At 39.3% G+C, this 72089-nt stretch overlaps 4 protein-coding genes across 6 annotated transcripts in view; 2 read left to right on the top strand and 2 right to left on the bottom strand.

The window, feature by feature from the left end:
• The window catches only part of LOC131227972 (uncharacterized), a 10426-nt gene extending 864 nt beyond the window's left edge, over window positions 1–9562 (top strand). Inside the window, exons 1-2 of one of the 2 annotated variants that reach the window (XM_058223783.1) lie at window positions 3505–3999; window positions 6726–9562. In XM_058223783.1, the coding sequence (XP_058079766.1) occupies window positions 3936–3999; window positions 6726–8839 (2178 nt within the window). In that variant the 5' untranslated portion in view covers window positions 3505–3935 and the 3' untranslated portion in view covers window positions 8840–9562. Of the gene's footprint in view, window positions 1–3504; window positions 4000–6725 lie in introns of those variants that run through there. The other variant, XM_058223784.1, reaches the window with a different exon arrangement.
• Window positions 9563–12276: 2714 nt separating this feature from the next.
• On the bottom strand, window positions 12277–18042 carry LOC131227973 (probable aquaporin SIP2-1). Its single transcript, XM_058223786.1, has 3 exons — window positions 17726–18042; window positions 14041–14301; window positions 12277–12837 (listed from the first exon to the last, which is right to left on the bottom strand). Exons 1-3 carry the CDS (start codon window positions 18008–18010, stop codon window positions 12658–12660), a joined length of 726 nt encoding a protein of 241 aa, XP_058079769.1. The 5' UTR covers window positions 18011–18042; the 3' UTR covers window positions 12277–12657.
• An 11861-nt stretch (window positions 18043–29903) lies between these two features.
• Window positions 29904–37895, top strand: LOC131227641 (uncharacterized). 2 transcript variants are annotated; one of them, XM_058223446.1, is made up of 3 exons: window positions 29904–30190; window positions 32081–32308; window positions 37589–37895. In XM_058223446.1, exons 2-3 carry the CDS (start codon window positions 32093–32095, stop codon window positions 37700–37702), a joined length of 330 nt encoding a protein of 109 aa, XP_058079429.1. In that variant the 5' UTR covers window positions 29904–30190; window positions 32081–32092; the 3' UTR covers window positions 37703–37895. The 2 variants fall into 2 exon arrangements, with proteins under 2 accessions (XP_058079429.1, XP_058079428.1); XM_058223445.1 differs by having other exon boundaries at window positions 29904–30192; window positions 32084–32308.
• Window positions 37896–46112: 8217 nt separating this feature from the next.
• LOC131226722 (T-complex protein 1 subunit gamma) lies at window positions 46113–66423 on the bottom strand. Its single transcript, XM_058222387.1, has 14 exons — window positions 66257–66423; window positions 63788–63849; window positions 61746–61818; window positions 60467–60534; window positions 60125–60194; window positions 59472–59540; window positions 59305–59376; window positions 58834–58907; window positions 52284–52561; window positions 49239–49623; window positions 48651–48776; window positions 47954–48058; window positions 47661–47735; window positions 46113–46610 (listed from the first exon to the last, which is right to left on the bottom strand). Exons 1-14 carry the CDS (start codon window positions 66279–66281, stop codon window positions 46419–46421), a joined length of 1674 nt encoding a protein of 557 aa, XP_058078370.1. The 5' UTR covers window positions 66282–66423; the 3' UTR covers window positions 46113–46418.
• Window positions 66424–72089: the final 5666 nt, after the last annotated feature.

The following is a 72089-nucleotide window of genomic DNA, read 5'->3' as shown; positions in this document are numbered from 1 at the left end:
AAGGGTGGTCCACTGAAGTGAGGCCGCCGGCGGATTTTCATCAAACATGCCTTGCTCAGGTGGACTGATCAGCTCAAGCTTTTGGATTGCTTCTTGGAGGTCTAGTTTGATTTATTATTTATTATTTATTATTTGTTGTTGTTATTATTATTATTATTATTTTGGGACTAGTTTTGCTTTGGAAGATTGGAATTAGCCTGGGAATGTTAAATTTGGAAAACCCAATTCTGTTTTTCCCTTCATTTTATTGGATATTATGATGGGATTGGAAGCTTAGGCTAGCATGAAGAGCATCATGAAACGTTTGTTGGCTAAATCGCATAATCTGATTCAAATTATTAGTGTGTAGATCTAGTTTGACTTTTATTTTGGATTAATTTTGAAATTAAGCTTGGAAATGTTAGATTTTGGAAATCCAGTTCTGTTTTTTTTTTTATTTCCTTTCTCTTTTTCCGTCTTTTTATTGAAAATTCTGATGACATTGAAGCTTAGGTTAGCATGAAGAGCTTAATGGTGCATTTGTAGGCTAAATTGCACAATCTGGTTCGAATTATTAGCTCGGAGATCTCACCTTCAAAAAGAAGTAGTAGAAGAACCTCGGAGATCTAGTTTGATTTTTATTTGGATTAGTTTTGCTTCGGAAGATAGGAATTATATTGGAAATGTTATATTTTGAGAACACAGTTCTGCTTTTCTTTTTCTTTCTTTTCTCCTTGTTTTATTGGACATTCTGATGGGATTAGAAGTATAGATTAGCATGTTCCTGCCACATTTGTAGGCTAAATCGCATAATCTGATTTAAATTATTAGCTTGGAGATCACCTTTCAAAAAAAGAAAAGAAAATTGCTTGGAGATCCAAATATGAATTTTGTTTGGATAAGTTATGCTTTGGTAGATTGGAATTAGCTCGGAAATGTTAGATTTCAAAAACCCAATTCTCTTTTCCTTTGTTGTACTGGAATTCTGATGAGATTGGAAGCTTAGGCTAGCATGAAGAGCTTCGTGGTGCTTTTGTAGGCTAAAGTGCATAATCCAATTCAAAATATTAGCTCAGAAATCTAGATTCAATTTTATTTGGATCAGTTTTTCATTGGAAGCTAAATTGCATAATCCGATTCGAATTATAAGCTCGGAGATCTAGATTCAATTTTATTCAGATTAATTTTTGTTTGGAAGGTTGGAATTAGCTCACAAATGTTAGATTTTGAAAAACCAATTCCATTTTTTGTCCTTTTTTCTTCATTGAAATTCTGATGGGATTGGAACTTAGGTTAGCATGAAGAGCTTCATGGCGCATTTGTGGGCTAAAGCTCACAATCTGATTCCAAATACTAGAAATGTCCAAGCGGTGATGGAAACAATTTCTTTCATTAGAACTATCAAATCCCAAATTGCAATTCCAGGAGTTCAGTTTTGAACTGAAAGGATCCCTGTTGCAATTTGGGGGCTAGTCTGTCACAATGGAGTGGGGCTAACAGTCTAGCCTTGCTACTTTGTTCAATTGAATTTAGTGCAGTTCTTTTCAGTTGAGCATACAAATGGAGCTCAGTTGCTGCACTTGAGTTGATATTCACTAAACAGTCTGTATTGCATCTAAGCAACTTTTTATTTTAGAAGTCTGTTTGCATAAATTTGTTATCTCCATTTGGAGATAGATTTCGATTCATTCTTCCTGCAATCCCTTTCAATTATACATCCAAATGCAGCCCAGCTAATGCATTTCAGTTGGTACTTACTAAGGAATTTTTTTAGTTGCTTTGGATCATTTTTGTACGTCTATTTGCAGATGCTTTTGGGATCTCCATTTGCTGATGGATTTTGATTTAATAGCCTAAGTTGTTTAATATGGGACTGGTTCTTTAAGATTTGATTGAATTCAGTTTTTCCTTCATACCCTAGATGTTTTGAAAGCCGGGACCTTGTAACCTCTAGATTTTGAGTTTTGGGGAATTCTGGTTGGACTGGAAGCTACAGTTGGGGTGGATAGTTTGAGCTGTCAAATTTCTGTAGATATTATGTGAATCATTTGAACTTTCCTTTTATTTTACTTATTAATCGAATTTATTTTCTAAGCTTTTTTTTTTTTTTTTTAAATTTTTTGTTTGATTCTTTTTATGCCATATGTGTCTGATTCTGTAATTTCTTGTTATTGGATTTCCTTCAGAAATCTGGAATTAGGTTGGAAGGGAAGGATTTTGCAAACCCTACGGCCTTTTTTTTTCTTTCTTTTTCTGAAAATTTGATGGGATTGAATGCTAGGGTTAGGATTTTCCCTGTTTTGGTTTCTGTATGCAATTGCTTATCTGTATCACATTCTAGAGAACTTTGTTTGCAAGGCCTCCGCTGTGTGAATTAAGGGAGATCGGTCTATTTGAGTTGTTTTGTGGAGGGGTATGTTTGACTTTTAGGTTTTTGAGAACTGACTTGATGAGTGGTTTGGTGCCAGGTAAAATAATAAATAACATGTGAAAATTGTAATTTAAATTATTGCGCCATTCAAAAAAAGAAGTGCAGAGGACTGCTGGTTGGGGTACTTGAGACTGAAGGACAGATTCCCAAATATATATCGCCTTGCTGTCATTAACGATGCTCCTATCGCCAGTTTTTATTCCCTATCCAATGCAGGTATTGTTTGGGACATTCCCTGTCGCAGGAATCTTAACGAAAGGGAGGTCAATGAATATGCTGGGTTACTTGGGTGCCTCTCTAGTGTTAATCCGACCCAGATGGAGCAAGACAGAATTATCTGGAAAAGGGACAAAAATTCTCGATTCTAGGTCGAATCTCTGTATGCAGCAATTGCCCCAGCTCCTTCTTACTTTTCTTTCGCCTCTCCTTTCATTTGTAAGTACCCTGTTCCCCCCAAGTTCGTCTGCTTCTCATGGCTGGCGTCTAAAAACCGGATTCTAACGATTGACAACTTGAAAAGAAAGGCATGCAGCTTCCAAATATCTGTCTCTGCCGTATGGATAACGAGGAATCTGTCGACCATCTCCTAGTTCACTGTCCGTTTATATCCCAGATTTGGGCAGATTTTTGGTCTAGATTTAATGTCAGCGGGTGTGTGCCGGCCTCTGCTAGTCAGCTGCTGTCTCTCTGGCACGGCTGTAAGCTGGGGAAAATCAGATCGCGTGTTTGGAGAATGGCTTTCATAGCAATCTGGTGGGCGGTCTGGAGTGAGAGGAACAACAGATGCTTCAACAACTCTCAGTCTTCGGCCGAAGTAGTGGGATCCAGGGTGAAGAATTTAATTTTTGAATGGGCTGCTAATATCTCTTCCCTCAAGGATTTCAATTTTATGTTCCTAGGACAGTAGTCTGTTTCTCTCTCTCTCTCTCTCTCTCTCTCTCTCTCTCTTTTTCTTCCTTTTCTGCCATCTCGGCAGTCACTGTCTCTTTTTTTTTTCCTCCTTCAATGAAAGCCGTTACTTTTTTTTTTTTTTAAAAAGAAGTGCAGAGAAGGTGACCAACTGACAAAATTTTGGACACAAATACTAATTTTATCATCTGTTAGAAGAGTTATTCTGTTTGCAATTCATCATGGCTGTGGAATACTTTCAAAGCTGCTAAAATAAAGATATGTAGTAGAAAGACCCTTGAGGGACTTTCCTGGAGCACATATTCAATAAAATCATGAAATAAATAATTCCAGAACTAGGATATTGAAGGGAAACACTGGGAGTTTTTGTGAGAAATTCCATGCCTCATTCTTGTTGAAGATATGACGAAATGTTGTTAGTTAGGATCGGACCAGCAAGAAATGGAATCTGCAAAGGAGTACTCTCCACAGTATCTAGTTCCAACTCCCTTGTTTCTTGCTTTTGTTTTCCCACCATTTTCTCTTCCTTTTGTGCGGATCATGAAGTTTGTTTGTTAGCTTTTAGGTCCAATTTGGTTGAAAGGCAGGAACATGCAATGTTTCTGATGTATGATGGATGAGAAAGAAGAAAAAAAGGAAGAGAAGATTGGATTTTTTCACAAACCACACAACTCGAAGAGGTTGATTTTTTAAGGATTTTCTTCCTCTGAAAGAGAATATCTTTTCCCAAAATTTATACTTTTTTTATTTAGTCTTCATCAACATAATTGTTAATTCATGCATACCTCTCAAAAAAATGTTAATTCATACATATGCCTCAGATGTCTTATATAGACCAAAATACAAAAGATAAAGATCCAAGAGATTACAAATATGGACTTCACTAAATTTAGACCTAAATCATGTCCCAAGGATTGACATTTAAATTTCAAATTCGAAAAGGGTAACAAGAAGTAAAAAAAATTTAAATCTTAAAAGATAATCCTAAAATAGAAAACTGAGAATGACTTGGTGTGATTCTCCTAAATATTCTCCATGCATAAATCACCCAAAATAGTAACTGCTAATGATGTAATGATAAACGAGATCCTATTAAAAATCTCCAAAATATTTATTGAATAAAGACTCCTAAGAATATCCGAGAATGGAAATACTAATGACTTAAAAAGAGATAAGATCCTCCTAATGATCCCCCAAAATCTTTACTAAATAAATTCTCCAAAGAATCAATCCACAACCACACATGGGATCCATATCTACTTAAAAACTCTAAACACAACCCTATGCATGAAACCCATCAAATGGGCGGTAGTATCCACAAATTGGGTGTCTGGGATCCACATCTTCATCACGTGCTTCTTGTGATCGTTCTCAATTGCATTAATTTCCACCACCTCCCTAATAACTAATGTTCTTTTCTCTGCACTATACCTCCAAGATCAGGGACAAGTGAGCATTTGCTGACATACCCTCTTCACTTTCTTGCCATAATAAAATCTGGAAAGTTAAAGAAACTTAATATACCACGTTATTTACCTTTACCAAACTCACTCTTGCTTAAGGGAAAGGATTATGGAGTTTATAATGTTTTGATTTGTCTGTGCATGCAGTATGCAGATGGTTAAAAGTTATTAAAAGCAATAGGAAGTGGAAGCAGAAAACAAGAAGATATTTATTTGTTTTTAAAGCTATATTAGAACATTAGGCCTATAGGAAGTCATGAGATTTTGAAGCAAGAGTTGCATACTTAGTAAAATACTGTGAAACTATGGGCCATTATTTAGAAAAGCGAAGCTAACTTGGGTGTAGACTTCAGATTACTAAATTCGCTGAGGCTCCGTTTTGTTAACCAAAAACCTCATGTAGATTTGATACAAACAACATAGAATAAAATGGCATAAGAGAAGGGAAAACGTTGGAAGCAGCAAAAGGGAGAAGATAATGATCAAGAGAGGAAAGATTGAAGTTAGAGTGAGATACCAGTAGGAGAAGAAAAGAGTTCGATCTGCTAAATCTGATTCGCCCAGGGCCCTTGAGGCACTCGACTACTAGCTAGGGGATTTAGGGGTGGAGTCTCATGCTCTTCCTCGTCCCCCTCATTCAAACACAGGAGATGCCAGATGCCGATATCTTTCTTATCATCGGAAAGGCTCAGGTTAGGTCGCGTTGGAATAATCACATGTATTTGGGTCGGGTTAGGTAGGGTCAGGTCATGTTAGGATGGGTTTGGTCAGCTTGTCTCGGGTCCAATATAGAGAAATTTTGGTTGAGTTCAGTTTAGGTACCTTGGGTTGGAATTTGAGTTGGATCCTCTTGAGGTTAGGTTGGGCTTGGGTTAATCCTCAACCAGACCTAATCCGCCCGAGTTGCACTCCTAATTGGCACAGTTTGTTCTAAAACTAGGGTTGCAGTAGGCCTAGTCCACGTCCAACCCATGAACTAAGGATATTAGGCCAAACGCAGTGTAGCCAGTAAGCTGTGGGAATTGGGCTTTGGCTAACATGGGTTCATGAGTCAAATAGTCATTGTCAAATGAGTTCACTGATCTGGGCATACTGGGAGGTGTTTGCAGCATCACATTCTGGAAGTTTCTTCTTCTTCTTCTATTTTTCGTTATTTTTACATTTCACACTTTCCATTTTACCACTTTCTTGAACATGCTTCAATATTGCTTGTTAAGCGATCAAGAACAGGACCTGAACTACATATCTCATGCTCTTTAAGTTTCTGAGTTTATCTGAACTGCTTAGTATATCGCTTTCATTCTCTTTTACTGAGCTTTGCTAAGCCCACGTGCGTGCACAGGGAAGCTCATGCACGCACCAACACATGTTCCAGCATCGTATACAGGTATAATATCTAAGCCATCCATCCGGTGGATTTGACCGTGCGGATATTCTTATGTGGAAATAAATCTGGTCGATTTAGAAGGTGGGTCACGATTAGAAGCAGTTGATGGGTAAAAAGACTTCAGCCAAGTCTTCGTCAGCCATATATATGTTTCATAGACTGTGAACCACATGATGAGTAGACCAACCTGATTCTTGAGAAAGAGTGTCTACATAGTGGCCACCGCTCTAATGATTGGATTGGATCACTTGCCAATTTGCCAACCTGGCAAACATGTGGCGTGTACATGAGCTGCCTTGTAAGTGAGTGGGCTGAGCAAAGCTCCTCTTTAACTATATAAATGTCCTTTCTTCCTGTGCTTCCGTTGTCATGTTTACAGTTTTAGACTTGTGTTTCTATGCATTTGGGAACTCATGAACTGTGTTGAAGAGAAGCTGCGTGTTCCATTCCTAATGGAATTTTTCCATTATGTTTTGATCTGTAAGATTTTAAAAAAGAGTTGCTAGTTGCTATTTCATAAACTTCATGCATTATTAACAGTTCCTGTTCTTGACAGGGGGATCCCCTGATCGTGTATCGGTAGGATCTGGAGCAAAAAGGTCTAGTGTATCATCAGGGGGCAGGGCTCATGTTTCATCATCTCCTAACCGTAAAGAGTTCTTCAAGAAATTTGAGGACAGCGAAATTTTGACAGCAAAACTTGAAGAATGGTTTGCAGAAATATCAGAAAATTCAGCATGTAAAAACCCCGCCTTTGATGTTCCATTTGAGTTGACAGAACTTCAAAAATTCGATTATGCATTGGAAGGCGTCTCCTTTGAGCAGCTGATACGGATGCCTAGTGCAGTTTATGCCTCGACCTCAGATGCTGTCGAAGCAACTGCATTTCTCGCCATCGAAGATTTCCTACATGCGAGTGTGAAGGGCTTGTGGGAGACATTTTGGGGTCAGGATGGGCCTATGCCTTTCTCTGTTGCCTGCTTACACAATCATAATTCTGTTTCAAAATTCTATTCCGCTGAGAAGGCGATTGCAAGTGGGAAGCTTGGGGGGCTCTGTGCGACCGCTATAATGTTGAAAAAGAGCCGCCAACACTCGCATGGGAAATGGGACCAGATTCTTGAATTGGCACTGTTGAGGCCCGATGTAGGGAGCCTTTCAATGGAGAGCGACCGGCGACCTTCTCTTTCTGTCCTCGGGGAAGCTCTGTTCTTCGCAGTCCGTATACTACTATCGAGAAGCCTCAGCAGATCTAGCGTTCTTCAGAATTCCAACTGCGTTTTTGTGCTAGTTGTTGATTCTCAGTATGGCGGGGTGGTAAAAGTTGAAGGAGATGTGAATAAATTGGAGCTTGATGTGAATAATGTGTATGACTGTGCTGCCGAATGGGTTAAAAATCATTCCCAAATTACAGTCTCTCCCGTCGATCGAATCTGGAACAAGCTCGGGAATGCCAACTGGGGAGATATTGGAGCTCTGCAGGTTCTTCTAGCGACCTTCCATTGCATCGTTCAATTATCTGGAATGCCGAAGCTTACGGTCGAAGATTTAGCTTCTGACCACAGCATCCGTCTCCAAAACCGGAGAACTGAGAGGCAGTTGATGGACACTCGAGCGAACGGAAATGGTTTGTTCCGATTCCAGCAGCGCAGTCATTCTCCTGAAATTGTTGAAGTACAGGAAGAATCCATCAAGATCGAGCCAGAAGAGACACTAAGGATGGAGGTAGGATCAGTTCTATGGCTCGAGGATTCAAACTGGCAAAAGGGTTTTCAGATCAATGAAGTTCTGACTGACGGAGAGCTTCAGATTTACAGTGCAACATCTGTGGAAGAACCCGGAAAAGCTCTAATGCTGTACATTGGATCTCATCCTTCTCATCTGGAACCGGCTTGGGAGGATATGAGCCTATGGTATCAGGTCCAGAGGCAGACTAAAATCCTAACTGTAATGAAACAGAGGGGTCTTTTTAGCAAGTATCTTCCTCAGTTAGTCGCATCCGGCAGGATAATTCACCCTGGTCAGTGTCGGAAACCTAGCTCGAAAAGCAACTGTGACCATCCATGGTGTGGGACCCCAGTCCTTGTTACCTCTCCGGTTGGAGAATCAGTGGCTGATATGGTGAGGGATGGACTATTTGGGTCGGATGAGGCTCTCAAGTGTTGCCATGACTGCTTAACTGCTCTGTCAACTGCTGCCAGTGCTGGAATCCGACATGGTGACATCCGCCCAGAGAACGTGATCCGCGTGAGCTCTAGCACAAAGTATCCATACTATGTTGTTATTGGCTGGGGGCATGCCGTTTTGGAAGACAGGGATCGACCGGCTATGAACCTTCATTTCTCTTCGACCTATGCCCTTCAGGAAGGGAAGCTGTGCTCGGCATCAGATGCAGAGAGCCTGATCTACATGCTGTACTTTTCCACAGGTGGGGCTTTTCCAGATTTGGATTCGGTTGAGGGTGCATTGCAGTGGAGGGAAATGTCGTGGTCGAGAAGGGTAATTCAGCAGAAGCTCGGGGACATCTCAGCCGTGCTGAAAGCCTTTGCCGATTACGTAGATAGCCTTTGTGGGACACCATATCCAATGGATTACGAGATATGGTTGAGAAGGCTGAGGAAGAGTATTCGGGGTGAAGACCATGGGAAGGAAATCGACACTTCAGGTTAGAATAGCATCTGGGATATCATAATTGTTGCTCAGCATCGGGTCCAGTCGCTCGGATTTTCTACAGATCTCTGGTCAATAATGTTTGATGAGGTGGGCTGTCGGATTTTCTCAAGAAATTCTTAAACTGATTCTGGGGAGATCTACAATTTTCAGTAACCCTCTGGAGCACATGGGACATTATACTTTTCCAGTTTCTTGAGCTGCAGGCCATTCATCTGATTTTCTCCAGCAATCAGCAGGTCATTATAGAGTTCCTCAATACTCTGGAGCATCCGGGACGTCTTTCCATTTTCTGCTGGTGTTCTTGTAGCATGTGCAATCTGATTTTAATAGTTAGTCAGATCAGCGCTGAAGATGGCCACATGGAGCTGGGTCCTACATAGAATACAGGCCACCACCATCTGTCTTCACATTTGTGGCTGGACCATTGGACACTTCTGATGGTCCGTGGGGTACTTGATTGGATTCCTTCAGATCTTGAACATCATCAGTTTCCCAGATTGAAAAGGCCCCAGGTTGAAGTGAGTTGTTCTAATTATCATTATTATTATTGTTTGTCATTATTTTTTTAATGTAAAAATGTGAGCCGTTTTTTATTGGTTGGTATAAAATTGTTTGAAATTTGATATTCACAGATCCATGGGCCCTCTGCAGCATTGGGGCCGCTACATTCTGTAAATGGGTTTTATTTTGAGTTTTATTTGTTTATAGTTTTGTTTTGGATTTGGTTTGTTTGAAGCCTGCAACTATATGATTCTTGAGCTGACCATCTGCCCTGGATCCTTGGGTTTTCTGTTTTTGTTGATGATCATGATTTTGGGTATGAAGGGCCCCACCATGGATGGGCTGTGCCCCAAAAATCCCCAGATTGGTAGAACCTAGCCAGTCCCAACCATGGTCCAGCAATTCAATTTGTACGGGCTCTATCTCTGGCCTTCTCTCGGTTCCATTTGTATTTATTACTAACCAATATTGGGTGGGGTAGTCCCATCAAATAAATGTTTTTTTATGGTTCATCAGATCAATGGTCTAGGCTAGCCTGCAAAGCCCTCTGCTCCTGCTTGTACCAATTAAGGACGTGGGGATAATACTTGTCTCCTTGTGTCCATTTAATTTCTCATTGGAAGCACATGTAGTGTTATCTTCTTCTTTTCTTCATCATCTTCTCCAGTCATACAATTCCATGTTTACTGGTGGCTTGGATGGGTTGTGAATTTCTTGAAGATCGACAATGGCAATTTCCAAACCATCTTTGATGGTCATTGTTGCGGAGATTGACAACGTCGTATACACTATAGGCTGCATTTTGTTTGCACGAGCATTGTTCCAAGTATCTTCGATATTATGATAATATCACCAATATTATCCATTCCTCCAGCTCGGTGATACCGATAACATTGGTAATATCAGAAGTTCCAGGTATCAGTGATATACTTAATATCAGAAATTCCAGGTATCAGCGATATACTTAGCGATATATTGCTAATATTTTTTACTGTATAAATTCCAGGTGTTGCTTGTATCAATGTCGCCAATGTATTGTCAATATTTTCGACTATAAATTTCAGGTGTTGCTTGTATCGCCAGTGTATTAGCGATATTTCAATAAAATCACCAATATATTGATATCATAAAAAATTTATTTAATAAAAATTGTTTGGATGGATGAATGGATGGGATGGTTGGATAGATATATGGGATGAATAGATGATTTGATGGGATGGATGGTTGGATGGATGGGATGAATGAATGGTTGGAATCGTTGGATGGATAGGATGAATGAATAGTTGGATGGGATGGATGTATTGGATCATCAGGCAATGCATGTGTATTGTGTTTATAAGCCTATTTATGCATGGATGTATGATGTATGAATGGATTATGCATGTTTATTTGCTGGTTAATTGGTTTAATGATATGTAAGTGATTGTTGTGCCAATATAGAGCACCCACTTTTAGGCTTCACTGAATGTAGACTTATTATGTTTTGTTTTTTTCTTAAATACACAAATACATATATTTTAGCATATCTAGAAGTTCCACTAAGAAATTCTATTGTCTTCCTCATATTTCTCCAATGTTTCCCTGGATTTTCGGAAATCAATTATATCAATATTGTTTCCACATCTCCAGCCTGCAAAACTTATAGCTGTGCCAATACTTGGAACACCACAAGAGTGAATTGATTTAGCGAGGAAATGACAAACGTTTAAAATAGCGGTTGGACTCAGATCGACTCATTCATTCTCAAGCCGTGTTGGGACAGACCAAATCAGGGCGTACTGGGGCGACTAGCTGTATCGAAATGGATCAGGTAGTACTGAATCCGAGTCAACTTGTACATATCGTCAGCTGGGGCTGTCTTAAAACCATAGGCTGTTTCTTTGAGTATTCATAAGGGGGATGGATGGGTCCAGCTGCAGTTGCATTCCTTCAGGTCTTCCTTGAATATAAGGTATTGCAAATTTGCAAAGCAAAGGCCCTCAAATAGGCCTGGCAATGGGTTGGGTTGACCCGGCGGTGCAGTTACGCTTCGATCCAGATCTGGGCCCACATGGAATCCGTAAATCTAGGTCCTGAGATTTGGATTTTGTTCAGATCATTCTGCCTAGATCTAACCTGTTTACGCCTCTAGAGAATCAACAAGTTGGAACCTGTGGACTCAGTCCAACTTTTTCAGGACTGTACCCAGAGCTGGGTCCAGCGAGCCAGATCCAAATCTCAAGGTCCACTTAAAAAACTGGACGAGTTGGGGTTGAACCCGACCCAACCCACGAAGCCATTGGGGACCCAAGTTCTCTCACTGCTGCAGAGATTTTTGGTGCATGGAACACTCACATAAGGGCTCATTCAAACTGGATGCATCTTAGCAGCCACTCAACCCGGAACTGGCAATGTGCATAGGACCCTGACCATGGGGCCCACCTTGATGTATTCCATTTTTCTAGCTTATTTTAGGGCATGGTCCCAAAAATGAAGCAGATGCAAATTTCGGGTCGACCACATCACAGGAAACAGTGGTAATTGACCATTAAAAACTTTGTGGGCCACAAGTTTTGGATGAAGCGGATATTTGTGTTTTCCATTCATTTGTGTGACCTTATCAACAGGTTGGATGGCAAATAAACATACATCACCGTTGACCCTAGCAAGTTCTTAATGGTGGGCATTCAATGACCATTGTTTCTTGTGGTGTGGTCCACCTGAGATTTGTATCTGCTTCATTTTTTGGGACCATGTACTAAAATAAGATGGCGTGGATGTACAATGCATACATCGAGGTGGGCCCTATGGTCAGGGTCCCACCCACATCCGGTTCTGGGTCGCAGCTAAGTAGTGTTCATTCAAACTATGGTTGGAGCACAGAACTGACCCACTTGAGAGAGAGAGAGAGAGAGAGAGAGAGAGAGAGAGATTCCTTGAAAGAATATCAGTCATGAAAAATGAGAATTCACATCCATTGCTGAAAGAGTAATTACAGGATCACCAACTTGATGATTTGAGCAGTATACTCAGGTTTCAAGTTAACAACTGATTAATTGGGGCCCATGGTTCGGTAATCTAGACCATTGGAATGTTGAATCCACCCTAGATGGATGACCCCAACAATTTCTTTAAACGAACATTTGGATCTTAGGCTCAAAAGATCCCCAATAGTGGTAGCTAGGATACTCCAATCTCGGAGATTTTCATGGCATGTGGCCTATCCATGGTGGAACACATCAGACCAATGGTCTGGATCACATGAACATGGGTCCCAGTCATGAAAACACAAGCATACATTTGAGGATCCTGCAATTACTCACGCTGAAATTCCTTTAGTCTGATTTGGTCTTGGCAACCTTCTCCTCTTCCAGCTGTTTCTGCTTCTTGTGGGGCTGAACAAGCAACTTGAATGTCCACACAGCCAAAAGAGTCGCCTCCACCGGTGCAAGCCAGTATACAAACAAATGCTCCTTTGTTATGTGGTCCCCACGAGCGAATGCCCATCCCATGGCCTGCCAAACACGTCCGATGAATGGATTAGAATCATCCTTTCTTTTTCTTCTAAATAGATGATCATAAGTGTAGGTAATGATCCTAATTTGCACCCTACTATGGTGCAAATGAGTTGTATTCGACATATGGACAATCACATCACTGATCTTGACCGTCGATTCAGTCCAACCTGCTATTATTGTTCAACCGAATCAACATGATAGTCACCAGGCATCCATAATCATCCAACCAGTAGTTTTACAAAATGGACAGTCAACTTAAGTTCAAATAGAAGTGATGCAATTAGAGCTGGGCACGTCTCAACTCGGCAAACTCAACTCATCCGACTCGTTTAGATCTGACACGATCCGAACCGAGTAGGTGAGTCCATCCAAACCGAGTTGACTTCGTCCAATCCGAACTCAAACCGAGTCGAGTTCAAGTCACCCAGTAACTTGACTTGACTCGACCCGAAATCCAACTCGGAACTGACTCGACTCGATCCAAAGCTTGACTTGTACATATATATTTTCAAAAAACTCAGATCTGACGTTTCATATCTGAGATGCCATGTAGCTGATGGAGAGCATCTAGGTTTTGAGTTGTGATTTCAGCCCGTGGATACCCGCTGCACCCAACCCGACTTGGTACTTGTGACCAAGTCAGACTCAGTTCAGATTAGTCCAGGCTAGACCCAGATTCTCGGATCGGGTCAGGCATGCTGGACTCGGTACCGAGTCGGGTTGAGTTCAGGTCGGGCCTATTTCAAAACTGGATCAAGTCGGGTCTACCCTAATTCGGTCCGACTCAACTCGATGCCTAGCTCTAGATGCAATCATCAAATCTCTCAAGAATTACATTGATCTAACAATCCAAGCCATCTGATTGCTGGCCAGGAAAATAGACAGTTATGACTAACAAGCCATTGATCAGATGTTTAGGATCATCAAATCAGTATAATTTTTGGATGGTTTCCATGAAAATTGGGCAAGAGTGGATGGACGGTGAAGATTGATGTTTTAAACTCTCCACATGTCCACTACAACTCATTTACTGCACATTCATGTGACGAAAAACCAGTACAAAAATTCGCCAGGCTTTTCACAAATAATAGTAGTCAGATTGCGTTTCATAACAGAAAATAGCAGCCACTCGATAACATCTGAAACTAGAGAAATCAATGGCTTGGATTTGACAAAAGAGGAGTGGCACAAAATACTTACAGAGGCAGGGTTCATGCATCCACCAGTCAAATCCGAACCTAGTATATGGAGAGAGAGTTTTGAGACGCTCGTAATCCATGTTTTGATGAAGAAACTGCTGGGATTGCTCTTTGCAAGCCCACGTGAAAGGATCACGATCGCGAATGTGAGTAGTCCTTCCGTCAACGCTCCCCAATGGATATCGATATTCAGACGTGGCCCGTGTCCTACTTCAGGAAAGGTTTCTTTGATGAGCTTCACTCCAATTATAGATCCAATTACCTGAAATGAATCAAATTTCAATTTAGGAAAATGTTGTTTTTCTTGTTAAACTTCGACACAGATCAAACTGTGATATACCTTTCTAAAATATTGCGGGCTGTTTGGATATAGCCCAAATCACCATTGAATTGAATATCCATGGCGAAGCAGGTTGACAACCATCCAAACACCTGTTTGAGGTGGAAAGGATTTCAATTCCATTCCAAATGAGGTTCTTACCTTTCTTTATCAGACACTCCCCCAATTTAGTAGTCCTCCCCATGAAGGGAAAATGGTCAACAAGCTATGTTTTCGTTGACCTGCTCTTTTGGGAGTGAGCTTTTTAGCACCTATTTCATCAGGTGCTTTCAAAACGATGATTCGGGTGGATTTCCAAAAAGATTGCAAAACCCTCATTTTGGATTGAAATGAGGGTTTCGTCTACAAAAAAAAAACCATTTTGACCATGCGTCCAAATGGGTCCTACATCAATACCAACAAGGAGCTAATATACTGCTTTGGTTCGATTTTTTTCTAAAATGATCGACACAAGTTAGTCGAAAGGAAACAACAAAAATTCAAATGTCAATCAACAAATCCCAATGCCAAAACCAAAAAAAGAAAACCAATGTGAATGGAAGTGAACAAAAACACAATTTAAGTGACAATCAACAAAAATCCAACTCCAATCATCAATAAAACAAACCCAAGTCAACCAACATTAGATCGAATATCACGGCAAAGTGAGTTGACTACTGTTCAAACACCTGTTTGGGGAAAGGGTGCAATACTGCCCCAAATTGATATCCAGATCAACTTCAACTTAGGATGGAAAAACAGGTGGGGAGTGTCCCATCCTCCCCAAAAAAGTGCTAATGAAGAATGGCATACATGCTTTGCTACCAGATTTTTTTTTTTTTGAAAATGGACAATGTGAGAGTTGGTAGTTGAAAGGAAACAGCAGCATAGACTCAGATGTTAATCTAGAAACCTAATTTGAATAGAAATCGACAAAAACACAATCGGATGCCAATCGACAAAAATCCAACTCAATCATCAAGAACACAAACCCAAATCAAACATCAACCAACTAAATCAACTTCAAGTATCAAACACCAAAAATAATTCAAATAAATAAATAAATAAAATCAGACAACATAAACAAACATAATTCATATATGAACTAGAGAAACCTAATCCAATAATCAACCAACAAAAAAAAAAAAACCAATTCATATATCACTCATTAGAAAAACTCAATTCAAATCGCCCCCAATTTCCTATTATAATAATTATAATTTAAAAAAATAAAAAATAAAAACAACAACAAAGAAACCATTTCATATGGGGATGAAAGTTCCCCAATTCCACTATCAACAAATGAACAGATCATAGATTTGCGAATTCCACATCTGCTGGAGCTCTGCCCATCCAAACACAAGCACACACACCGATATAGAACAGACATCCTTGATTGGATCTTTCCATCAGGTGGGCTACAGAGTAAGATCTTCTGGCCTAAAAGTCAGGCCATTTCATACCTCAGGTGGGCCACGGCATACGGAACAAATGAATGACTAGAAATTCCTGTTTTAACTGTCAGTTTGAACATTGTAAAGTGAAATGGTCATGATTATTGAGGCAGAAGATGTAAGCATTATTTCCAACTGGATAGAAAGCTCAAATCTCACACACAGGCTCCAAATTGGCATGTGCACCTGCTTATGGAATTAGCAAACCAACAAACCAAGCAGAATTTAAATGTCAATCAAACAAATTCATCTCAAATATCAATCAATGCAAACCTCACTCATCCATTCACTTTATTTATTACATGGGCCATGGCACCTGCAAAGCACGTAGAGAGAGTAGGGGACTAGAGAGAGAGAGAGAAAAAAAAAAAGAGAGATGGAACGTAAGGGTGCAGCTACAAGCATGTACTCGTTTCCATGGTCGATGACCCATCTCCACTTTTTCCAGTGTTGTGGTCCACTTGATTTTTAGATCTATACGTTTTTGGGCTGATGTCCTAACATGAGCCGGCAAAACAGACATAAAGAGTGGACGTCACACGGCCATCATGGTGGGCCCCATTAAGCCTTTGTTACACATGCTCCCTAGTACATGTCCTAGATGTAGGCTGCACACAAAGAGGAGACATGGAGCGTGCTACTCACATGAATGAATAGAGAGGAAGGAGACCACTGCTCTCTCTCTCTCTCTCTCTCTCTCTCTCTCTCTCTATATATATATATATATATATATATATATATATATATATATATATATAGTATAGATGGTGATCTAAATGACTAAATCCAAATGTGTATATAAACAAAAGAAGCAAAATTCAAATAAAACCATGAAATGCAAACCCAATTCAGATCTCAGTTGATGCAGACAAACCCAAGTATAATCTCAATAAGGACACAAATGCAGTACTTCTTTTTGGCAGGCAAAACACAACTGATGGACAAAACAAACCCAATTCGGATTTCAAATGAACAAAACAAAAACAATGCTATTTTTCTTTTTTCTGTTTGTTGTGGAGATATCCATTTGGCATGGTTTGATGACCCGCCCAAGTCGTGTCCCGCTCACATGTATCCGGCTCCACCGAGTCAACTCGGTTTCGGTGGTGAACAGGTTGGCCAGTACTACGAATCACCCTCCAATTCTTATTTTATTTTATTTTTGAAAGCACAAATCACCCTCCAATTCACGCCCAACTCGAACAAGTCAGGTCGAAATACCCCCAATTCGGCCGACTCGTGACTCGAATTGAACCTGGATGAGTCAGGGACAAGTCACCAAGTTAAGAAAAGACAAAAGAGAGAGAGAGAGAGAGAGAGAGAGAGAGATTTCAAATACAAAAATAAAATAAAAATTCCTTTTTCTTTTAGTGGGGAAAGTTCATTTCACTTATAAACATAAAAGCTAGGCCAAATATCAATCAACAAAACAAACACAATTAGTTTCATTTGTTTTATCTTTTTATGGGCAAAATCCAGGTCATATGTAAGAACAAGCAGACCCAATTTGAATCTCAATCAAACTTGAAAAGCCCAAATCCATAATTGAAAAAAAAAAAATTTAAGGAAAAAAAGAAGAAGACCAAAACCAATCCAAACAAAACCCAATTCACATACTAATCAACACAAACACATAACAAACCTCAATCCAAACAAAACCCAATTCAATCTCAATCCAAAACCCAGTTCAAAAAACAAAATTAGTTAAGTCCAATTGCTATCAAACACAACTAAAACATTCAATTCTCAATCAAAACAAAAACCCAATTGGTTTTTTTTTTTTGGTTGAAGAAAACAAAAAAAAAAAAAAAGAAAAAAGAAAAAAAAGCAAAACAAACCAGACCCTATCCACCAAAAAAAAAAGAGTCAGCCAAACACAATCCAAACAGAATCCAATCCAAAAACAAGCTCACCTGAGCAGGAATTCTCCCACCCACAGCCAACAGGAACCCACCCAAGCTCCCAGAGACAGCACCAGACAAGACAGTGAGAGGGTTGTAGGCCCCACCTCCACTGACCTTCCCCAGCCACGCAAAGAAGAACATGATCAGGATAGAGAGGGACCCCTTGATCATCTCTCCATTGGGTTGAGATCCTAAGCCCAGTGTCTTGTAGACAAAGATCCTGTTCAGAGCTCCTGACCACACCCACATGAATGAGATGATGAAGTCTGCCAAGATAACTGGAATCCTGACCATTGAGATTCTCTCTCTCTCTCTCTCTCTCTCTCTCTCTCTTCCTCTCTTCCATTTATGACACGCATTGACCTGTTTAAGACTCCAGCACCATTTTGAAAATGGTGGTGACTCACTCTCCTCACATGTGGCCAGAATTTACAGCTATCCAAACCATCCAAATTGTGGAACCCATCGTGGATGGATCATATATTTAAAATCACACTGATCAAGAAATCATAACCATCGAAATATTGAATATTCAAATTAAAAGAAAATTGAGAAATTATGTTATTTTCTCATAAAATTATTCTCTGTGATCAAATTTTTAGTCTTTTCAGATATTTGGACGGTCTGGATTTCCTTAAAACAATTATATGTACGCATTTTTAAGAGTTTCCATCATTTTTAAATGATGTAGAACTAACATATAAGTCCCTTTGTAGGTAAGTTTGGGAGAAATTTCCGACTGTACGACCCATTTAGGGGCCATTTCCGAGACGAAGCCCACCTCATTTTACCTTCCGAGAATAAGCCCCAGCTGTACGGACGCTTTCCCAAAGGTCGGAAATGCCCCTGCTTTTTTCCTTCAAGCGGATCGGCTGGTGCTCGAAGACGAGCGCTGACGCTCCTCGAACTCCGAGTGGTACGAACGGTTCAAAAGATATCAACGTTACGTGGGCCCACAGTTATGTATTTATTATATCCACAACGTTCATCCATATTTCGAGATCATTTCGGAGCATTATCCAAAAAAAAAAAAAATCATATCCAAAGATCAACTGAACCACACCTCAAAGAGCAGCAGAAAATTGATTTTCACCGTTGAAACTTTTGTAGGGCCCACCATAACATTTATTTTTCATCCAATCTATTCATAAGGTCACAAAGACATGGATGAAGAGGAAAAACAAATTTCATAATGATCCATAACTTCTGTGACCCCTAAAAGGGTTTCAATGGTAGAAGTTCAATCCTCCAAAGCCTTTTACAGTGTGATCCATTTGATAGCTAGATCTGTCTTATTTTTCTTCTCAAGCCTTAATACGAGTTTTTCAAATAGATGGACGGTTTGGATATAACTCATACCTCATAATTGGACCCACAAAAAGTGGTGGGGATGCAAAAATTTTAAAAAATAATAATAATAAATAATAAAAACTAGGAACCTATGGCTACGGGGTTTTCTATACCTACGGATTATAACCGTAGCTATAGCCATAGCCCCTGACATTTCGGTACATCTTTTTATATGTATTGAAGGTCTTTCAATATGTATCGAAGGTCTTTCAATTAATCGAAAAAGGTCCAGAACTATCAGCGAGTTTGCCTAAAAAATCCTGCAATTTTCGATATATATCGAAGCGTATTCAATGTGTATCGAAGGTATTTTCCATATGGCTACGGATTATAACCGCAGCTAAGACTGTAGTCCGTAAAAATCTATGCAATTTTTTTTTTTCTTTTTTTAAAAAAAAATTTTTACATGGAGAAATTTATTCTACCTACAATTTTCTTTAATACATATTTATATAAATGTGTATATATAAGCATATAAAAAATTTTTCTCCCTTTTTTTCATTTCTTTCTTTATTCATTTAACAAGAATATCTTCTAAACCAAAATTAGTTACTCGACGTACCCTATATGATTTTGAGATAGGAGAAGCTACTTTAGCTAACCAACCTGGTTATTTTTCAAGATTCCATCAGGTCGATGGTTGAAAATCCATTTCATTTACTTCATGGTCAATTTCAATCAGTTCGCAGTCAATTTCGTTCATTTCATTTACTTCGCAATCAATTCCATGCATTTCATGGTCAATCCCAGCGATTCCGTTTTGATTCATGGTCATTTTCATGCATTTTATGGTCAATTGCCTTCACTTCACGGTCATTTTCACGCATTTTACGGCCAATTCGCCTCACTTTAGGGTCATTTTCATGCATTTCACAGTCATTTCCAGCGATTCTGTTTAGATTCACGGTCATTTCCATGCACTTCACGGTCAATTCTCCTCACTTCACGGTCATTTCCATGCATTTCACCGTCAATTCGCTTCACTTCACGGTCATTTTCATGCATTTCATGGTCATTTTCGGCAATTCAGTTTAGATTCACGATCATTTTCATGCACTTCACGGTCAATTCTCTTCACTTTACGGTCATTTCCATGCACTTCACGGTCATTTCCGTGCATTTCACTGTCATTCCCGGCAATTCCGTGTTCATTCATGGTCAATTCGACGCACTTCACGGTCAGTTCACTTCACTTCACAGCCATTTCCACGCACTTGGCAGTCAATTCACTTAACTTCACCGTCATTTCCATGCATTTGACGGTCATTCCCGGCGATTCCGTGTTCATTCACGGTCAATTCGACGCACTTCATGGTCAGTTCACTTCACTTCACGGCCATTTCCACGCACTTCGCAGTCAATTCACTTCACTTCACCGTCATTTCCATGCATTTCATGGTCATTCCCGCACGATTCCGTGTTCATTCAAGGTCATTTCGACGCACTTCACGATTAATTCACTTCACTTCACGGCCATTTCCACGCACTTGACTATGAAATGCATGAAATTGATCGCGAAGTAAATGAAATAAATAAAATTGATCGCAAACTGATTGAAATTGTTTACGAAGTGAATGAAATGGATTTTCAACCATTGACCTGATGGAATCTTGGAAAATAACAAGGTTAGTTGGTTAAAGTAGCTTCTCCTACTCCCAAATCATATATGGTATGTCAAGTAACTAATTTTGGTTTAGATGATATTCTTGTTAAATAAATAAAGAAAGAAATGAAAAAAAGAGGGAAAAATTTTTTATATGCTTATATATACATATTTATATAAATATGTATTAGTGAAAATTGTAGGTAGAATAAAGTTCTCCATGTAAAATAAAAATAAAAATGCATAGACTTTTATGGTCTACAGTTATAACTACGGTTATAATCCGTAGCTATAGCTTCGATACATATCGAATACACTTCGATATGTATCGAAAATTGCAGGATTTTTTATGCAAACTCGCTGGACAGTTCTAGACCTTTTTGGATCATATCGGAAGACCTTCAATACATCGAAGTACATATCAAAAGGCCTTCTATACAAAACAAAGGACATATTGAAAAAGCATGGGCTGTGGTAATGGCTACGGTTATAATCCGTAGCCATAGGTTTCAGGCTTCCCTTTTTTCCCTGTTGTAATCCCCACCATCTTTGTGGGTCCTTTTATGAGGTATGTGTTATATCCAAACCATCCATCTATTTCGCGAAATCGTATTAAGTCTTAAGATGAAAAGTAAGACAGATTTAGCTATCAAGTGGACCACACTGTAAAAGACAATAGAGGTTTGAACGTCTACCGTTGAAACCCTTTTAGGGGTCGCAGAAGTTTTGGATTATTATGAAATTTGTTTTTAGGGGTATTTGTGACCTTATGAATAGATTGGATGGAAAATAAATGTTACGGTGGGCCCTACAAAATTTTTTAAGGTGAAAATCAATTTTTCTGCTGCTCTTTGTGGTGTGGTCCAGTTGATCTTTGGGTATGATTTTTTTTTTTTGATAATGCACCCAAATGATCTCGAAATATGGATGAACGTTGTGCATGGGCACATGTAACTTTGATATCTTTTGAATCGTTCGTACAACTCGGAGTTCGAGGAGCGTCAGCGGCCGATCCTCTTGGGGAAGGAAAAGCAGGGGCATTTTCGACCTTTGGGAAGTCGTCCGTACAGCTGGGGCTTATACTTGGAAGGTAAAATGAGGTGGGTTTCTTCTCGGAAATGATGTAGATCTAACATATAAGTCCTTTTTTAGGTAAGTTTGGCCGCTGCCGGAATCCCCTAACCCAGAGAAAAACTTTGATACTCTGGCGGAATGTGATGCACGATCCTTGCAATTGCATACGTGGCATGCAGGTAATTTAAATTTACCGTCCAATTGTGGGACCCAGATTAGATGAAGGGTAAACCCACGAGTTTACGCTTATATGATTAACTGACTATCCGATTGTTGGGACATTCATTGGACGGTTAAAAATTAAAATATCCAATGGTCGAATTTAGACAAACAGGTCTCCATGAATCTATGATTGTCCCACCAAAATATATTTTAGGAGCTATGACTTATTGAATGCGGGTTTCAATTTAATCGGTTTTAATTGAGGTAATATATGCTAGATGTAGAATTTTTGAATGCCTGAGTATCAAAATTCATACGCTACCAGAGTATCTATACTCCCCCAAGAATTTAGCGTAGCGGGATCCCTGGAGGGAATATACTCTGGTAGATGTGAACCATCCATACACAAGTAAACATTCGATGTACACGTGGCATGATTTTTAAACAATCTAGAATGTTCACATAGTGGTCCCATTATATATTTTTGATAGAAATAAATTATGTTTTGCTGAACTGTATAAAACTGTGATAAGTTGATATTTTCCATTCTTTCTAACCTCGACCGTCCATTTTCAGCCATCCATATGACGGTTACAAATCCAACGGATATGATCACTGATCACATGATTGTGAAGTTAATCCATAATAGGAAAATTTTGACAGTTTATATTTTTTATTTCAAGTTTAACATGCTTTTGTGCACATGTATGAATAACTCCGCTAGTGTATCGTAGGACTCCATATTCGACATTCGGGTAATTTTTTAATATATACCTAAATGTACCACCCATATTTTTTTATTCGACTCGAATAAACCTTACCTTATCAAACTAGACTTATACCCGTACTAACGAATAAGGTTGTACATTAGTTAAGTTAGCTCGAAAAACTCACTCGACTCGGCTCGACTTAGCTCAGATTGGCTCGGCTTGAAAGGCCGACTCAAGGCGAGTCAAGCTTGTTTACTAAAGCTCGAGTTGAGTTCAAGACAAGTTCAATCATGGTGTATTTTAACTTGACTCGACTTGAAGCTCAAGCTCGAGCTCAACTCGACTCGAGTAATATATTTTAATAATATTATATATATATAAGTTTTTTTTTTAAAAAAAAGTTAAAACTTAAAAGTTTTTACTAAAAAATCCTACCCATCCCCATTCCCTCTTTTTCTTTCCCTTACCCTATCAAGGCAAACTCGATTCAACTCGAGATAAACTCAACTCGACTCGAACCACTAGCTCGACTCGAACTCAACTCGAAAGCTTTGGCAAACAAGCCAAGCTTCAATGTTCAGCTCGAGGGCGAGCTCGAACTCGAGTATAACATAAATGAGTCAAGCCGAGCTTAGCCCACCTCGACTCGACTCGGCTTGATATATAGCCCTACTGACGAACCCATAAAGACGAAAATACTCCTACTTTTTCCAGCTACTTTACCCTAAAAACGATGGGTATTTTTGTCCAAAACTCTCTTTCCTGTACCCTAAAAATCTACTTTGGTAACCAAAATTTTTAGGCGTCGAAAGAAAAAAAAAAAAGGCACAAGAGGGAAGAGTCTACCGTGCTAATTTTTTCCCGGACATTCTAATGTCCTTTACATGTGTCAGACAAATACGAAATCTGAACTGATCATACGATGGGACCGACCTTTAATTTGATGGACAATGTCTAAATATTCAATACAACCGAGTGATCATAGCTCTTGGATTAGGAGAATATTTTAAGAAAAAAAATGGACGACTATGAATATTATTCAAGTGATTTCGGTTAATTTAAAATTTAAAAATCAAGCCCGCCAATGTGAAGTGGTTAGCTAGTGTGAAGTGGGGCCCACAAGGGATATGAGATGTGGGCCTGGATATGAGATAAAAGAATTTGTTTGGCGTGGTCTATCAATTTGAGTTTTTAGAGCAAGTGATTAGCAAAGGCATATTATCACCGACTAATTATGTTGCCCCTTGTTTTCTAAACACTTTTGAACATGGATTGTTAGCATTATGGGACACACATGACATTGTCCAATCAAGAACTGAAATGAACGGCTTGGATTAAAATGAGCATAAGGTGGGGTGCACATAGTCACGGTGAGTATAATTGCTATTTACATCCCAAGAGTACCATCAAAGTGTTGTATTTGCTCCTGAGGATATACATCGAGCCGAGTCAAGTCGAGGTGGGCCAAGCTTGGCTTGGCTTGTTCGTGCTCTTCTCGAGTTCGAGCTCGACCTCGAGCTTACTATTGAAGCTTGGCTTGTTTGCCAAAACTTTCGAGTCGAGTTCGTGGCGAGCTAGTGGATCGAGTCGAAGCAAGCTTACCTCGAGTTGAGTCGAGCTTGCTCCCAACCTGACCCAACCCCCAACCCGCACCTAACTTAACCCTGCAACCTGACCCAACGGACCCAACCCCCAAATCAAATATTTAATTAATAATATACACATATAAATAATATTAGATAGAGTCATAGAGGGTACCTTGCTGTTGGTGGTGAGAGAGCGAGAGAGAGGAGCTCGAGCGTGACGGGTTAGGTAAGGAAGGGAAAGGGTAAGAGAGGGATGGATGGGTAGGGTTTATGTTTTCTTTAAATTAATTTTTTTACACACACACACACACACACACACACACACACACACACACACACACACATATATATATTTGGGTCGAGCTGATCTCGAGCTTCGAGTCAAACTCCACTATGCTTGAACTTGACTTGTTTTCAAAACGAGTTGTGTCATATAAAGCTTGGCTCGCCTTGAGTCGTCGTTCGAGTCGAGTCAAGTCAAGCTAGATCGAGCTAAGCTGAGCGAGCTTATCGAGCTAACTTGGCTTGTGTACAGCCCTATTTGCTCCTCTTTTCCAATGGAGAGTCATAGTAGCTATAGAATCCGCGAAGAATCCAACTAGTCAGTGTTTTCCACAATCATTCAAACTTTAGTGGAAGCCAAGGTCCCCTATCCACTCTTTGAATTCTAATAACATAACCTAGGGTCGTCAATGGGTCGGGCCTCAGGTTGGTCTCAACCCAAATTTTGATATGTTTCGAGCTGGCCGTTGAAATGGGCCTATTCAAAATTCTAATATTGGTAGGCCAAAGCCCAACGCATTGATATTAGAATTGAGAAATTCTATGGTCTGAATCTTTAGTTTTCTTTTATTTATCACCAATGTCTAGTATTTAGGTAGAATATCGTTGTCTATTGTTACTAGGGGTGTACATCGAGTCGAACGAAATCGAGCTGGCCTCGGCTCCGCCACTAGCTGACCTCGGCTTGAACTCAACTCGGCTTAGTCCTCGAGCCTGACTGGCCAGCTCGGCTCGGTTTGGTCAGCAGGTCGGGCGAGTTTGAGCTGAGTTCGCCATTGCAACATTTTCACAAACACCTGGACTGCACCTTCAAAGTCTCACTGTATTTGAGACAACAACAATGATTTTACAGGTATTTTATCAAACACCTTCTAAGCAACATAAAAATCAAGAAAAAAAAAGTGTTGGTTTCATATACATACCTTCCTTGCCACCAGCCACACTTCTTTGAGTTATTTCATCAAACAATTAGTGAGCAACATCAATATCAAAGTAACTGAGTTACCGAACTGGTTCGATCCGAGTTTGATTCGAGCTGGGTTTGATCCAAGTTGAGTTGAGCTAGGGCTAGCTGGAACTCATTTTCGAGCTAAAAAAATCTGCTTAACTCAGCTCGAACTTAGCTTCGAACCAAGTCGAATCGAGCTTTTTCGAGTCGAGTCAAGCGAGCTAACCGAGCTAGCTCGGTTTGTGTACACCTCTAATTGTTGCTAAGAAATTGAAAGAAACTTCAGAAACATGAGAAAGTGCGGAAGAAACAAATGTAGAAATAGAAATAAATTCTCAAGTAAATGGGGACTAAATAGGAACAAGAGGCATCTACAGAAAAAAACTCTTCCCTTTGTTCAGAAGAAAATGAGAATTTGGACAAACCAAATGGATACCAAAGGTATCAAGAAAATTGAAAATTGGAAATACTTAAAGATAAAGAGGACAAAGACATCTTTTGATTTGAAAAATCTTTTGTGATTTTTATTTTTGATTATAAATGATGGAATCATCCATTGCGATATATAAAAAACGATCGATTTGAAAAAAAGTAAGAAATAAAATGTCACAATATTTTTTATAAACTCATCGAATAGATGTTGAGGAGTGCAAAACTCCTAGAATTATACCATATGTGAGGAACTTAAATATTAGTTGGTGGTACATTCATGCATACATATACATCTCATATGTATGCACACTGATGTATGGTGGGAAAATCAAGCTGATCCAATCATCACATGTGCTTGAATATCAAAATCAATGCATGGTCAAAGATTTACCCATCGTCAAAATCAAATGGATAGTCCATGATTTTACCCAATTTACAGTTGTGGCCCACCTGATCTGTGTCAGGTGGTTTCCATGATTTTCCCACCTTTCACATGGCCTTTTGTTTTTGTTAGCTTGTTAGTACACCCCACTGTTAGTTGACACTTCACTGTTAGCCACCCCCACTAGGGATCGATACCAAGACCTCAGTGTTGAAACGAGGTATCTACCACTTGAGCTATGGATAAGTTGGATAGTTAGATAGTAAAGGTGTGTGTAGCTTTGTAATCTTGGAATACTATGGTTGCATAAGATCATGGTGCAATCTTGGAATACTATAGTTGCATATGATGCTGATCCTTTTAGCATCTTAGATCCTTGATTTATACAAACGAGGCTCAAGATCCGGAGATCCTAACCATTGATGTGATGGGCCATCGGGTGGATAGATCATGGACAAAAAAATCAACCCGGTGGACACAATCATAACCCACTATGATCAATCAGGACAAGCCAAGATGCTGGCCGTACATTGGACAGGGCAAGGCTTAAATACTCTCCTTACAAAGGATCCTAACTAGGGGTGTCAATGGGCCGGGCTAGGTCTGAAAAAATCAGAAATTTGAATAGGGCCGGCCCGACGGTCTGGCCCAAAACAGTTCAAAATCCAGGCCAAGACCTACCCCAGGCCCGGCCCATTCACAGCTCTAATCCTAACCCTGAAGTATGTGCGATGGATACGTGATGCAATGTACTGAGGCTTTTGATTCTGACAAGTGGGACCCACGGTTCAATAATCCAGACCATTGATATCCAGGGTGATATCATGGATGGAGTGTACTCCAAAAATCTCTTCCGTGGGACAATCGTAACAATGGCCCACTAGGCCGAGCTTTGTGGTGGGCTTGAGCCAGTCATACCTGGGCTTGGGCCTGTATGTATGGCCCAATAGGGCTTCGGCATGTTAGTTTAGCCCGTCAGCTGGGTTACACACGTGTTCTACCCTACAAAGGTGCTATTCCTCCTTTGTTAGGGAACACATGCATCATCCATGTGGACCGTTCATCTCATTTGTTTAAAAATCTATTTGTTATGTCATGCATGTCCCGCTTGATCAACGGATGGATTAGGAACATCAAGTGGGAAACAGGGATTTCATCAATTTTTTCAGGAGTAGGGCTGAAAGTTGGGCGGGTTGAACCCGACTAACCCGTGACTGATTCGGCATTGGGTTGGGCTTAGGTAAGATCTATCGAGTCCGATCTCAGGCTTGGGCTATACAAACACCAACCCAATAAATCTTGGGTCGGGATCGGGTTGAGGTCTTGGATTGCCCAACCCAACCTAAACCCGGTCAATATATAAGTTACTTATAAATTATAATTAAGTGCAGATTGTATGTGTTGAAGACATAGGAAGTTCCAGTGTTGTCGGATCTCATTGGTCCTCATCATTTCTGATGACTCAAGTTAACAAGAAATGTTGGATTTCTCTTCCAAATAGATTGTGTGCTACACAACATGACTTTTAAATGAGTAGTTGTCCTATATTTTAGCTTGTTTGTTTAGAATAAATGAAGTTCTTTGCGATAAATAACAACATATATAATTAATAAAATTATAAATATAAAATATAAGGTGTGTATTAAAATATAATAAATTAATGTATTCATTAACAAATTAGCATGTACCCACTCGACCAACCTGACCGAACCCGCTTGGGTTGGGCTGGGTTGGGTTGGGTTAGGGTTGAGGTACAAGAACCTTGAGTTGGGATAGGGTTGACCCAACCGGCCGACTTTCAGCCCTAACAGCGAGGCCACGGCCCAACGAATTTTTCAATCTTGGGTTTGGGCATTGATTATTTTTCGTATATCCACGCCGTCCATCCGATTTTTTCAGCGGACCAAAAATTCAGAAGATCAAAATCTCAGGTGGACCACACCACAGGAAACAGTGGTGATTGAACCAACTCGTTGATAAGAAAAGAAATACCTGGATAGAAGGAAAATAGACAGAACGGCTTGATCTAAAACTTTTGTTGTCCACAAGAAGTTTTTAACGGTCATTCACCACTTTTTCCAACGGTGTGGTCCAACTGAGAATTGATTCTTCTTAATTTTTGTAATATTATCCCAAAATGAGATGTCAAAACAGATGGACGGCGTCGATATGTAATACATTTATCAAGGTGGGACCCACACGGTAAGGGTAACACCCACTAATGTGTGACCCGGGTAACACCTAATCCGCTTCCTCTTTAGTCCTTCCTTCTCTTCCGCTGCTGGCCTTGCAAGTCGCAGTTCTTGGGTTGAAATTCTACTCCTCCATTCTCTACCAAAGACGTAATCTCTCTCTCAGCTAAAATAGTATCTTGGTTATTCTTGAATTTATTTTAATTGGTTCTTCTTTTTTTTCAAAAAAATGGTTTTTTTAGAGGTAATATAAGAGATGATACAGACAGGGATATTTTTAGTCTGTAGCATTGGGGCCCATTTTCAAGTGATCCAAGCCGTTGATTTAATTTGGCTCCAATTGGGTACCATCTGTCACACTCTACTATTGGGGCCCATTATCAAGCAATCCAAACCATTGATTAAATTGGATGGTTCAATTTTTATTATTATTTTTTTCTTTTTGGACCTTTTATAGGAGATGGTACATACATGCAGTACTATTTGGAATGTTTTCAGTTTGTACCATAGGGGCCCCTTATCAAGTGATCCAAACCATTGATTAGATGGGTCCCTGTGTGTGGGGCCCATGTACCAGAATTCACCCACATGGTAAAAAAAATCCCATGTAACAGTTAATAAAGAGGGTATTTGTTTTTAGGGGCCACAAAATTATTGGATCAAGCCGATATTTGTTTTTTTTTTTTTTTTTCCCTTTCATCCAGATCTGTATGAACTTATCAATAGGTTGGATGGTAAATAAACATTACGGTGGACCTTAAAAAGTTTTTAATGGTCGTCCCAATGACCATGGTTTCTTTTGGTGTGGTCCACTTGAGTTTTTTATTTATTTATTAATCTTTTGTACCATATCTTAAAATAATCTGTAAAAATAGATGGATGGTGTGGATTTGTAGTGCATAAATCTAAGTGGACCCTACTGACTCCCACCCAATTAGTGGTTCCGGTGGTGCAGGGGCGAGAATGGATTCGGTGCAGCCCTGGTACGACCCAAGACAGTGAGACACTTATAGTAGGGCCCACCTTGATATATTTACTGTATATCCACGCCGTCCATATATTTTTAAAAATCAATTTAGATTATGATATCAAAATTGAAGCAGATTCAAATCTTAGGTGGACCATTAAAACCTTCTCATGGGTTACAAAAGTTTTCGACGAACCTGATATTTGTTCTTTTCCCTTCATCCAGGTTCACGTGACCTTATCAACAGGTTAGATGAAAAATAAACATTAGAAAAACATTACTGCGGGCATGAGGAAGTTTTTAATGGTGGAGGTTCAACCATTACCCTTTCTTAGAATATGTTATACCTTATACTTTGATCTGCTTCATTTTTGTGTTAATGCCCTATAATGGTCTGAAAAAACTTATGGACGGCATGGATTTTAAAAAAATACATCAAGGTGGGCCCCACAGTGAGGGCCGCACCATCTTTAGTAAGGCCGAAGTCGCACCGAGTTCACTCTCTCAAAAGAGAGAGCTTTCGTCTCATCTTCTCTGGAAATCCTCAAACGACGATTTCAATCGTTTTTTCTTAAAAAAAAAAATCCGAAATTTCTCTTCTTTTTGTTTCTTCAAATCCAACCCAAATCTCGTTCAACCTCGCCGAAATCGGGTTTCTTTCAAATCTATTCTTTTCAAAGAAAAAAAAGGGGATTTCTTACCTCTGAAAATCCGGCGCCATCGACCGTGATTGGCCCACCAAATCCCTCCGAAAGCCTCTCCGACGGGCAGATTTTGAGAAAAAAAGGTAAGAGATTTTTTTTTTTCCATATTTATTTTGATTTTTTTTAAATAGTAGGGAGAGTTGTCGCTGGTAACTATATTTTTTTTTTCCGATAAAATCGAAAATATCGCCGATATTTCGTCGACATTAGGAAGAGAAAAGAATTTTTGGTGTTTCGGTATCGCCGGTCCAGCGACACCGATTATATCGGCGATATTATCGATTTTTCGTCGACAATGGAAACAGCGATATTATCGATTTAAATCGTCGACAATGGAAACAGCGATACTATCGATTTAAATCGTCGACAATGGAAACAGCGATACTATCGATTTTCGTCGACAATGGAAACAGCGATATTATCGATTTAAATCGTCGACAATGGAAACAGCGATACGCGATATTATCGATTTAAATCGTCGACAATGGAAACAGCGATATTATCGATTTAAATCGTCGACAATGGAAACAGCGATACGCGATATTGTCGATTTAAATCGTCGACAATGGAAACAGCGATATTATCGATTTTCGTCGACAATGGAAACAGCGATATTATCGATTTAAATCGTTGACAATGGAAACAGCGATATTATCGATTTTCGTACACAATGGAAACAGCGATATTATCGATTTTTGGTCGACAATGGAAACACTTTGGATAGCCTGTAAATTGTTTAAGTCCTGTAAATGGAGAGCCAATATTTGAAAATATAGCTGTTAAGCTGTAAATGGGGAGCCTGTAAATGAAATTGCAGTTTTTTGCCTGTAAATCAAACGGGGCTGAAAGCGGAAATGATTTACATGCATTTTTTAGCATCCAAATATAGACTGTTAACTATTTACCTGTAAATCATTTACAATTAGCTCTATTTACAGGCATCCAAATGATCCCTAATAGATAGGTTGATTACAATCAACAAGTTAAAAAAAAATTGTTTGGATGTAATCTTGAAAAGAAAATTCACAATTTTGTATGGAATTGCATTGCTCCCAAAAATAAAATTTCAATACACAATGCTGCACAGATAGGCCAAAATGTCGCCCAAAATGACATCTTCACTTTGGATGGCAACCTACTTTGGAGAAAAAATTCTCAAAGATTTATTATTATTATTTTTTTGGAAAAAAATCCCAAAAATTATTGGTAAATTTCTAAAATATGAGAGGATCCCAAATATGCAGTTTTTTTTTATTTAAAAAAAATAATAATAATAAATGTTTTGGACATGTATTCAATGGTGTAACAGGCCATTCTTCGGAAAGAATGTTGTCTATCTGACAGTGTCAGCTTGACCTGCTGAAAGTCAACCAAATAGGTCATGATCAAACACAAATTAGGCATGATTTGGTGGATTAGGGCCTATTACATATAAATACTACAAAAGCATATGGAAAGAAAATGAAAAAAAAAAAAACATGATGGCTTGAACCTTCATCAAATATTTCTCAAAATGGTACTCTCTGTGTAGTTTCATTGATTCCTACTCAAATTTTGTGTTTTGATCAAAATAGACCTGGATCTAGTTTAAAATCTGTTTCTAAGCTTCCTTTGTGGTTGAAATGAAGGAAAAAGTGGAGAGAGAAAGAGAGAGAGCGAGAGAGAGAGAGAGAGAGAGAGAGAGAGAGAGAGAGAGAGAGAGAGAGAGAGAGAGAGAGAGAAGTTTCCAAAATGGACCCTTTATGGTCGGTCGTATTGGCCTGTAACAGCCATAGTGGCCCGTAACAGTGCTGACATAGCCTCTTTTTTCCATAATGGACTGATTCACCCTCTTTCATGTAATGAGGCTGATCATTTCCTTCACATGTACATGACCTTTTTTAACACCATGTAAATCATGGAGTTGGGAGATATGACTAGTTATTGGTATTCATATCAACTTACTGGTCTGCAATTTGTTTTGGCCTTTCAGAGTAATCAGAAATGAGCTTGGAAGCCATGCAAGTTGCAAAGGTATATCGCCACCTTCTTAAAGCTGTTGTGAAACACATAGGAAAAGATGGAAGCAAAAGACATTTCAAAGATTTTGTAACTCAAGAATTCCGGAACAGCGTTGAATTGTCGGATGCAGCTGCTCAACAGAAAATAAAGCTTGCCCGCGATTACACGTGTTTGCTGAACAGTGTGCATCATCACAAGGTATAGCTATCTGTCTAACATGAGTTGAATTGTCTTGTTTTCTCTTCTGAATACATATGTTCTCACCTGTGGTAGCTTAAGAGCATATACTGCCTGTGTAGCTCTAATGTCCGAAATTCACACTACTTAGACTATATTCACATTGAAATGGTATGGTTGAGATGGAAAACAGTAGATTTCTCTCTCTATTGTACACATAGAAAGGAGATGTATCAATCAGGACCATCTATGTGGAACGTATTTGATGTGGCCGATGGTTCAGAAACCAGTTCTGTTTGGCAATTCCATCCATCACATGTCTGCAATTCTCCTTGCTGAATGGAGACTGTTGACTAGGGGTGCAACTCAGGCAGGTTGCGTTGGGTTGGGGTCAATCTGAGCCTACCCTCAACCCTACCTTAGAAGGACCCAACCTGCAACCTGACCCGACCCAAATTCCAACCAGAGGTGTCCAACCCATTCCCAACCTGAATTCGTATATACTCGACTTGACCCAACCCAACAGGGTCCCACCCTGACTCAATTACATGTGCATGTGGGCATGTGATTTACGTTAAATCAGATTTTATTTCCTATTATTTACTCTTAATTACTTGGTAGGTTAGCATCTTTTGTCAATTGAATTACTTTATGGTGATGCAGGACATGAAATTGAAATATGATATGCAAGAATTCAGGTTTAGATCATACTAATGCAAAACGATCACATAATAATTCCACATCCCACATAAGAGATCAAATATTTAGGTAAAGGGGATTCTGCATGGGTCCAGGCCTACACAGGGTAGGACTGGATCAGTAAAATTATAGACCAAACAATGCTCAAAGTGAAATAGAATTCAACCACACATGTATAGCAATCAGTCCCCAATCCAAGGGATTCTCCAATTTCAAATCAAGGAACCCTAGGGTGAGAAAGTGGACAAATAAATTATGGAAGATGCAATCTAGGGTTAGGGTTATGAAAATAGGTATAAATAAAGAAAATTAGGAAGAAAACCTGAACCTGGAACAACTCCTGCGTGCGGACAGCGGGCCAAGGCCTGGCTTATGTGCGCAGTAGGCTGGCCGCACATGTGGTGGGGGCCCAAATCCCCAAATCGCTTCCTTGACCTTGGTCGGCCAGGGGGGGACCTCAAACCCTCCAAGTTTCGTCGCAATCCGATGTGCAGTCGGGGCGTGGTGCTCCGCGAAGTTTCAGTCCTCCTGCAGGGCCAGATTCTGGAACTAGCTGTAGAGAGACGAACAAATGCAAAACAAGTGGATTTGAAGCGAAGATGATCGTAGAATGGATGAAATAAGATGGAAGGGCGGATTGAGATAAACATGGCTTCGCACCACGGTAGTTAGCCCTTCGAAAATGGAGGGCTTCACACCCACTTGAATTTTTCCACAACTCAGAAACTTAGAGAGCAGAAAAATACGCTGGAATTTTTATTCAACTTCAATGAATTAAAAGAACTACAAGGGGTGCCTATTTATAAGAAAACCCTCTACCCCAAAACTCGCGCCATATGCGCAACCTATTATTTGGCGATGAAGCAAACCAAAATAAAAATTAATAAAAGAAATCTAAAGCGTTCATGATGTTTTAAATAACATAAATAAGAAAAACCTAAAATATGAACTTAATCCGACTAGTGGGCCACGATCATGAGATCCCATGATGGGCTTTTCTTAACTATCGGGCCCACTCTTTTGAATCAAAACTTCGTCTTCTAACTAGGAGGCCCTCCCTGGACGTCATCATCGAGCAAGATCGACGGTGGGGCCCTCCGTACGTGCGTGCGTAGGGGAGGCGACGTGCGTGCGCATGTGCGCATGATGTCCCCATCATATGGACTCTTTCATAATCTCCACCTTGCATGTTAGCGTTAAATCATGTGTCCTGCATCACAAAATATGATTTTGAAAATAATGAGTATGTGTAAATCTTATACTTGTTGGGCACACAAAAAAAAGTTTAAGCAAATCACGATACATGTAGTTGCTACGACAATGCAAATCAGACCATGAACAGAATATAGGGAAGCACTTCAGAGATACATGATCTGACCACCAAGGAAAAGAAAGGTTGCTTTCACCATTCAAATTCGATAGTTTAGATGGTTGCCTGCAGGGGGATCAATTTAGATCTGTGACCGGCATTCAGTGGGAAAGGAAATTTCTCTCTTATGGTTTTCTCTCTCATCGATCTATGATTGATTTAGATGGTATTCTTGCCTTTTTTTAAATGGTTAGGTGAAAAGGTCCCTATATATGTGTGTGTGAAGATAGAGGATGCAATTAGGAATTTTGCTCAATTGGGAAATTTCCTAAAATAAAGGGGAGAGAGAGAGAGAGAGAGAGAGAGAGAGAGAGAGAGAGAGAGAGAGAGAGAGAGAGAGGGCAATTATGTTATATGTACCAAGTGAGTGCACCAATTGATGAGTGAGCTGCCTCCTTTTTGTCCAAAGCATGTTCACTGCAGGCCCCATCTGATGAATGGCTATGATCTCACACATGTATGCCATGTTGGCACGTGAGCTATGATATCCCCTCTCCATCTCACTTGCGAGTTTTGGTTTCCACTTTCTGGTCTCTTCTTCCCATGTATACATTGTGCATGCCATTTGCTAGTTTCCTTAAAGCATTATCCCTAGAGATCATAGACGCTAAATCCTTAGAAGCCATGGTTCTTTTCTTTTCTTTTTTTTTGAGAAGTAACGTTCACTTTCATTAAGAAACAGAAGAAAACAAGAGAGAGAAAAGCCGCTGAGGGATCAGCAAATCAGACTCTCTCAGCAAACAAACTACAAACAGAAGTATGAAGAGAAAAAACGGCCCATTCGGTGATATAGAAATGGATTTTAGCCACTATAGACCCCACCAAATTAGAAGTTCCCTTAAAGCATATCTCATTTCGCTCTTTCCACATCGCCCACCACACCGCTAGCAGGGCCATTCTCCAAATGTCAGATTTGCTTACCGATAGAGACTCCATGCCAAATGGATCTTACCGATAGATTTTTGCTTAGAAGCCATGGATCCTAAGCCACAAATATCAAAGTCTTGTTTGACCAGTAACTTACGTAGTTCAAATATGGGAGAACGATGGCCGAATTGTTCTAAGGAGCCAGTTTCAGGTATTGGTCTGATAGCATGGTTCTTGAATCTCATTCTTGACATTTCTCGTCTTGGGAAAAGTACAAATATGGGAGAAGATATACCAAATAATTGTGTAAAACCATAACCAGGGTAGGGAAGATTGCCAACTCAGTATTCTATACACTGAAAATTTGTTTATAACTGTCCCTAATGGTGGAGAAGGAAAACCTCAAATTTACAAAGAAAAAGCGGCAGTTTTTACTAAGCATAAAGACTGTCTGTAGTTTTATACAAACTAGTAATAATGGCACATAGTAGAGAGCTTTTTGCAATAGGTGGGAGAGGGGTGGAACAATTATAAAGGGGGAGTTATTTAATATTCTGGCTGACTATGACACTTGATATGCATGCATTTAGAACTCATACAAGCACTGATGGCATATACAAAAACCCACTGTGAATGACACATCATCCAAATATCATATTGTCCAAGTAATCCTAACCTCTGATTAGTGGACAGATAGTAAATTCAGACCATCAGATATTTTTCATTGCAATGTCTATTGAATGTCCCTCAATTGGCCATTTATATAATCAAATTAGTGTGACATTTTGGTTTGTGGTTCATGAAACTATGGATAACAATTTGAATGGTTAACTTGAGTTTCTTGTACGCCTATTGTACAATTTTTCGATGCGAGTGTATCAACCATCACATGATGCCCGAGTATCAAGTGTTTCCTCTATTGAAAAAATAGTTATGCTTGGCCAAAGCATACTAATTTACCTCCAAGTTACCAGAATGTCCTTAATATAGTTCAAAACCTTCGTATGTCCTTAAATAATGCATAATTTTAGCAATAAGCAAAACCAATGGCGTGAAGATTTTTGCCTTTACCTTCTCTTGTTATATATACTAAGGGAAGTGGCGTGGATGAGAGAGAGACGTATGAGAAATTGGAAAGGGGTAACGGAGTTGTGGGCTACACGCTGTAAAACCAGTGGTGTGAAGATTTTTGCCAACTAGGGGAAGCAGCACATGCAATGCACGTATACGAAGGATGAGAGAGAAAAGTTGGAGAAATTGGAAAGGGGGTAGAAAAAATGGGAGAGATTGTAGCAAAGGTGTGGGCTACACGCAAAGACGAGCACTCATGGTTTCAAAGATGGGCAACCCATCTCCACATTTTCCTATGATGTGGTCCAATCGACGTTCTAACATGAGCTAGTGTAACAGATGTATGGATTTCACACCATCATCACAATGGGCCCCACATTCTTTGTTGCCTAGTCTCCTTGTATCAAAGAATTCAAAAATACAAAAAAGTACTTGGTTTGCATGCCAGACAACAACCACATTTTCTAGTTCCCAAAATACCCCTCGACTTCATTTAAAACATCTTCCCATTTCCTTTGAATATTCAAAGTTTTCGACCAAACAAAACTAATTGTGGGGCCGAAAATGTTCAAAAGCTGCTCGCATTATATATAATTATAGATAGTGTAGATATAAGCATTTCTACAACACCAGGATCTCTACTAAACTTGGACTCTTAAGAACCAGTATTGCTATGTCACTGATTCTTTACAGATTCAACAACGCCGAGATACCAATTTGTTCTCACTCACTCAGGTGCAATCTGGTTTCGGACTCTGACGTGGCCAATGACTTGTTTCGTTCTCCACCCATTAAGAGTCGACTCATCTGAGTTGACTTGGTTTCCAACTAAATTTAAAACCATTCTTTGGTGGTCCTGGTTAAGCAATAATATACAGCAGCCTTTGGAACCATTTAGTATTAGCTTAGGAACATAGGCTTATGCTAACATCTTACTCATATGCACTCGATGGATTTTCTATTCATGCGGGCCAACATGATGCTCTTTTATGAGATCCAAGCTGCTCATCAGATGGGCCTCACTGTATAGATGTCCTGATTACAAGAGAAATGGGTAGTTAAAAAAGACCACTGCTCCGCATTCTATATTTCTTGTGTGGCCCACCAGATGAGAAGGCTGGCCTGATTTTTGGACTATAGCATCCTTGACCCATGTGATGAGAGGGTTCGATCTTGCACCTGTGTCATGTCAGCACGTGCGAGCCCAGATCTAAGAGCACTCCCATGAGTCCACTTTCCATTTATCTAGTTGACTTCACCGGTTAAATCCTGACCTAGTTGATATGTTTGTGCAGGAATTGCTGTTCTCTTACAACATAGCGGTGGACAGATCAGATGAAGTGAAGAGGACACTAAATAAATCTGCGGCCAGCGTGGGACTTCAGCTTCCAGAAGTCTATCAACCTTGACAGTGGCAGGCACTTCATTTTTCGATATACTATAGTCCCGGAAATTGGGATGCGTTTCACATGGTAACTGTCCGTTTGGATGCATTGTTTTGTTTTCCTAGAGAAACATGTTATTTGCTCTCCTTTACTTTTTTCCTTTAAAAGAGAATGTCTAAACTAGTTGTAGATGAGAAAACCGTGCAACTATTAGTGCCGGGCTTGCTGTGGTTTGTCTATGGCAACTAACCCACAGCAGTTTCCCACCATGAAAATGGGCTGCCCTAAAAATCAGGTCTATCCAACCATTAGGTGGGCTAGTCGCCTAAGCTCTGTGGGTCCCACCTTGGTGTATGTATTATATCCAATCCGTCCATCCGTTTCGCCAGTTCAATTTGGGACATGAAGCTAAACAGAAGGCGGATCCAGAGTTCAAGTGGACCACACCACGGGAAATAGAGGGGACAAACACGTGCACCGTTGAAACTTTACTATATTGATAAAGATGCCCACTGTTTACTGTGGGGTTGGTGTTCACAACCCCAAGTGTAGGGTCGCGATGCAGTAATAATCTTGGTGAGACCGAGGTCGAGTCCACAAGGACTAATCTCGTGTGTATTCTGAAAGCAACTAGAAGTAGAACTAGAAAAATATATATATCAAAATCTGGAATTAAAGGAAGTAATTATGAAGTGTGTAATTAGAAACTTAAGAATTCAAAGGTGGGAACTAGGGTTTCTAAGGATCCACTTGTAGCAATCAAGGTGATTCCTTACTTGATTCAAGTAACACAATTGGAATTGGAGTCCTATCCTACCCAATTGGAAGATATAGCAATTAATATCAAATTTGAACTTCCTTTGACCTAATTTTCAAAAGAGGAGAATTATTATAATTGGTAAGGATTCCATCACCAAACCATGCCCATGAGACGATGACAAACAACAGGATTTACTAATCTCATAATCTCAAAATAAGAAAAGAAGATACTGAAAGCTATTGCAGATCTACTGTAATTTAAATCACAATAAATCATTAAAAACAGAAAGTATTCCTTAAATATCAAACTAAAATCAAAGTAAGTTCAACATAAACATGAATCAAAGCAATAAAAACATCTCATCATGCTACAAGCTTCACCTCTTAGCCCTAGCTAAGAGGTTTAGCCAACCATAGACATGATTGAAACTAAAACCCTAGAAGAAAGCATGAAAAACTAAGGAAGAAAGGAATAAAAATGCTTGGCGACGGCTCTCCACCCTTGTGCTTTGCTCCTCAAAACCCTAGAAAATGCCTAGGAACATCCTAGGAGTCCTATTTATAGTTGTGGAACTCCAACTTTCGCACCTAGTTGGAAAACTCTAGAAACCGCCTCAAATTTACACAGTTTGTTAAAATAGACTTCACTCTGCGGAGTTTTCCAAAATAGACTCCACTTTGCGCAATTTCACAGAATGACCTAGAGTTTTAGAATATGTTTTTTCAGGACAATTTCAGGATTCTTTTTCTTCACTTCAAATCTTTGATTCTTTTCATTCCTCATTTGGTTTTTTTGGATCTTCGGCATGTGAATTCTTCAATCTTAGTCTCCTAAGGTCCATCCCTTGCCTTGGTGATTCTTGAGCATCAAATCTATGCTTTTAGCACTCTTTTCAATCCAAGCATTTAAATTTACTTTGCAACACAAACACGAGTAAAATAGAATACTAAGCATTATCATGTTCATAAAACCAAGATATAAATGGGGGGTAATATGCAATATATGACTCTCAACAGGTGGTCCACTTGATTTTTGGATCAACTTGGTGTTTGGCATTGTGTCCTAAAATGAAACTCGGCAAAACGGATGGATGTAGTGGATATAAGACATACATCACAATGGGCCCTACTTAGCTTAGGTATGCAGGAATCCGGCACCGCAGGCAATTCGCGTCCCTGCACGCTAACTCTTTTTTTTTTTTTTTTTACACACGCACACGCCCCCCCCCAAACTCACGCTGGTGGAATTTCACCACCTGCATGCTGACTCCGCATGCCAGAGACTTGAGTTAAGTACACGGAATATTAGCCTGATGAAAAGCTTAGGTGCCCTACAAATTATTATTTTTTTGGTTAGCTTGTTAGTACACACCCATTGCAGTACACACACTCCTGTTGAAACGAGGTATCTCCACTCAGTCTGCCAGTTGAGCTATGGATCTGGGTGTTTAGGTTCCCCACAAATGTTTCAACGGAGAACACTCAAATCTCCACTGTTTCTGTGGTGTGGCCCACTTGAGTTTTGGATCTGCTTATTTTTTGGGTCATATCCTAACATGATTTGGCAACCGGATGGAGGGTGTAGATTTCTCACAAATATCACGGTGGGCCCCACTTAACTTCCAACTGCAGGAACTTCGCATGGAACCCCATAGCTTTGTGGGGCCAACTGCAATGTTTGTGTGCATCCACTCCATCCATCACCAGTTTTGCCATATCACATGCAAAATTGAAGTGGGCCACACATCCGCACGCCATGCGAAGGCCAGTGGAGGCCATAGAAGTTCTGGATTGGGAACATTTGTGTTTTCCCTGCATTCAGGCGGGAATCTTTTGGACAGGTTGGATGGCATATAAAAATCATGGTAAGCTTTAAGAAGGCTTTAACAGTGGACCTTTTCATTCTTATTGCTTTATGGGTGCTTGATTTTGAAATCCTCTAATTTTTATTTTTATTTTTTAGCTTACATCCTAACATAACGGGATGAAATTAATGGAGTGGATGTCACATGGACATTATGGTGAGTCTTATAGAGCTTTGGGTTACATGGGCTTTATTGAAAATGGGTTATACACAACTTGTCCTCTCTTAAATTCGATTTGTGTACAACCAAAGCTAACATAGGTATGTTAGTGTTGTGTGACCTGCAACTTCAATGTCTTAATCTTAATCTTTGATTAATAATTTCACTTTATATATATATATATATAGAGAGAGAGAGAGAGAGAGAGAGAGGAAAACTGAAACATGGATCTGGAAATCCAACCCGGAATCCTCAAGAAATGGGAACCATGGATTTCCAATCTACCTTTCTCCATTTTGGTTCCAGTTTTACATGGATTCTTTCTGCATATGGTATTAGCCTCAAATGGGTAAACAAGCATCTCTTCTCTACCTGTACATCTCCGCAGTTCAATTCATTATGACATGTCAAAGGCCATCCTAGCTGCATATCTGTAATATTTTTTGATGGCCCTGATCTATTTGTCATCTATAACTACTCCAATTTAAAGGCCAGGATCACATGGGAGAGATGGTCAGAAATCTTGCATCGAATTCGTTGGTGTCGAGGCTGGCACTGGATGGACGGGGATTAGCTACTGACAGGTTGAGTAGCAAGACTTGCTACTGAAGTGACGTCACCAAGTTATGTGGGCCCACCATGATGTATGTGTTGTATCCTCACCGCTAATTGGAGAGATCATTTTCTGGCATGAGACAAAGAATGAGGAAGATTCAAAGCTGGAATAGACCCCACCACAGAAAACAGTGGGGAGAGTGACGCCCACCGTTGAAACCTTCTTAAGGTCCACCATGATGTTTATTTGAGATCCAACCAGTTCATAAGTTAACATAGACATGAAAGAAGGGGAAACAGAAATATCAGCTTGATCGAAAACTTTTGTGGCCCTTAGAAGTTTTTAACGGTGGGTGTCACTCTCCCCACTGTTTTCTATGGTGGGGTCCACTAGAGCTTTGGATCCGACTCATTCTTTGGCTTTTGCCCTAAAATGATCTCTCCAAATAGATGGACGGTGTGGATACAAAACATACATCATGGTGGGGCCCACAGAACTTGGTGACGTCACTTGAGTACCAAGTCCCGCTACTCAACCTCAGTAGCTAATCCATTTTTATTTTTATTTTTGTTAGCTTTTTAGTACACCCACTGTTAGATCACACTTCACTGTTAGCCACCTCCACTAGGGAATCGATGCCAAGACCTCGGTGTTGAAATGAGGTATCTTTCACTCAGTCTACCACTTGAGCTATGCATCTGGGTGTCAGTAGCTAATCCATACCTGGGGGGCATGAGCCCTTACCGTGGGGCCCACCTTGATGTATTTATTCTATATCTATCCGTTTTTTCAGATCATTTTAGGGCATGAGCCCAAAAATTAAGAAGATCCAAATGTCAGGTGGACCATACCATAGGAAACAGTGGTGATTGAACACCTCACCATTAAAAACTTCCTAGAGTCCACTGTAATTTTTCCATAATGTTTATTTTTCATTCAACCTGTTGGTAAGGTAACGTAAACTTGGATGAAGGGAAAAAAAAAAAACAAATATCATTATTATCCAAAACTTCTGTGGCCTATTAATGGTCAATCACCGGTCCACCTGAGATTTGGATCTGCTTTATTTTTTTGGCTTTTGTGGATCATTTATGGTCAATCACCACTGTTTCCTATGGTACGGTCTACCTGAGATTTGGATCTGCTTCGTTTTTTGGCTTTTGTGGCTCATTAATGATCAATCACCAATGTTTCCTATGGTATGGTCCACCTGAGATCTGGATCCGCTTTATTTTTTGGCCTCTGTGGCCCATTAATGGTCAATCACCACTATTTCCTATGGTATGGTCCACTTGAGATTTGGATCTGCTTCATTTTTTGGCTTTTGTGGCCCATTAATGGTCAATTGCCACTGTTTCCTATGGTATGGTCTATTAGAGATTTGGATCTGCTTCATTTCTTGGCTTTTGTGGCCCATTAATGGTCAATCATCACTGTTTCCTATGGTATGGTACACTGAGATTTGGATCTGCTTCATTTTTTGGCTTTTGTTGCCCATTAATGGTCAATCGCCACTGTTTCCTATGGTATGGTCCACCTGAGATTTGGATCTGCTTCATTTTTTGGCTTTTGTTGCTCATTAATGGTCAATCGCCACTGTTTCCTATGGTATGGTCCACCTGAGATTTGGATCTGCTTCATTTTTTGGTTCATGCCCTCATGCCCGAAAATGATCTGAAAAAATGAATGGACGTGTGGACATAGGAAACCTACATCAAGGTGGGCCCCATAGTATGGGCTGCACTGTCTTGGGTGAGGCCAGGCCGCACGTAAACGCTACCAAGCCCACCAGATGCTCCATTGATCTCAGAGCACTGTAATTTATATTGCTCCTAGCTGCATTGTGACAGTTAAACAGTCCAACCAATTGATCTATAGACTATCCATTAGGTCCAACACATTTCATGGGCTACTGTTCAAATGTGACACTGATTTGATGATCTTAACCATCTGATCAATGGCATCCAATATGGATGGTCTAGATCATGCTACAAAATACGTCTAACAAACGACTTAATCAATCTATTTGATAATTTGCATCCCATCCATGAGTTGGAAAAAGGATGGCTACGAAAATAAGGCCAGTGTCTGAAATGGATTAGATCATCTGATCAATCCTGTTTTTGCATGGTAGCCCTTGAAATGTGTTCTACACTTAATGGACGGTTCAGATCAATCTATTAAAGAACTTTTAAAGAACTCTTTTAACTTTTATGCCCATTGTCCCCATCAACAGTGGGGCCCATCCGATCAACAGCACCATTTAGGCTCCAATGCATCGCAGTCGCTGACTTATCACTGCATAGCCATGTATGTCTCCATCTTCCAAATTGCCGAATCTGTCTTTGGCACATCAATCTCAAAAAAACAAAGGTTTTGACACATAGCAACCTGGCTTTTGGCCCAAAGACAAATAACACCTCGCTAATGCATTATTTTTAGATAACTCCTTCCATTTGGTAAATATGGTGAGAGCCACCTTGCCATTATTTTCTTTTTTATGGAAAAGCTAAACCTGGTAAGGTTGGCAAAATCTTTTAGAAAGTTCCTATATTACCCGTCTCCCAAAGTCCCAACCCTAACCCTAACCTCTTCTCTCTTCTTCCTAACTCTACCCTCTCCCATCCTAAGTGTGGTAAAAGGGTGTTCTTTTTTCTTTTCTTTTTTTGTAGTCAACAATCAATTATAACAAGGTTCGTAACCTTTTGTGAACGAATGTTAATCAAGGATGGTTTTTGACTGAAATAGGAAATAGAAGGGTTATTTGGGAAAAATATAAAAAGGATGGTGTTATTTCTCTTTGGGCCAAAATCAAATGTGCCATATGTCAAAGACCTAAGAAAAGGAATTTTGCAGCAAAATGCCTCGGAAATTCGAATTTTACCAAATAATGCCTCTACGAACTGAAATGATTCCATAATGGTTTTGGGGGGGGGAGGGGAGATTACCTAAACAGCCTGGTCGTTAGTTTTTTCTTTAGAAAGTAATGAATTGAGAATTGTGAGGCCAAACAAGGTATGTCTGACATCCAGCTTCTCCAACACATGCACCACATATTGATTGCAAAAATCTGGCTTATCCAATGATAAGATGGGTCAAACTATAAAAAATTAATATACGCCACTCAAAAACATCCAAATTGATGTGTAGCCGGGCTAGTGATTCAATCAAACATATTTTTTTGTTAGTGTGAACATCATACTCGGTTTCGCATGTTAGAAAAATTGGATGTTATATACATACCACGTGGACTCCACAATTCTAGACTAAACCACCATTACATAAGAAAAAGATAAATAAATAAAGAATAAGAACAAGAACAAATGAAAGCATTTTGGTGCTTTCACCACCCCCTCCCCCCCCCCAAAAAAAAATAAAATCTAGATTTTCTAAACATAAACAAAGTAACAAAAAATACAATCTACTCCTGAAAAAAGAAAACCAGAATCATTGTAGCCCATAAACCACATTATACTTTTGGAACCACAAGCTTTAGTTCCACGCATGTTCGCATGCCATGCAGATCACTAGACATAAACATTAATGCATGCTCCCGCTCACTAGTTCTAGCAAACGTGAGATTAAGCTCTAAACTGAATAAAGAAATGAGTTTGAATGCTCTTTGGTTTTTTTTACCCTCTTTTTAGTATGAATAACATCATCACTGCGCTTACATTTCAACGTCTAGATGCCTTTCGAAGCCAACTTAAGACGACTCAATCTATATGGTCAAATAGGTGTTTGTCGAACTCAAAGATCCGTCATTGCATTCAAAATAATCTTGCACTCAGAGGATAGTTTGCAGAAAGACCTGTGAAAGAGACTCCAATGAGAAGTATTGAAGCATGTTTGTTTCTAGAAATCATTGAAGATGATCTTTGATACATTGGCTCATGAATCAGGATAAGAAAACTACAGTAAGAGTATCTACAAAGAATCAGGAGCCCTCCTCCCCGGTTCCTTCCCACCATTTTATCATTGGTTTTATGGGGCTCCTTTGCGAGTGGCCACTTTTGCTTGGTTACTAGGCTGGAAAGAATTCTTACCATTAATGACCTGCAAAGAAGAGCGATGGTTCTTCCCAATATCTATCTGTGATGTGCATAAAGAGACGATTGATCATCTTTTTATGCATTGCCAGTTCCTTAAGGTCATCGCTCTAGGTGGACTAAGTTGTGCCTAAATCTATCCATGATTTGTTATGAGCGTGGCATGGAGGTGGTGGTGGTAAGGCCTGTAAAGTATTTTGGTTGGTGTTTACTCATTTTGGCCGTGATGTGGGCTATTTGGGGTTCTAGGAAGGTGTTGTTTCCATAATGTAGAAGAGGGGGCGGCTGGCCTCCCCATTTTATTCTTTCCTGGCTTTGTGAGTTTTTTTTTTAATAAATTGCTGTTATCTCTAAAAAGAAATCAGAAGCATAGTTGTTGGGGGTCCAACGGGCCATCTTCCATCGTGGCGCCAATTGGTCAAATGGCTTCTCACGACTGTGGATGATATTCATTTGGAAAAACTGCTACTCGGCCTGCGCGTGGAAGTCAGATGAAAGGATATGGCAGGACAGATATTCAAAGGGGATCCAACTGTTCTACCAGCTTGTCATCCCAATACTTCCTCTACTGTTTCCAGGTTCCTGAAGTACACAATGGACGACCAGAAAATTTTGTAAAAACACCATTTGGGTTTTCTGTTTGTACTTCGTACTGGTGGGGACGGTGCTTCAGCGATCCAAACCATTGATATTATGGACCCCACTGCATAGCCCACGCAATAAAAAAAAAAACCCCCAATATAATAAGTAACCCCTCATTATTTGCCCAACATGTAAACTAGTAAATAAAACAAATATTTACTAAGAATACAATAAAGGGCCTGAATATATATATATATATATATATATATATATATAACAGCGGGCCTGGTGTTTCCCATTCTCTAGTTTGGTATATTTTCATCATAAGGCTTTAATTAATTTTTAAAAAAAGAAGTTACCAAAATTCATCATAAATCTTTAATTGATTTTTCTCCAACCACATTAATGATTTAATTGAGCTCAACCCTCCCCAAATTGTGATTCAATGATCAAGTAAATTGCAATTGCAGAAATGGATTTTTCTTCATCAGCTTGTGTCCATTCTCATGACCAGTCATGGAAATCTAGGGCCTCAACATTATAAGAAGATGCCACAACACCCAATCGTATTTTAAGAGCTGAAACTAAGAATACAACTTCCCCAAAGAAGTTCTATGGCAAACACTGCCTAAGCAACCAAAACTTGTGACCCTTACCTCAAATCAAAAGTTTGATTGGCCTCCAGATTGATGACAAATAACACACATAAGACTCCTGCAGAATCCTTCCATTGACCGAAGAACCGAAGTTTTTGAATTTTCCCAATGGTGCTACTCTGGAATCATTTGCTCATTATCTGCGTCTCCTTCTTCCTCAACCTGAGGTTTCTTTGGAGTGGGACCGGCCCCAGGAGCCTGCTTCTTCTTGATCCCACTCACAATATCGTCAATCCTCAGAAGCATGCATGCAGCCTCAATGGCTGTCTTGAACGTCTGTGCCTTCACATTGTAAGCATCCCAAATCTGAAAAGCCAGAAGAGAAGGTCAATACAACTGTCTCAAGAAAATGTTAGGCTGACACTGCCAAATAAAGGAGAGAACGTCAAGGCCATTCCTGCCAAGAGGATTTACGGTTTCCTTCAGTGCACTTAACACAGGGAGATCCAGGCCATTCATAAGGCAGGATCCACTGTGATGATGCCCTGGCCCAAGAGTAGGCCAGTACACTAAACAGGTGGGCCCGACATCCTTGTCGAGTATGAAACCACAGTAATGTTTGCTCTCAGCCCATTGTTGGGATGGTGCGGTGTAGTCATAAGAAACGGAATATGGTAGAGCACTCTCTCTACAGTCCACATTGCAGGGTGATGTGCAATTGAGTCCACCTATATGCAGGGCCCTAATATGGATTGTTGTCTTAAAAAATATAAATCTGTTAGACAATTATATCCATCTGATCTGTGGCCGTTAAAGTAATGGTGGAAAACAAAAACAATTCACAGTCAAATTTACAGCAAGATAAACTGTAGAAAAAGTGATGGATAGGATTTACCAATGGGTTCTATTTTTTTAAAAAAAAAGTAAACCATCCATCCAGATATATGGGTGGACCAGATCAATACATCACACTGTCACATGTCCTGTGGAGAGATGGCTCTACCATATTCCAGTTCCTCCAGCTCTATTGTATAATCTTTTTTCATTGTTATCATGTACATAGATCCACCCAATAAGTAGCAGGCCTAATTTTCTGCCCATGTATGTTCACACTGGGTCCTGTAGAACTGTCCCAACCTCAATTATGGATGCCTGCTTTAGGGCATGCTACCAAAAAAGAAAGAAAAGAAGCATGCAAATCTCCTCAATATTACTTATAGTTGAAAGAGTATTTGCACTAAGCATGAAAGCAAAGCAGCAGCAGGTTCAGATGTGGATGCAGGGAAGTTTCCATTTCAAAATGTTCGACTATAAATAACTAGGAACCAGGAGCAGGAGCGGGAGCACAAGTATTAAGCAGGATTCGGAGGAGGGGCACCTGGATAAAAGGTTCATGCAACCAAGGGAGAGTCATACCTGCCGCTCTTTCATATCAGTGATTGCGCCAGTGTTTCCATCAATGCCAATCCATGCATTCTCACCATTTGCATGCTATAAAAGAAATAACCATTTTTAGAAGAGGAAACCACATTTCAATTCAAAATTTTTTAAACCAAGAAGAATCAAGAGCCATGGCATCATGGTATGGGGTATATGTTGAGACCTATGGTTTCATGATTCGCATCTTGCAAAAAAAAAAAAAAAACAAGAACCTAAATTTAAAAGATACAGAAGATCAAAATGACAAAAGTTCGGGTCTGTGATTTTACCTTTCCCTGCAGGGCAGTCATCGTTCGAATCACATTCACCCCACAGTTTTGTGCCAAGGTGCGTGGGATAGCCTCAAAAGCTACAGCAGCAGCTTCATAGGGCCACTGTTCAAACATAAAAAATCAGAAAGATCAGTATAAGAATCATTGGAAGTAACAGCCCAACGACCGAACTTCAAATTGCGGGAGCGGATTCCTGTTCCATGCAAATCATTATCAGTTCCCTTTAACCAAGATAATGATTTGGGTGGGAAAAAAATTGAAACCTGCCTAATGCAGGTTTCATGTGTCGTTCCCTGCCGAGCACCACAGCAACTCATTTTGGGGTGGTCACAGCCACATATCCATGCAAATTGCAATTTTCGGATAGATCCAAATGCACTCCCAGGATTGACACGACAATGTCCCAAAACATTAAGTTTTCCCAACTGATATGCATGGAAGGATGCCCAAAATGATGTAGAGAACTGAAGTTTACCATTTTTATGAATCATCATCATCATAATCATCTTCTAAGCCTTATCACGACTAATTGGGGTAAGTGATGAATCCTATCTCACCATTCCACTATCATGGACCATATCATCGGTTAAACCATAGGTCCTCAGGTCTTTTCTCACTGCCAGCACCCATGTCCTTTTTTATGAATGATGCAAAATGCGACTGGAAAAAAAAAAACCAGAAATGGGAACTTTACCTTTTCAATACCTTCAATGGATGAACTCTTTTGCTTCAATGCTGCTGATACAGTCAGTTCCGTAGCACCACCGCCAGGAACAAGCTTAGGATTTTTTATAATGTTCCGTGCCACGGACATAGCATCCTGTTAAAGCAATGCAAGGTTTAGAACATAAACCACATATATATGTATTTGTGTAACATATGCTGGTGTTATAGGCATCTTCCAGGGTCCCAACGCATCAAACATGAATAATAATGTCCTGATGCACCTGGTCCTCACAAAAGCGGAAGTGATTCAGATCATAAATCTGATGGGGCCCCCAAAACCTTCCAGATTTGAAAATCCTAATCATCCAATCTTTGGCCGTTTTCATCCAGACCAAGTTATTTTCTAAACCATCCATTTCTAGGCCACTAATTGAAGGGTTTGGATCTTCCAATCTGGGAGGCTTTTGGGGTATTCCCCATCCATGGTGGGACCCATCATATCGACAGTTTGGATCAGAAAACCATGGACCCTCTCCAGCACAACCTGACGCATTAGTACATTATTTATATCTGATACATCTTTCCTCCATCCAATAAACCATCAATGGCAAGTTACCTGCAAGTTTCTTTCTACTTCATTCAAGAGATCCTTACTAGCGCCTCTTAAAAGAACGGTGCATGCTTTTGGGTCTTTGCAATCAACAATAAATGCAAAGAACTCATCACCAATTTTCTTAACTTCAAAAAGTCCTGCTCCAGTTCCAATATCAGATTCTTGGAGCTCCTCTGGTCTATTGACGACAACTGCTCCGCAAGCCTTGGCAATCCTGTTGTTGTCAGTCTTCCTCAACCTCCTGAATGCACTGACACCAGCCTTACTAAAATAATGGCATGCCAGATCACTAAGCCCTTTTTCGGTGATTACCAAGTCTGGTTTGAACTTCAGTATCTGCATGCAGAGGCCCTCGATGTATTCCTCCTCCATCTTCAGAAGGACACCCCTGTTAAAAGAATTACATTTAGTTCTTGATGCAATGATTAAATCTCAGATTCAGGGTACATCCCACCAAGGGGCCAAACCATTGCAACTCTTTTGGATTCAGCCAAAGACCAATAATGCAATAACTCGTCCTGAACACATGCATGTTTGTGGAAGCAAGATGATCTGTGGAAGCAAAATGATCTGTGGCAGCCATTGCAACTCTTTTGGATTCAGCCAAAGACCAATAAATCATGCAATGACTCGTCCTGAACATATAAATGTTTTATGGAAGCAAGATAATCTGTGGCAGCCATTGCAACTCTTTTGGATTCGGCCAAAGACCAATAATTCATGCAATGACTCGTCCTGAACATATAAATGTTTGTGGAAGCAAGATAATCTGTGGCAGCTGGTTCATCCTACACTGAAACCAAGTGGATTCTGCTCTGATGAGCGATGAGTTTTAATAACAATCGCTTTAAACAGAATCAAACTGATCTGGATCCCTCAAGTGCGACCTTTGGCGGAAAACCCAAGTTCGAAGTTAAATCTGTTATCGAGCCAAGGTCCTTTTTTGCTTACAAGCAATCATCTGCAATAAAGATGCATGCATGGTGGATCACATTAAGAAAGGTATGCGTGCCAGAGGAATTATAGAGTGCTGACCAGGTGTGGCAGTACATATGGTGCTATGGTTCTGTTATCCAGACTTTTGATGTGAGAATTCCCGTGTTAACGGGACACGTCTAATAAGATTTTTCCATGCCGACACTCCTGGACGCGACACAAGACTTTAAAACTCATACGAACAAAGTGTCCTCGTGAGTTGGACACTTTATGTGAGGTGTCCATTCACCTTCCTCAATTTTTTTGTTATGTAAATTTGTTTTATCAAGCCAAAGACATCTCACTCTTAGCCCATGAGCTTGTTGTTCTCGATACATCCAACTAGTTGGCATGGGGCCCACCATGGTATTTGTGTGACATCTCACCTGTCCAAAAAGGTCGTCCTACCATGAAAATGTGAGACCCCCAAAAGTCAGGTCGATCCAAGTATCAGATGGGACACATCATAGACTAATAGACAACAATAAACAACTGCCCAAAAAACTCCACATTCACATGGAGCGCATCTAATGGTTGGATTGACCTGATTTTGGGTCTCTCTCCACACACACATAGTTCATATTAAAAAAGTACATGCTTTGTTTCTCTTTTTGTTCTTTTTTTTAAAAAAAGTAACGAAGGAAATATATTAAAAAGAAGAAGACAAACAAAGAGGACTGCTGAGATAGCAGTCAGAGGGCAAAACTATAACCCTAAGAAAACAAGATTACAGTCTTTTAGACACATAACATGCGACACCCATTCCACGATCAACTTTTTGGCGTAGGATCCCACTGATTTAACCATAGCCTGAGAGTCGTTAAAACATCTATCGTTCCTTTCCTTCCAGACCGCCCACCAGATGGCAATAATCGCCATTCTCCAAATTCTAGTTTTTGCTTTACCTAGCTTTAGCGCCTGTCATGCTGCTAATAAAGACGCTGCAGAATTTGGGATACAGCCAACGATATTGAATCTAGACCAAAACTCCCAACAAATTTGAGTTCTCTTTTTGTTCTTTCTTCATGTTTGGGTTCTAATATTTTAACAGAATGAGTGATGTTCATAAGAACTGCTATTTCCTGATATGATTATCCATGATTTTTTATTTTTTTTTGTTTTGATAATCAACTATTTGTTAGTTTATACCTTTCAAAAAAATAGTTTCTTAATTTAAACTACCTGTAGTGTGTTTCTATTGGAACTACCTGAATATTCTTTCTAATTTCCTTCGTTTTTAATGTTTTTATTGTTTCATTTAATATTATTTATTTACTTAATTTTATTTTTTTTAGGAAGTGTCCCCATGCCTAGATTATTATTATTATTTATTATTATTATTATTATTATTATTATTATTTTACACATGCACCCCCACACACACACCCACGCACGCCATAGTGGGATTTCACCACCTATGGGTATCGAAGCCAAGACCTCATGTTGAAACTCCTCAGAGTCTACCACTGAGGTAAGGACTCGAACCCAGATTTTTTTGAAGTTACCAGTGCCGAACGCTTCGACACTTGGCACTTGTGCCACGCGTCTAGGTAATACTGGAGACACCCAAAAGTCTCTTATATTTAGCATCCCACCAGATAATCTTTGGCCTTTTCTGGACCTTTGCTGCATTTTTTTTCTTAGCCATGTACTTGTGGGCTACTGCTTGAAAGGTTAGGATCCTAAAATCTATGAAATGTTTGAGACATCGACCATCCATGGAAGGCTCATCAGAACAACAGTTTGCATCAGCAGACTGAGCCCAACAAGTACAGAATGCTGCACCTCAGCAAACTCCACATTTGCTGAGGCAACCCTATAGTTGCTCCATACACCATTTCTTTAGAAATTTAGAGCAGGAAGGTACGAAACCATATGCAAAGGAATGTGCTTATTCTCAATAAACAAGGTGGCATGATTTTGATTATTATTCACCAAAATGTCGAAAAAAAGAGGTAGAGAAAAATGGCAAAGGCAAACAAAAGCAGAGAAATTAGCAGAATGAAACAAAAAAACAAATGCGGAATTGTTTATCTAGTAAAGCATGCTAAGCAAAAAGTGTAGAACTCTTACCAGTCTTCTTCTTTAACCAACTCTGCATTTGTTTGATTCTCTCCTTTCTTATATTCAAGAGGACAATCGAGAAGAATAATACGCGGGTTCGTAATCTTCCTTCTCATTTTTCCAGGGGCAACGACATCTTTGTTAATCATAACTCCTTTTAGAACTTTAGAGTCTTCCAACTGGCCTCCAGGAACCTTCTCGACTTTTATGTATTTCTTTATATCCACATCGCGCAAGCCTTGACCAAGGTCCACACCAACCATTGTGGTAGCATCAAGTGCTAGATCCTGGAAGCAGAAAAGCAGACACTAAGGACTAGGACCATTTAAGTTGGAAGTGTGAAGAACCACCAAATAAGAAACAGAACCACCAAATAAGAAACAGATAAATGCAATTGCCAGGAAATCCCCTAAATTGTTATTATTAGTGTTGTCCTTTCAGGATTAAATGTTCAAATCTAACTTCTGGAGAAAAGGAAAGAATGAAAGAAAAGAAAAGAAAAGTTCAAATATAATATACATAAAAAACTTCAGCTACAATAACTTGTATGTGAAATTCACATACAATGACACAACGCACTCACACATGCCAAGATATCATGTCTGTATGGCATCCTAGACATGAAAAAGGTGGACCCACCATGAACATTACATAGCAAAAACCAGTCCAGCAAACTTAGGCTGGCTATCCTGTACAAAAATAAAAGGACAGTTCAAATCCTGGCTAGTGGACCAGCCTGATTTTTGTGGCAGGTGATCTTCATGGTGAGGCCACCTTTTGCATGGCTTAGAGAGATACACACATGACACTTGGCAGCCTTAAACACGTTGCATGGAAAGCCCACATACAATACATTGTAGGCGAATAATCCTGAAAATTCTTTCTTCTGTTGAAACACCATGTTACCATCATGAAGATTACATAGCAAAAACCAGTCCAGCACACTTAGGCTGGCCATCCTGTACAAAAAGAAAAGGACAGTTCAAATCCTGGCTAGTGGACCAGCCTGATTTTTGTGGCAGGTGATCTTCATGGTGAGGCCACCTTTTGCATGTCTTAGATCCATACACACATGACACTTGGCAGCCTTAAACACGTTGCATGGAAAGCTGTTGAGTGTGAAATATTACATATTTTTCTCTATTTATACCTTGATTTTATAAACATGATGTGCTTAATCGATTTAACTATGCATGTTTTCATGTGCGAGGTGATTTCGAGAGCTTAAGGTGAAATTGATGTCAAAAGAAAGATTTATGCTCAAAAGATTACTAAATGAAGATTTGGATATTTGAAAGTCATTAACGAAGAATTCACATGCCAAAGATCCAAGAAAACCAAGTGAGGAATGGAGAGAATCAAAGATTTGAAGTGAACAAAAGAAATCCTGAAATTGTCCTGAAAACAAACATATTCCTGAAATTGTCCTGAAAAAATATATTCTAAAACTCCGAGCTTATTTTGGGAAACTGCACAGGGTGTGTAAAATTGAGGTGGTTTAAACTCCAAGCTTCTTTTGGGAAACTGCGCAAAGTGCGTAAATTTGAGGCGGTTTCTAGATTTTTCAAACTAGGTGCGAAAGTTGGAGTTCCACAACTATAAATAGAACTCCTTAAGATGCTCCAAAGCATCTTCTAGGTTTGGAAAGGTCTCAAGGAATATACACAAGGGTGGAGCAGCAGCCAAAGAGTTTTTTTTCTTCCCTAGTTTATTTTTCATGCTTTGTTTAAGAGATTTGGTTTCAATCATGTCTATGGTTGGCTAAACCTCCTAGCTAGGGCTAAGAGGTGAAGTTTGTAGCATGTTTGGATGTTTACTTTGCTTTGATTCTTGTTATTATTAAACTTCATTGATTTCTAGTTTGATATTAAGGGAATATTTTCAGTTTTCTATGATTTATTGTGACTCAAATTACAATAGATGTTGTGATAGCTTTGAATATCTTCTTTACCTGTTTTGAGATAGTGAGATTGGTAAATCCCGTTGTTCACCATCATCTTCTATGCATGGTAGGGTGATGGAATCCCTTCCAATCATCACAATTCTCTTTCATTGAGAATTAGGTCAATGAAAAATTCAAATTTGATGTAATTGTTTTATCTTCCAATTGCATAGGATAGGACTTCAATTCCAATCAAGGTATCCCGTATCGGTATCGGTTGGCATAACGGCGCCCTCCGATACCGATACGGATACGGGGGTGTAAAGGCGAAATGGGGGCGTAACGGCCTGTAATGGTGCAAATTTATTTTTTTTGCCAAAAAAATATGGATTAAATCTGGAATATTCTAAGCATTCCAAATATGCATTCATTTATAAATTGGAACATGTTTATGGTGGTGTAACGGTCCACTCTTTGGTGAGAAGTTGTATCGGACTGTCTAATTAATTTTTGAACTAGGTAACCTGAATTTGACTACAAAATTCATATATTTAATTTTCTAAAAATCTAATTTATATACTTAACAACTTGATATCATTTCTCCTAATAGTTCTTTAAAAAAATGAAATTAAATTCAGGTAGATGGCGTTGCCAATTTGGGGCTGACTTGGAGGACCAATCTATGCTCCAAATCAGCCTCAAATTCATGCAATTTATTGCCATTATCCCACTTATGAATTGGTGGACATTTATTGGATAGTGAATCATGAAAAAAAAAAAAATCAAAAGGCCTTATTTTAAAAAATAAAAGTCCACAAATTAACAATTAAAACTATTCAAACAATTTGATTTGAGTTAGCAATTGCAGTCCATAATTTAATTAGCAAATTTTAAGTTAATATATGTCTCGTGTACAATTTTTTAAGGGCCCGAATTAGGCGGGACTCGGATTGTGAACTGTAGCACACGTGTCAAAGTTTTTTGGGCCCCACCCGTGATGAATGTGTTATATCCACACCGTCCATCCATTTTGCCAAATAATTTTAGGGCATGAGCCCAAAAATGAGGCACATCCAATGCTTAGGTGGACTACACCATAAGAAACAACAATAATTAAATGTTTACCATTAAAAATTTATTGGGGGCTACAAAAGTTTTAGATCAAGCTGACATGTGTGTTTTCCCTTCATCCACGTAAGTGTGACCCAATTAATAGGTTAGATTGAAAATAAACATTACAGTGGACCTTAAGAAATTTTTAATGGTGAGCATTCTATAACCACTGTTTCCTATGGTGTGGTCCACCTGAGATTTGGATATTACTAATTTTTTGGATCCTGACCTAAAATGACATGGCAAAATGGATGGACGACATGGATAAAATATATACATCATGGTGGGGCCCACTCGGGTCTGATCATGAGGTATGTGTTATATCTAAACCGTCCATTCATTTGACGAGCTTGTCTTAAGGCTTGACACGAACAATAATACAGATCTAATTATCAAGTAGACCACACGGCAAAAAGCAGTGGGGGATTGAACGTCTACCATTGAAACCCTTCTTGGGATCACAGAAGTTTTGGATCAATATGAAATTTGTTTTTCCTCTTCATTCAAGTCCTTTTGACCTTATGAACAGATTGGATGAAAAATAAATGTTACAGTGGGCCCTACGAATTGTTTAACGGTGAAAATCATTATCTTCGCTGCTATTTTTGGTGTGGTCCAGATGATCTTTGGATATAATTCATTTTTTTGGTAGTGCTCTAAAATTATCTCTGAAAATAGATGAACGGTGTAGATATAATAAATACATCACTGTGGAGCCCATGTAACTTTGATCTCCTTTGAACCGTTCGTACAACTCGGAGCTCAAGGAGTGTCAGCGCTCGTCTTAGCATGACACGTACCCACAGCAGCTAGCTGGTGTGTGGTACACCTGCAAATAATAATTATTTTTTAAAAAAAAAAGGAGAGGGAAACCGAAAAGAAAAAAGAGGGAAAGAAGAGAGAGAGAGAGAGAGAGAGAGAGAGAAGAAGAAGAAGAAGAAGGCTTCAGCAGCAGCTGCCCGAAAAGAAGAAGAAGAAGGAGGAGAAGAAGAAGAAAAGAAAGGAAAAAAGGTAAGTTTTTTTCTTTTTCTTTTTTCAAGGCCCGTAACAGCCGTTACGGGTCCGTAACGGCCGTTATGGACCATAATGGCCGTTACGATCACAGAATTCCGTAACGGCCGTTTCGACCCCGTATCGCATAACGGTGTCGGCCGTTACCGTTACATATCGGCTGATACGGCCGTATCATAACCAATACGAGACACCTTAATTCCAATTGTGTTCCATGAATCAAGTAAGGTAGCATCTTGATAGCTACAAGTGGATCCTTGGCACCCTAGTTCCCACCTTGAAATTCATAAGTTTTAATCAACATTATTCACCATTACTCTCAATTATTCAGATTTCAATTTAGATCTTTTTCTAGTTCTAGTTCTAGTTATTTTCAGAATACGTACAAGTTTAGTCTATGCGGATTCGACCTCGGTCTTACTGAGTTATTACTACATCGCGACCCTACACTTGGGGTTGTGAACAAAAGCCCACATGCAATACATTGTAGGCGAATAATCCTGAAAATTCTTTCTTCTGTTGAAACACCATGTTACCATCAAGAGATCAAAGCCAAAGCAAGCTTGTCATGTATCCTAGACATGTGAAAAGGTAAGTTGGGCTCAAAACCATGACCTCAATGTTGAAACACACCATGTATAGGCACAAAACCGCAAGTTTGTCATCAATGTTTTAATTTTTAAATATTGTAGCCTACACACTACGTGGCAGGCAAAACAAAAACAAACAAAAAACATATTTCTCCTGTAGCATATGCTACACAAGTCGTAGCGTATGCTAAAAGCTTAGCGTGTAGTGTATGTAGCATACACTACATACCTTTAGAAAAAACACACATTTTTATTTGTTAGTTCCAGATCGACGTAAAATGGTGGTGACCCATTCTTTTCACATCTGGCAATGATGTTGAGCTATCCAGACCATCCGAATAGTAGGTACTATTGTAGATGGAGACTACTTATACTTTTACCCATATCAGACAATCTTACCCATCTATAAATGGGCCTCCATGTGTTCACCTGTGGAATTATGCCATATCATAAATGATATGGAACTCGCACTTAACAATAACTTACAAAGTTAAAATAAAAGGGTTTTCTGAAGAGGGTTCTGCCTCTTCCGAAAACCCTCTTTCGAAACCTTCAGTTGACGCAAGCACCCCTCTGCCCCAAATCCCTTTCTTAGATTCTCTCGATCCATAAAGCCATTTGAAGAGGAGGTTTCAGTCGATCAATCGACTGCAAGAAGGTCCATATTTTTTCAAGATCTTTGGAGCTCGAATAAAGGAGAAAATCAAATTTCCCCTTTTCACATCCATACAGCTACGAAGCTTAAAAATCCACTTTTTTTTATTGATTGAATCTCTTCTCAAGATTGATAGCAATATGTTCTTGCCCCTTAATATTTTTTAACGAGTTCTTTTTCATTTCAGATGAAGATTTATGGTTTCTTTTGGGATTTTTCTTTCTTTCTTTTTTTAGGATGCCGGCTACTATGCAATGTTGTAGGAAAGGGGTTGTTGTGCATTCCTTTTTTTCTTCTTCTTCTTCCTCTTCTTTCTTTTATTATTATTATTTTTTTTTTGCTTTAAGGGCCTATTGTGGGCGTGGGTGTGGCATGTTACTATGCAACCCATGCTTCTTCAGAGGCATTTGGGTGGCTGTGCATTGTTTTCTATGGTGTGGCGCACGTGGGGCCCACTGTGGTGTGTATGGTATGGGTTTAACCTACCCAGTCTATCATGTGGGCCTCCACTTGGTTTTTTAGTGGCTGTCCTGTGGTGTAGTGTCCACAAGACAGTGGTGGCGGTCTTGTTTCAGGCTCTCTTTTTTCTTACTATTTTTAAATTAAAACATAGAACTATTGTGTAGCATAAGCTACACGCTATAGAGAGCTGAACACAGCGCAACACGCTACGTGCTATTTAAAACACTACTTGTCATATATCTATGCAATATGAGTTCATTTTGTCTCTGTTGCAACTCAGCATCCAACCTGTGTCGCCACACGCTGGGGCCCACATGTTGATATTGTCCCATGGTTTGAGAAAGTTTCTTACAGTGGACCATATAGCATAGATTCCACCACATGGACAGATCCGATCATCAGACCAGTAAGCATGTGGGCCCCAGTGGCCACTGACAAGCTGGTTAATGAGTCTTGACAGAGGCAAAATGAACTCGTTTAATATCATGAGCAGAATCTACAAAGAGATGCTGAGAGAACTTTGGCTAGCATAGATGGAAGGGGAATTTTGCAACACATGTGCCAACCTGGCACAAGTGAGTAAAAGCTGGGCCATTCACTATGACTTGCCTCTTCAATCTACCTTCACAGTTCAGACAAATTGCCTTGACACTGCTCCATATACAAATGTTAGTCTAGAACTCCAAATAACATCACAAATACAACAGAAAAGAGAATAAACAATAAGAATAACAAGTAGCTGCATATTGAACACACCAAATTAACTGGTCGTTATAAAGGGTGTGATAAAACGCTTAATAACAAAATCTGGAGTGTGGAGACATCAGATATAGGGAGATTACTCACAGCAATTAGGTTCCCAAATTGACTTGTAAACTTTGTGCCAATACAACTTTTAACTAAGGCCAGCATTGTAGCACCTGCCAAAATAAATGTCATAAATGTCTCCATGACAAGTATCATAAATAAGCATAACATTAGAAAATAGGTAATTGGTATCTATACCAAGCCCAGTGGATAGATACACCCAAATCTCTCTACTTACTGAAAATAGACGGAAGTGGGCATACTATCAGTTAGGGTGGGTATAAATAGTGGCTCCCTAAAAGGTAATAACATGGACTCTAAAATAGGAAAAGTTTGGCATCTTGTAGAAGTTCTACAAAGAACATGCAACATACTAAAAGGAGAAACAGAAGAATAAAATAGAATATCATGAACCACAACAATGCTAAACACCCAATGCACAGACATCAAATGGGGGAAAAGAGAACTAAAGTTTCGATGGTGTGACGGGCAGAGAACGTAGGAACTCACGATCATTCACATCAATAGACATAGCTATCTTGTCAAGCACAGCAATTGAATCCTCAAGTGCTTTATTGTAGGCTGTAAATGGACATTGAATTCACCATCAGCAAAAACAAAATCAACTGCCACAGAAACTTAGGACAGATAACACCCTCCAGTGCATCAGATCTTACCTCGGCAAATGACAGTAGGATGATATTTCTTGTTAATGAAGGCTTCCGCAACATGTAGCATCTCACCAGCTTCAACAAATTTTCACTCAAAGAATCAGTAATAAGACAAGAGGACTAAGATCAAACTTACCGCACATATATAGTAAACGATAAATTTTGCAATGACAATGGAAACCCTAGTTCGCATGTGTTAATATTATTTGACACTGCCCATAGCATTCCTGATGTAAAGAGTTAATAGTTCCTCAGAATTTGATAGTAAAAAATATAGTTTGACACTACATATAGCATAAATCTTGTTAAAGCCCCTAACTACAAAGAAAAGTGTGCTCATAAAATATCCATACCATAGTCTTGCTATGGAAATACAAAAAGATAAATATAGAGTCGTCTTGGTAATCTGATCTTTATTTGGAAGACAAATACAAATGCATTGGACATGTCAACAGGCGAGGCACAGGCACAGCGCATGACAACTAACAAAAGATTACAGTGACATTATGGGATCATGAGAATACCAAGACCTTCCTCTACGAAAAAGAAGGAAGTCATATTGGTGATATTACTGCATTGGGTTTAAAGACGATAGGAAGCATATTGTTATTGCAGAAACAGTAGTCGTGAGGCTTAAATATCAAAAGCTAAGGACATACCAAGAACAATGACAGATGTTGTTCCATCCCCTACTTCTTCATCTTGTGTGCGGCTGAGTTCAATCATGGACTGTCAACTCCCAAAAAGAAGGAATTAGATTTTTTTTTTTAAATGGAGAAACTTGCAGATTAGAAAATACCACAAGGTAAATTGCACACACCCCTAAGCCGCACATACTCCATTACAAAATGACATGAGAAGAATGCGCCCAAAAAAAAATAAAAATTAGCAACAACAACTCATTATACGATGGATGGGCGCAATCAAGAAGGTCACAAAGCATACATGGTATGTCCCATAAACTTTCCCATGCCAAGGGATTCACAAGATATGAGCCATACCTTAGCAGCTGGATGGGCGATATCCAACTCACGTAGTATGGCATTACCATCATTAGTGACAACAATTCCTGTTAAAGAAATTTGAAAATCATATCAGTAACTTCAATATATCTGATTTCCAACATAATCCAAAGATCTAGGAAATGTAAGTCACAATTGAAAAAGAGCCAACATTGCATGTCAAAAATGTGACAAAGAGGGATAGCACGTGCACCACATTAAGGAGTAACCAAATGTGAAGGAATTATGGAACACTTAATATTTCCTACTTTTTAAAACATGGAAGCCCATTTTCCCATGATGCTTACAATGGGTCGAAGTGTACAAGCATTAAGTTCCTATCTTCCCCAGACAAAATAACAGCAAAAAGAAAAGGCAACATCACTGTTTTAAACATCATTATCGCATAATGTATCGCACCCTTGGGATATGGATAAATATTAGTTATCGCATGGGATATATCAGTTGTATCGCGTAATGTATTGTTATTGTTGGGAAACATAGGAATATTAGGAAATTGGTCAAATTTTTCTATCAAACTTCAGGAATTGTTGAAAAAGGCACCAATACACACTTAGAAATCAAAACATTACCCAAAAAAAAAGTGCAAATAACAGGGGTTTCCTTTGTATGGGGTCCTAATATATGCGTTGTCTAACTGAACCAATGTAAATATACTCAAAGTCTATCCATATAATTTATAAACATAAGAAGACATGTATGGAAACACAAGCAATACATTTAAAAGCAAAAAAAGAATTACTAGATCAACTTACATACATGTTTGATTTTGTGTTTGGATACAAAGATTGCAACTAATTTGAGAGAAATTGAGAAATTTCAATTTTTCCCAATTTTTCATAACTTAGCCCATCTCTCCCAAATCTTGAAATCGAAGCTCCAAATCCATGATTTTTCATGTAACAATTTGACACAGATTTAACATGATTTACGACAACAAAATAGATCGAAAATCGAAAATGCTCCCCGGATCGAATAGGTAAGGATATATCGGCACTACTTGTGTGTTTCGTATCGCACAGGTAGGATACAAGATATATCGTGGGATATATTGGCCGATATCATCGATGCTTAAAACATTAGCCAAGATAACACACAACCTTTACAAAACCTTTCAAATATGCATTGTTCACACCAATGTCTATTTCAGAGGGAAAAGATATTGCATTCGTTTGTTTGCAACAGCAAGCTCTCTTTTCACAGGCATTTAAAACAGTAAGAATTGTAACAATGATATCCAATGAGGTAAGAAGAGCACCTCCTTGAGCATCAAGTAGCATCTTCAACATGGATCGAGGACCCAAAGTAGTACGGATAATGTCGGCCACAGCCTGTAAGGAATGGGCAAAAGGCAAGCAAAATTAACAGAAAAATACAACTCAATACAGAGAAAATCCTTTGCCACTGGGTTTTCTGTAACTTAAATGATTCAAATCTCTAGGACAAATATTGAAAAGGCTATCATAAGTCATGTTCAACAGTCACAAAGCTAGAAGTGATCCTGATAATTTCAATATGGAAAAAGGAAATCCAAGCTAAGTAATGCAAAAGGGCTATTTTCACTAAAGTTTTTGAAACATTGGTTTTGTTGAAAGAATATTCCAAATGCATATGTGACTAAAGAAAGATCCATTGAGTGGGGGGCAGACATTATCCAATACAAAGAGAACGTTTTCCTCAGAAAGACCATCACTAGATTAGCCTCAAGAAGCAGCAGTGCTAGTTCTTATGTCCCCATGTCCAAGAAACAAAGCAATATTTCAAATTGACCATGCTTAAGCATCAGGCAGTGTTTTTAAATAGCTTACGCTATGTAGCATCAAGCGTGCAACTTACACTATGTAGCTCATGAAAATAACTCAGGTCGCATGTACCGTGTGCTATAAACTAATTTGCATACTCTACATGCTACATAACCTACGCTACACACTGCATGGCTTGCATTAAAAATCATCTTTCAATAAAACAATAAAATCATTTAATATTTTCAAAGATTTGTTGCATTTTCTATTTTTCAATAAAAATTAGATATTTTCAATAATTTTAGTAAAATAATATAAGTAACAGCATTAAATCAGTTTAGTTGCTCTTTCTTCAAATGGAACATGCTTAGGAATCACCAAATATCATGAAATTTCATTTCCAATCAGTCTAATTTGGTGCAAAAATATCATGAAGGTTCATTATATTTGATGTAACCAAAACCCTAATTAAAAATCCAGAAATAGTATGTAGCTCATGCTGCACATTGTAGCGTACACCTCACGCTTTAGAGGGGTGAATGCTACACTACACACAATCCGCTATTTAAAACACTGGAATGAGGTGAAATCCAGGTAAAAAGGCATAAAGAACATCACATCATCATCTCTTAATTAAGTAGAATAAATTTTATTTTTATTTTTTTTAAGTAATGATCCATGGAAGTATTAAAAAGGAAAAGGGAAAAAACTCAGTTCTTGAATTACAGACAAGGAAAAGAAACCATAGCTCTTCCACCTCAAGCTCGAGCATAGAGTGGTGAGTGCATAAACCCACTAGGCTGCAATTTGGGGAACACGTGCAAACATGGCATCGTGTATGGGATCCATGCAAGGGTGGGGATCCCCCATGACATGCCCTGGACTAAAACTCAGTCTGGCTCAATCATTAGGTGAGCCAAACATTTATGATTAGACCATTAACCCACCTAATTAGAGAACCTAATTTTTGGTCTGGAGCAAGGTATTAAAAAACACTTCATAACGGTCATTACATAACGGCAATGGTGAGAACAGTTACATGATAGGGGCCAAAAATGGCCCATAATGGTAATGGTGGCCGTAATGGCCCGTAATGTAACGCTAATTGGGGTGGCCGTTACGGCCACCATTACTGTTATTGAATACCTTGGTCTAGAGGCATATTCATGGTGAACCCCACATGATGAGTGGCCTTGATCCAGCACATGTGAAACACGTTGCACGTGCTGTGAGTCTATGACTCGCCACAACATTTTTCATTAAAAAACGGTAGATCTTGCAGAAAGCTCCACTTACCAATGAACAAAATGCGGGCTACAGACTACCAACTTTGCCCTTACCCAACCTCATTGATATTGATGAAAATGACAAGTCATGAAGCAAAATGTTGCAAACACCAAGTTAATGCATTCTTGGTTCCAAGGTTTCAAACAAAATCATGTACAAGATTGTAACAAGTAGAAGGAAATAAAACCAATGAAACAGTGCCCTATCAGGCAGCAATGCCGTTAGATCAAAGACTTACCAATCATCAAGCAATATAAAGATCAAAGCTTACCTTTGATGCTTGGATATTTGCATGGTGCACCTTGCTTCCAGATTCCCTTGTCAAAGAATCTTCTGCTCAGTTCAATTCAAACATACCATGAGATTAAACTCCTGGTCAAGGGTTCAAGTACCCATAGGTGGTGAAATTCCACTAGCGTGAGTGTGTCGGGTGTGTGTGCATACGTTTAACAAAAAACAAAACATACCATGAGATTAAAAAAATTAGTACTGCTACTAGTGACCAGGTCTTATTTGACAACAACAGAGAATCAGAGATCGTATTAAATTAAATTAGAGCTGCATGGAATTTCAATATTGCAACAATAAAGAAGAAAAGTGCATCATCATGTACTTCAAATCAGAACCCAGCAAAATGGTAAGTAGGGGAATGAGATTATTAAGATAATGGCTCACAGAAAATGCCTTCAACAGGCCACATAATGATCAGTAGCGCATTTGGATATGCAGTCGAAGCAAATTGCAATGATTAATTTAATGAAATTAGGAGACATCCCAGCAAAAAACTTTGAGTAAAAGTGGAGGGAATATAAAGACACCGGATAGAGAAAGACCACACAAATAGACCACATAACCTAAGGAATTAATAGGGTGCATTTTCTTTATTAGGAAGGCCAGAAGATACAAAAGAACAGAAAAACAAAACAAAGAATAAACCAAACCAATGACACCGGATAGGAAAAGACCACACAAATAGACCACATAGCCTAAGGAAGCAATACGGAGCATTTTTTGAGAATTGAAATTTTATTAGGAAGGTAGGAAGCCGCAAAAGAACAGAAAAACAAAACAAAGAACAAACCAAAGCCCATGGGTTGGAAACACAAAGCTATATAAATAGCGTCCGCCCCAAAGAATCAAGATCCCCAGTCCCTTGGGAAAGAGAAAATCTTCCAAAGCATAGCCCTCGTGGTTTTACCAATGTCCTTGAAGCATTTAACATTTCTCTCCAGCACTGTTGTCAAATCACATATAATTGCATACGCCATCAGCCTGGGCTGATCGCTCAGACTAATGGCTTTTTTTTTTTTTTGAAATTTAAAAAAATCATAAAAATCATTAAAAAATTTCTAAAAAATTAAGAAAAACTGTCTAATTAATACAAGTGATTGGATCAAGTATTATATACCTATTTCATTGTAGTTTGACTATTAGACCATTTATAAGTTAATCTATGTCATATATAACAAAACAAATTTAAACAATCAGCAAGTTACACAGAGAGAATTAATTATTAAAATTACATACAAACTTAATCGATAGCTTGAATCATGATGAGTTGATACATACAGTACGAGTTATAAGTACAACTCTACAAGCCACAACTTATTACAATCTATAAGAAATATGACCATTGGCCATTATACCATCGCATACTAGAGTATGCCATTGTTATGCGATTGTGCCATCGCATACTTTAGTATGCCATGGCATACTTCCTACATGGCATATGTGATCATTCTATATGCAATCTGAACCAATGTATTATGCGATCGCACATGACAACACTGCTCTCCAGCAAGATGCTGCACGAGACTGCAAAAGGAGTTGGAACAACATATGTTCCATCTCTGGAACAGGAGCCCAAATTGCAATTCCATTAACATTCGAGTTTGACTGACTGCATTCCAAATTGCAATTCCACTAACATTCGAGTTTGACTGACTGTGTTCCAAATTGCAATTCTACTAACTTTCAAGTTTGCTTGAAAGGAACATAACCGCAAAATAAGGGCTCCTTCCTCAAAATGAAAACCCAGAAACATCATCAAATTCTGTCATTTCCTCTTGAATAAAACTAGGAGAAATGTTCGCATATAATGTTTTCTTTCCCACCCATATGTCATTTGTCTGTAATAATTGAGTTGTGCAAATGTTGGGACACATCATAAGATCGCATTGGATTAAAATTAGTATCGACCATTCATTTGCCAATCTACACCATCAAAATCAACAGAAAGCCCTTCATCCAAATCAATGTACATGTTCAACCTACCTAATGAGTGGATCACTCCAAATTTACTCTAGGCGATCTTCATGGTATGTTGCACCATTTTCACAGCTCAGATTTCCAAGCAAAGTGACACTATCAAAACTAAAACCATTGTTTGTTAAAGTTCCCATACAATCTTTGCATGTGAACATTTCACAGAAACTAATGTTTGCTGGGCCACCGCATCTAAACGATGAGGCCGACCTAATGGACGGCTAAGATGTTGACTCTCATTCACTTTTTTTTTTCAAGAAAATGGAAAAAGGAAAGAAAAGCTGTTGCCAAGATCTCTAAAATAGAACTAATATTTTCTTTTTCTATTATTATATCGCGCTGAAGAAAACAAATAACAATAACAATAACAATAAAAAAAAAAAAAAAGGGAGAATGGGATTGTCTGATGGTAATGAAAAATGCAGATGCTGGATTTTTCAAGAGAAATGATATTGTAAGAATCGAGGAGACTTACTGAGAACGAGGACTGGCGCGTGCATCGCTGTAGAGATGGAGAGTCTTTAAGATTCACAGAGAGAGAGAGAGAGAGAGAGAGAGAGAGAGAGAGGGCTGTTTGGATTCAATGGAATGGTCGGAAAGGAAATAGGGTTTTACGGAGAAACCCTCTTCGCGTGGTAACTCAAGTACGCTTTGGACACGGATTTCCTGCTAGAGCCTTTCGCTGGAAGCTCCTGGAAAGCTAGGTAGGGTCCGTGATGTTTGTGAGAAATCCACTCCGTCCATCTGTTTTTTAAGCTCGTTTTAGGACATGTGACTAAATATCAGGAGGATCCAAAACTCGAGTGGGCCACAATAGAGGAAACAGTGGGTATTGAACGACAACCGTTGAAACATTCATAGGGCCACAAAAGTTTTGTATTAGACTATGGTTTTTTACGTTTTCAGTTCATCCCTGTGCGAATGACCTTGTAAATGGCTTGGATTGCATGTAAACATTGATGGTGTAGGCATTTCTTTCCCTAATTTCTCCTCCCGTACATCTTCTTTGAGTTTTGGATTCAACTGATTTGATGTAGAATGTTCTGAAATGAGGTCAAAAACCGGACGGACATAGTGGATTTCCAATAAACATCACTGTCAAAGGCTTTTCTGATCATTTTAATGGCCCACTTAGCTGGCTATAACTTTAAACTCCGTCGGCCTTAAAGAGAAATTGACCACTGTAAACTCACAAAATGAGTAATTTACGACTGTACGACCCATTTATGGCCCATTTAGGAGACTAAGCCCACCTCATTTTCCCTTGCAAGAATACGCCCCAGCTGTACGGACACCTTTTCAAAGGTCGAAAATGCCCCTAGTATAAACGACGGGTTTTACTGCTGTTGCCAGCTATGTCTCCACCGAAAAAATTCTAGCTTTTTTCCTTTTTTCTCTCTTTGATCGTTCATCCTACCCTTAGATTACCAATTTCTGATCACTTCTCCCCCCTGTGACTGTCCACTGAAGCAGTAAAACCCTTCTTTTACCGCTTCCTTCTTTCCCCTTTATCTGGTCAAGAATACACACCTCACAGACGTCCTTTTCGACTTTTTTGAGCCCAAGATAGGACAAAATATGGTCCCCCCGGCTAAGAAGCCTCGAATGTGAGGTATATTGAAATCCCTGCTTTCGTTTTTTCGACCCCACTGTATATTTTACTATATATGCGCACCGTCCACAATCCATTTTCAATTTTTAAAAATATTAAGCTTTGTTTGGGTGGACCCCACTGTATATTATAGTATATATGCGCACGGTACCCAATTCAATTTCATTTTTTAAAAATGCTTAATGGTATGACATGTCCTGATAAATGAGCGAAATCAGGACTCAAATGGCCCACATTGAGAGTTGTTTAAACAAAGAATAAATTAGATATGAAACTAAATGAAGAGCATGAAAGTGACTGAGCATTGACTGAGTTAACAGACCATAGACCCACTGAGTTATTCAATTCGCTTCAAACCATGATCATTCCCATGCATTTCACAGTCATCCCAAACAATTCCGTGTTGATTCACGGTCATTTCGAGGCATTTCGCGGTCAATTCCCCTCACTTCATGGTCATTCGCATGCATTTCGCGGTCAATTCGCTTCAAACCATGATCATTCTCATGCATTTCACAGTCATCCCAAATAATTTCATGTTGATTCACGGTCATTTCGAGGCATTTTGCAGTCAATTCCCTTCACTTCACAGTCATTTGCATGTATTTCGCGGTCAATTCGCTTCAAACCATGATCATTCTCATGCATTTCACGGTCATCTCAAACAATTTCGTGTTGATTCACGTTCATTTCGAGGCATTTCGCGGTCAATTCCCTTCACTTCACAATCGGTTACATGCATTTTGCGGTCAATTCGCTTCAAACTATGATAATTCCCATGCATTTCACGGTCATCCCAAACAATTTCGTGTTGATTCACGGTCATTTCGAGGCATTTCGCGGTCAATTCCCCTCACTTCACGGTCATTCGCATGCATTTCGCGGTCAATTCGCTTCAAACCATGATCATTCCCATGCATTTCACGGTCATCCCAAACAATTCCGTGTTGATTCATGGTCATTTCGAGGCATTTCGCGGTCAATTCCCCTCACTTCACGGTCAGTTGCATGCATTTCGCGGTCAATTCACTTCAAACCATGATCATTCCCATGCATTTCACGGTCATCTCAAACAATTCCGTGTTAATTCACGGTCATTTCGAGGCATTTCGTGGTTAATTTTCTTCACTTCACGATCATTTGCATGCATTTCGCGGTCAATTCGCTTCAAACCATGATCATTCTCATGCATTTCACGGTCATCCCAAACAATTCCGTGTTGATTCACGATCATTTCAAGGCATTTCGCGGTCAATTCCCTTCACTTCACAGTCAGTTGCATGCATTTTGCGGTCAATTAATCGAACCATGATCATTCTCATGCATTTTCCGGTCATTTCCCTTCACATCATGGTCAATTCCATGCTTTTTATGGACAATACCCTTCACGCCACGTTCAATTCCACCCATTTCACAGACAATTTCCTTCACCTGACGGACAATTCCATGCATTTCACGTCAATCCCCTTCACTTAACGGTCGATTACAGTCCTTAGACAAATTCACGACGTTCATGGCCAAAATGCAACATATAACTCTAAAAATTGACACATATCTTAGTGAAATTGGCCGTGAAGTTGTTAAATGTGACCTATGAGATGACCATTTGACATGGAATTCTTCAAAATGGCCGATGACTGCTTGATATTGACATTTTTTTATAAATTTACTAAGAACTGTATGAAATACACCGACAAATGAGTGAAAGAGGCCCAAAACTTGTGAAAATTCACTAATAAGTCTTGTACTTTCATTTGGAATTCACCAAAAACTAACCATTGACTCGGCAAACTCACACAATACTTTATGAATTTTACCACAATAAGTCAACTTTCAAATTATGAGTCGTTAAATACTGAATATTATCATAGATTTAATTTCCAATTCATCCTTGCAGATGACTGCATAAGGGATTCGGAGAGTCGCCCCTACCATCTCATGCAGATGTTCATTGACATGGTGGTTTGATAGTGTGAAGAGGGGGTTAGAGAAGAATAACACTAGATTAAATATATTTAGGCAGACCCCATTCTCATTTTTATTACACATTCCATCAGTTAGGTTTATAGGAGCCATTTTTCACGCACCTATTAATAGATGTATAGGCAACCTTGTATTCAAGATACAGGGGAACCATATAAAATTTACCAAGATGGACTTCACCCTAATAACAGGGCTGAAGACTGGTGATCTCTATATACCCAATATCCATCATTCGAAGAAATCATTAAGAGACAAATACTTCTCTAAATATCCTATCCTAAAGAAACATGTACAGGAGCTGTTCAATAGGATAGTTGATAGCAATAAGCACAAAGATGTCGTGAAGTTAGCCCTAATATTATGTGTAGAGTGGTTTGTTAGGGGTACCAACACGAATATTATATGCTGTAAAGAGTTTATTGACCTTGTCGACTCATTGGAAGACTTTAATATCTACCCTTGGGGTAGTTTGGCCTTCCAAACGATGATAGAAGGGATCGAGAGTGCCTTCATGGCATCCCAGGGACCTCATTACAATGTCACCGGTTGCATATTTCCCCTACAGGTAAGGATTCTTTCCTTAGCTATTTTAATTCATAGTTTATAGCAATCTATATTTATTTAACATCATCTTGTTATTTCATTGTAACAAATATGGGCCGTTGAGAGAGTACCAGCTCTCCAACAATGTACAATTTCATACGTTCCCTTCCAATTTCCACGATTCATACAATATCGGGGATGGAAGGTTTTAAGGTATAAGAAGATTCATGAAATTATAGAGAATAAAGATGTAAGTCAATTTCTATGAAGCTAAGTGGTTATTCATTTAACTATATATATTTGTGTGTGTGTCTTTGTGTGCGTGTGTTTCTGTAGCATGAAAATGAAGATGTTCTCGTGCAGGCTGAGATCATTGTTAACTTAGAGCCTACCACAGAGGAGTTGGAGACGGAGTCCGTTCGTTTGGCCCATGATATATTTGATGTAAGATGTCAGAAACGTCTTCCTTTATGTTGATATTTTTTGTTTAATTTGACATGTTATATAACTGATACATACATTGCTTCATTCTGTAGGGCACTAAAGATGAAGATGATGAAGTTATGGAGGAGAAATCGGGACAGGGAGGGAGAAGAGGGTGGAGAGGGAGAAGAAGGGGGAGAGAAAGAGAGAGTACCGGTGATGGAGAGGGAGAGGGAGCGGGGTTGCAACTCACTGGGGAGTCGATGGAAGATAAGGAGGAGCCGGAGGCGGAGAAGGCTTCAATTGGAGAGAGAGAGGGAAGAGTTGAAGCTTCTCAAACGCACACTAAAAGAGAGAGAATAATCGATTAAGAGGGAGAGAGAAGTAGTACTCAATGAGGTTGAACTAATGTGAAACGAAAGAAGCTTTGAGGTTAGAGAATGAGTAGTTGAATGAGAGGGAGGTTTTGAAGAAGGAGAGGGAAATGCTGCTGAGGGAGAAGGAAGAATTGAAGAAGGAGAGGAAAGAGTTGGAGGAGGGTAAAGCGGAGTTGAAGAAGTAAATGGAGGCATTTCGTATAAAGAAGATTCGGTTTTGGAAGGAGGACTTAGAGAATCAAAAGGAAGAGTTTGAGAAGGAGGACGAGGATGCATTAGGCATTGATATATTTGAGAAATCACTGCATTCCATTCCAGTATATACGAGGAGACCTAAGAGGGTGCTGAAGCCGTCTGTCTACAAGTTTTCTCTATTCATTTCCATCTCTGTCGTGCAAACCACTCCAAGCAATGCCACCGACGATGAGAAACAGAGAGAATTTCTAACTTCTCCGATACCCCTTCAGGCTAAGATCAATCCACTTAGGGTAATATCGCAGGACGAACTCCATGAATTGGAAAGTTGGGCCAACGCAAACAAAGAATCACCTGAATTTTGATGGTTCAAGACCATTTGGGAGAAGAATGCTTGAGTTGATAGCGTGGTAAGTAAATCACACACATTCATACATGGTTTTATTCAGAATTTGTATATAATAGAGTATAGGTTAATTTTCCTTCTTTATTGATTAGGCTATCGACAAGTATGTAGATTTCTTGGAGAGAGGCACCGATCATTTCCTCTATTATATACAAAGGACTGCAAGTTCTCTCCCACATTTTTCCTGATAACTGTATGATTTGAATCATAGTTAATATGCTATTTCATTATATGATATATGTTCTAATTTACTATGTTGTTTGTAATAGTCATGTATCGGCATGTAAATATCGACATTGCGAATATATTGGGATGTTGGCAGTGATGAATCGCGTTTATTATTTAAAGGGCTAGAAAAACTCTCTCCGATCAGCATTGTCAAGCCGCATGAGGGGCAGAAGGCCATGTGGCAACATGAAGAGGTAATGGTGTCGTTACAAGTTATCAATGCTATATATACCCAAATCTATAATTTCTGGATATTGATTTCTTATCTTGCCAAACATGGACAGGCATATGTACCAGTCAATCACGCCAACAGTCATTGGTACCTGATGGTCATCCATCCTCGAGACTGAGAAATCATTATACTTGACAGTTTATACTCAAGGGCACTCAATCGATACAGGGAACATATCGAGCTGATGAAGGAAGCCTTGCCTACAATATTTTATGCCACAAGAGATATGTCTCGTTGGAAGGAAATGCTTGGGCGGTCAGAGAAGATACTTCTATACCAAAGCAGATGAATGAATATGACTGTGGTATT

This window comes from Magnolia sinica, chromosome 15, assembly GCF_029962835.1.
Source record: "Magnolia sinica isolate HGM2019 chromosome 15, MsV1, whole genome shotgun sequence".
Lineage (NCBI taxonomy): Eukaryota > Viridiplantae > Streptophyta > Magnoliopsida > Magnoliales > Magnoliaceae > Magnolia > Magnolia sinica.
This window is presented reverse-complemented; position numbering and strand designations above follow the sequence as displayed.

Coding starts and splice junctions, on each gene's coding strand:
- LOC131227973 (XM_058223786.1), bottom strand. CDS start 18,010: ATGGTCAGGATTCCAGTTATCTTGGCAGACTTCATCATCTCATTCATG. Junction 14,302..17,725: donor GTGGGAGAATTCCTGCTCAG/GTGAGCTTGTTT, acceptor GATTCATTTCAG/GTAATTGGATCTATAATTGG. Junction 12,838..14,040: donor GATGCATGAACCCTGCCTCT/GTAAGTATTTTG, acceptor CGTGTTTGGCAG/GCCATGGGATGGGCATTCGC.
- LOC131227641 (XM_058223446.1), top strand. CDS start 32,093: ATGAGCTTGGAAGCCATGCAAGTTGCAAAGGTATATCGCCACCTTCTT. Junction 32,309..37,588: donor ACAGTGTGCATCATCACAAG/GTATAGCTATCT, acceptor ATGTTTGTGCAG/GAATTGCTGTTCTCTTACAA.
- LOC131226722 (XM_058222387.1), bottom strand. CDS start 66,281: ATGCACGCGCCAGTCCTCGTTCTCA. Junction 52,562..58,833: donor AATTTGGGAACCTAATTGCT/GTGAGTAATCTC, acceptor TTCTGCTTCCAG/GATCTAGCACTTGATGCTAC. Junction 47,736..47,953: donor TGACTGCCCTGCAGGGAAAG/GTAAAATCACAG, acceptor TTTCTTTTATAG/CATGCAAATGGTGAGAATGC.